This window comes from Nicotiana tabacum, chromosome 2, assembly GCF_000715075.1.
Source record: "Nicotiana tabacum cultivar K326 chromosome 2, ASM71507v2, whole genome shotgun sequence".
NCBI lineage: Eukaryota > Viridiplantae > Streptophyta > Magnoliopsida > Solanales > Solanaceae > Nicotiana > Nicotiana tabacum.
In genome coordinates, this window is record NC_134081.1 from 41,426,040 (window position 1) to 41,498,128 (window position 72,089).

General features: G+C 38.6%; 1 protein-coding gene and 1 non-coding gene across 2 annotated transcripts; one reads left to right on the plus strand and one right to left on the minus strand.

Moving 5' to 3' along the window:
* Positions 1–4,390: 4,390 nt before the first annotated feature.
* On the plus strand, positions 4,391–30,374 carry LOC107765001 (nardilysin-like). Its single transcript, XM_016583571.2, has 19 exons — positions 4,391–4,892; positions 4,996–5,071; positions 8,118–8,164; positions 8,402–8,514; positions 9,472–9,545; positions 9,630–9,725; positions 9,820–9,939; positions 10,273–10,506; positions 11,350–11,498; positions 16,267–16,423; positions 18,392–18,544; positions 19,803–20,179; positions 20,357–20,506; positions 21,596–21,778; positions 22,715–22,918; positions 23,044–23,150; positions 23,730–23,883; positions 24,418–24,539; positions 29,829–30,374. Exons 1-19 carry the CDS (start codon positions 4,575–4,577, stop codon positions 30,070–30,072), a joined length of 3,078 nt encoding a protein of 1,025 aa, XP_016439057.1. The 5' UTR covers positions 4,391–4,574; the 3' UTR covers positions 30,073–30,374.
* Positions 30,375–40,386: 10,012 nt separating this feature from the next.
* Positions 40,387–40,493, minus strand: LOC142173921 (small nucleolar RNA R71). Its single transcript, XR_012703287.1, has one exon. It is a non-coding gene; the product is annotated as a small nucleolar RNA R71 (small nucleolar RNA).
* Between the last annotated feature and the right edge of the window lie 31,596 nt (positions 40,494–72,089).

Sequence of the window (72,089 nt, forward strand, 5' to 3'; positions counted from 1 at the left end):
TACTAAAGAGTAAAGTAGAACTATGATATAAGTGAAAGCACAAACAAACAAATAGCAAGATAAATTTATAAACAGATAAGCAAAGCTCTTGCTTATGCAATTAGTTCGACAGTGCTAGGGCAAACAACAGTGAATACAAACAAGTACAAGATCAAAATAGATTGTCAAGAAGGTACTATTAAGCTAAAATAACAAAATTTCATGACAAGGGAGGAGCGATAGAACTTGGAATCGCAGCCTCTGAAGTTCTGGATTGAAGTTTTAGTGTCAATACATTGCTGCCCCTCCTTGGAGGAGGAAATAGAGTGAAACCTAGGTGGGTGGGTAGATCCGGCAACCACTAGAGCATGGAAGTGCCTCCAAAATTCTGCCTGCAATAATGCAAGCATTGCTAGCTATCATAATTTAGGAACTTTGGAAGCGAAGGAATAACTATAAATATGGGGATACTGTGACCGTGAGCAGGGTTATTTATCAAGTTTCTTCTACTCTTCAGTCACTTATCAAATACAGAAAACATGGGCTTCATCATGTACCTCATAAATGGCCAGAACTCATTTATATGATGGAGAAGTATACGCCTAATTTGAAGGTCACTAAGGTGATGTGGGAATGTCCAAGCCCAGGATGGGTTAAGGTAAATATAGATGGAGCTTCTAGGGGTAATCCAGGTAGAAGTTCTATTGAGTTTGTATTAAGAAATGAAGATGGAGATATAATATATGCATGTGGTAAGGAGATTCAAGAGGGGACAAATTATGAAGCTGAAGCAAGAGCAATGCTCGAAGCTTTAAGGTATTGCATTAAACATGACTATGTGCTGATCGATCTTCACACAGATTCAATGATGCTTAAGAAAGTAGTATCTAGAGAGTGGAATGCTCCATGGGCTATTGCCATTTATGTGGAGGAGATCAAGTAATTGATGGGGAGGTGTAATGTGACAGTAGCACACACCCTTAGAGAGGGCAATAGCTTAGCAGATCACCTTGCGAACTATGCCTTAGACATTGGCCCTATAGAATGCCATTGCTTTGGAGAGTTGGATGTTCAAGGAAGAAGATTGGTAAATAATAATAAGATGCAATGCCCATACCTACAAGTAAGAGTTGCAAGAAATTAGGAGGGGGAAAGGAGAGATCAGCAAAGGGGAAGAAGTTCACTGGAGGTCACATCCTTGACCACCATGTTCGAATCCTTATGGAGGAGAGCATGAGGGTCATTTTTTATACTAACATTGTGTTCTTTTTTGCAGGAGATGTTACTGTGTTCATGCCCTATCATTTGATACAAACTCAATGGGTGGTATTAGCACTAAGTGCTCATTTGGGAGTGTCAATGATAGGCACAAACATGGAAACAAGCTTCGAATCAATATTGCATAATGAGGAATTGGAAATGGACAACCTTGTATTGGATTGCACATACATGAATGGAATGCTGGAGGTTCAATATTATATAGTGCTGGACATCATATCACAAACAAAATGGCCAGCAGCAGCAATACAAAGGACAAAGAAACAGAGGAGTTGCCTGCCCAGATTTGTTAACTGGAATATCTCACGAAGTACCGACTTTGAATGCCAAAAGTTGGGTACAAGTGATGCATTGTGGAATCAAAACCACATGCATTACATTAACTCAACTACCCGGTATTGGCCTAAGGTAGCAAAATCAGTGATGTATAACTGGAAACCACAAGAAAGTTGGAGCAAACGGCACTACTCAACATATGCGCAAAATTGCTGGATTTTGGACGTGTTTGAGGATGCGGCTAATTTTGTTTGGCTTTATGAGAAGGCAGATATGAGTATACTATTTACATGTAACATGAGCAGGTTATGGGACTGGGATGAGCAAGATACAACAAAGGGAACACCATGGCAACAATGAAACATTTTGGCAATGCACAACACTTTGCAGCGCGCGTACATAGACAGGAGCTTTCAAGATGATATATTCTTATGGATAATTTCCATAAGTAGCCTTTTCATGGTTGAATATGTACTACCATGGTTGATCCATTTTAATCATGGTAATAGGAGATATGTATTTTCAAGCCTTATTTCCCTGCATTGTGTAAGACTTGGATGACATACCATCTACTTTCGAAAATGGTCTAAGAATACCCCTCGTTATACTATTGGGTTATCTATACCCCTGCAGTCATACTTTGGATTCAAATATACCCTTGCAATCATAGGACACGTGTCATCGTACTGTTGGTCAATTCTAAATATCTCCTAATTAATTTAAAAGACCCATTATCCATACCCGAAAATAATTTTTTTTTGGTAAAAACTGAAAAAAACTAAAATTTTTTTTTACTAAAAGCTGAAAAAATGAAAATATTTTTTTTCCCACTTTTTACAAAAAAACTGCTTTAAAAAAACTGAAAAATATTTTCTAAAACAATATTTTTGTAAAAACAAAAAAAAAAAAAACTGAAAAGCAATTTTCTAAAGCAATTAAAAACTGAAAAAAACTGAAATATTTTTAACTAAAAACTGAAAAAAAATAAATTGTTTTTTCAGTTTTTACAAAAATACTGCTTTAGAAATTTGCTTTTTAAATTTTTTTTCTTCAGTTTTTACAAAAATATTATTTTAGAAAATATTTTTCAGCTTTTTTTGTAAAAACTGGAAAAAAATTATTTTTGTTTTTTTCAGTTTTTACAAAAAATAATTGCTTTAAAAAATTGATTTTCAGCTCTTTATTTTTTCAGTTTTTTCAAAAACATTATTTTAGAAAATATTTTTCAGTTTTTTTGTAAAAACTGGAAAAAAAATATTTTCGTTTTTTTTATTTTTTAGTAAAAATAATTTTAGTTTTTTCAGTTTATACAAAAAAAAATTGCTTTAAAAAATTACTTTTCGGGTATGATTAATGGGTCTTTTTAATTAATTAGAAGATATTTAGAATTGACCAACATGGCGATGACACGTGTCCCTCCGTTTAAATGAGGGGTATATTTGAACCCAAAGTATGACTGCATGGGTATAGATAACCCAATAGTATAACGAGGGGTATTCTTAGACCATTTTCGAAAGTAGAGAGGTATATTTGGGCCTTTGCCGTTTGTTTTTTGCTTTAGATATTTATAAAACGGTAAAGGGCCAAATAAACCCTTGTACTTTCGAAAATGGTCTAAAAATACCTCTCGTTATACTATTGGGTTATCTATACTCCTACCGTCATACATTGGAACAAATATACCCTTATTTTGGATTAAGTACCACGTGGCAGCACCAGATGAAAACAACCCATTTCTTTTTTTTTACCCGATCCGTTTTTAAAAATCCACCACCTGACCCATTTTAAAATTCAGTTTTTTCAGTTTTTTTAAAGCATATATTTTGTAAAAACTGAAATTTCTTTTTTTAAAAACTGAAAAATATATATTTTGCAAATTCCATTTTTTTTCCAGTTTTTACAAAAATATATATTTTTCAGTTTTTTAAAGTATTTTTTTCGTAAAAGCTGAAAAAAAAATATTTTGCAAAATATTTTCATTTTTTTAAACTAATGCGTAGTCTACTGCTTTAGGAGAGTTTTTTTTTTTCTTCTCAGTTTTTACCAAAAAATATATTTTTTTTCAGTTTTTACAACAAAAATACTTTAAAAAAACTAAAAAAACTTAAAAATATATATTTTGTAATTTTTTTATCAGTTTTTACAAAAAGAAATTAAGTTTTTACAAAATATATACTTTAAAAAACTGAAATTTTTTTAAAACGGGTCGGGTGATGGATTTTTAAAAACGGATTGGGTAAAAAAAAAAAATGGGTCGTTTTCATCTGGTGTTGCCACGTGGCACTCCATCTAAAATAAGGGTATATTTATTCCAAAGTATGACAGAAGGGGTATAGATAACCCAATAGTATAACGAGAGATATTTTTAGACCATTTTCGAAAGTACATGAGTATATTTGGCCCTTTGCCGTTTATAAAAACTAGCCCTAGGCACAATGGCAAGTGGATTTATTAAAAAAAAAAGAAAGAAGGGCCTTAGGTGAAACTTGGGCATACAAGGGAGAAGGTATCCGAGTAATAAATTTTTTAAAAGGAGCATATTATGTCATATTTTTAAAAAAGTGAGCATTGTGGTCATATAAGTATTGAAAGGGGCTCTTAGTGTCTTTTTCTCAATTATAATCTTACAAGTTCCAAAGTTATTGGAGAGCAACTATCTAATTATGTTATTTTTTAATATTAAGTTATAGGCATTTGGACAATATTTTGTTGAATATTGAAAAAGATGAGTATTTTGTTAAAATAACGGATTAGATTGTAAAGCAAGTAATTACATAATTTTTTAATATTAACTTCGGATAGATTGGAATTTGTTTTGGAAAAAATTATAAAAAAGAAAATCTTATTGGGAGGGTTTAGGTTCGTAACTTGGAGCCGGAATAGACCCTAGAAAGCGGGTCAGCGTAAAGATTGCTTAAACACCGACCGACGCGACCCTAGACAATACCTGCAACAGACGTCAACACTTTCTGTGCTGAGAGAGTAGAAAGAAAGCACTGGTATCTCTTTTCTCTCTCTCACAGAAAATCTTATTGAAAACAATGGCGGTAGGCGACGGCCGTACTTTGACAGCTGATGACTTAGTAGAAAAGTCGCCGCACGATAAGCGTCTCTACAGATACATGCAACTCCCTAATGGCCTCTGTGCTCTTCTAGTTCACGATCCTGATATTTACCCCGATGGACTTCCAGAACATTCCGAAAGCGAAAACAACGAGTCCGAAGAAGACGAAGGAAGTGAAGACGAAGATGAAGAAGAAACAGAAGATAGCGATTTTGACGAAGAAGAAACTGACGGCGCTGATGAAGAAGATAGTGAAGTTAAGGACAAAGGGAGTAAAGGTGCTTCACAGAAAAAGGTCTGTTTCTTTTAATTCTAATCGACTATTGATTAGGTATATGTTGCTATTCAATTTTTTTTTTTTTTTTTAAATTCTCAGTTTATTTGGTGGCATTTTGCAGGCAGCAGCTGCAATGTGTGTGAGAATGGGCAGTTTTGTTGATCCTTATGATGCTCAGGGTCTTGCACATTTTCTTGGTTAGTTTTGCATATTATTATTATATTATTAAATTACTTTGTGTTCATAGTTCGTGTGGTGGTAATGCAAATCATTATTGATTGAAAACCCCTAGAGAAGCTCATTGATTATATTGTTCATCAAGAGTACAAGTTGTTGACTCTTGCTTGAACGTTATGTAAAAAACACTAGGCAATTTCTTTCCATCTACCTAAGCATAAAATTACCCGGTACCCTGTGCTGGGAGGTAGCAGGTATCTTGTTGCATAGTCAAAGTGCACGCAAGCTGGCGAGGACACCATTGCCGTAAATTAAAAAAAAAGAAGCTTGGACATCTACTTAGTTGATCATAAATTAGGATGGTTTTTTAATAGTACTTGACTAAGCTAATGGTTTCTCTAATCATTTATGGGAGAGGAGTGGAGTGTTGAATGGATAGCAAGCACGACAAGTCTTTTAACTGTCAAAGGAAGTGAAAAGGGAAAACTGAATGCTTTTTACTAACGTGGTCTCGTGGGTAAAGACGATTGAGGCATAGTGAACAAACCAGATGTAATAGTTCTCTCGTATTAGTTTGTTTTATTTGTTGTTATGACTTGTGGAAATATTGGAAATGGCAGACCTACTTCTTGTTGGACAAGCATGTGGAGACCTTACATAGTGGGTGGAGAGAGTCTAATTTTTATGTGCTGAGAATGGCAAAGTAAAGGAGTGATTTCAACAACCTAAATAATGAACCGAGAGCTGCTTGGCTAGCTATTATGCAGTGAGAATAGTTGGAGGAGAAGTAAAGAAAGAGAAATAGCAGATTGAGAGTTCTTTGATGTCATTTGTGATTTGTACACTAACGCAGATTGACGAGATTTTATTCAATTGATTGTTTTTGAAAATTGAGATGTTATTCCATCGAGAAGATGAGCTTAGCTGACATGCATAACTTTTATGATGATTTGCAATATGATTCCAAATCGAGATTTATGAACAATAGCAACTTCTGTAGGGATGTTTAGCCCTTGTTAGAATTGCAAAGAACTAAAGCAAGGTTAATTCATAATTGGTCAAGAATCAACTCAAGGGTCCAGTCTCCGATTGAGTTCTTTATGCTCTAATCACACTAGACTCGGTGCATATTACTGTGATCTCGGCTCATATGCACCCAATAAGCCAATTCTTAGTGTTCCTTTTTTAGTGTTCTTTTTGCCGAGGGTCTTCCGAAACAGCCTCTCTACCTCCACAAGGTAGGTGTAAGGTCTGCGTACACACTACCCTCTCTAGACCCCACTTGTAGGATTATATTAGGTATGTTGTTTTTTTAGTGTTTCTCTTTTTACATTTCATATGTATGCAATTACCAGGTTGATACTTTCATTGATTGCACCAAGAAGGTGCCAATCTGTACAGCAGAAAAGGACTATCTCTTACCTTAAACATGTAGGGAGTCCAAAAAGTTTATAAAATATTTTACGTTTTGGTTTTACTGCATGTTACACCCAAGGGCCAGTAATATAGCAATTGCAAGACCCTATATTTCATTACTATTGTTCTATGCCTGTTTTAAAAAAGCTCTGTTGTTTCTTTCCTGCCACAATGACCAAAAAATGCTGAAATGGACAGTGTTCCATGTGTATTACCGTAGTTGTTTCCTTATCTTCTGCGACCTCCTGCTCTGTACTGCTGATTTCAGTTATGCTGGAGCCACCCATTACACCCCAAATACATTTAGAACAAGGTCCATACTTCCCATGAATATGAATAATGCAAAAGTAGGTGTGCAGGGGATTCACTGTCAGATTCGCGCAAAAAACCTCTGCTGCACAGTTTGATGCCCCTCCTAACTTTCAAACTCGGCTTATGCTCCTTTACCATTGCTTTTTGAATTATATAGTTCAGCTTGAATATTACCGAACCTTGTCTGGAAATCAAAGTTTGAACTCCTCATTTTCTTGGCTTGACATTTTTACACTTGTAACTTCTTTAACGCCAGACATCCACTACTGGCTTCAGCTCTCAGCGGAGCATAATCATATTAAAGCTACATTGTTAGAATTATATATCACATGCCACTTGGTTTAGGACCTATAAGAGGTTTAGTTCACAATTATTTGAATAAATGAGTCCATATAAAAATTCAAATAAATTATTGATAATTTAAAGTATTGATTGCCCTTAATTTGTTCGTTTTCGAGTGATGTGACTTGTACCAAGTCCCGAAGGGACTCCTTACTTAGGCAGATTGATCTCCTTTTTTCTTTTTTGGGAGAATCGTGCATCTCGAATGATGCTATATAATCATATCAATCAGATAGTTTTCTTTGGCTAATGTGATAAAACACTAGGCACCATAATTGCAAAGATCTGAAAAGCTGCTGGGGTTGAAGCCGTGAATACTACTTCTTGGCTTTTTACTTAAAGGATACCTCTTTCCATTTCCAAAAAAATTGCTGCAAGATGTCCAATTCATGGATGAACTTTTAACATATTGCTTAATCATCAAATGGAAGTTTGGTTTATGATCGTGATGATTGAGCTCATGAGACACTTAAGCAAAAATATGATTGTGTTGATGAAAAGTAGAGTAGGATTTTTTGTTTGGGGGATAGGAGAGAAGGAAAAGGATGGAATGTCAAAAGATTTCCTTCTTACGTGGTTCATTTGGATGAAAACACTTCTATTTTTTGTCATCGAGAAATCTCTGAGGGCCAGCACCCCCACGGTTCGAAATTTAGCCGATAATTGGCCTGTCCTCTATACTCTACCCTTTTCCCCCTAGCAATTACTAATTGAATGTGAGGCGATACAGGTTTTCCTTTCTTCCCTACCTTCTTTTTTTGTTTTTCTTCTTCTTAAACCACATTAGTAAACAAATATTCTTATTTCTATCTGCAATTTCCTTTTTTTTATCTTCTTTTCCTCCTATCCAAACCAATTAATATTAAAATTCAACTTTCTCATTCACCAGTGCCAATAATGCTGGAGACCATATCGCACAACTGACTTTGGCAATTTATATTTTGATATAATGCATCTTGACCCTCAAGTAATTCTTCATATTTCTTATGCATTCAGAACACATGCTATTCATGGGAAGCACTGAATTTCCAGATGAAAATGAGGTATGTTGTTCTATTCTTGCTTCTGGATATGTTTGTTGTATCCTTTACTGGGTTATTGCTCAATCTCACTGAAATTGTCATCCTTTCTTCCCATTTACGTTTTCTTTGCAATTTCTCATATCTCATGCTAATTTTAAAGCATTAAGAAATATGACTCCATGGTGCAGAGGAATGAAGTGCCAATTCTCAAGTCAGTTTGAGAATGTGGATCTCTGTTTTGACTCTTTTCGTTGCTAGTATGACAGTTACTTGTCCAAGCGTGGAGGATGTTCAAATGCATACACAGAAACAGAACACACCTGCTACCATTTTGAAGTTAAGAAGGATTGCCTTAAGGGTGCCCTGAGAAGGTAAAATGCGTGTTTTACATCTCATTTTAAGTTTATGAGCCTCTAACATTAGTTAATTATGTAAGTTATCTGACGAAACTAGTCTCGTCTGGAGCATCTTTTTTCTTTTTATGTCTTTGCAACTTCCTATATGTTAAAGTAAAAATTACTGCTAAACCCAAAACTTAGAGAAGTTCCTTTTTTTTTTCCCATGTCCTTTTGAACAATAGGCCCTATTATGTCCTGACATAATGGCATCTGACAGTCATGTGCGGTGCATCATTCTTACCACACCCCAGAAAGTTGATGCTATTTGCATATGGCTGTGTGTCTGGCGCAGTACAAGGAAAGATGCTGCAGGGTGCACAAAAAAGCAGCAGATGCCTGATACGAGTCAAAATATGATTTTTCATTGAAGCTTAAGCTGGAATTATAATGTCTGTAAAGATTATACATTTCCAGCACATGATCTTTCTTAATCCCCTGATAATAGTTCAAACACAGACAAGTGAAGTTATTCTATCATGGTATGGTTTTCTTCTACATGGTCGTTTGTTGCTGTTAACTTCTTTTGGATCGTACTGGTGCAATGTGGACATTTGGAACTTGACCAATACTCTGTCCCAAAAGTTCGACTTTCTCCGATTCGTCCCTTGTGGAAATACTTGGGAGTTACTCTTAATAGGAAAACTTTGACCTTGATTTGCCATTTAAATAACTACTCTACTTTTTCACAGAAGAAGTTGTTGTTTCAGTACTTTCCACATAACCCTGATATAATCTTTTGTTTCTGATTGGTCAAGTATGTTTAATTTAAACTTAAATCTTGAATGGAGGGAGTACATTAAGTAGCCTTTTCTTCTTCCTCTCTTAACTTCATCTTTGAAGGTGAAGATGCTTATCACCCCCACCCCCCTCAATCAAAACGAAGCAACGTGAAAGGTTGTTATTCTTACTCTCACTATGTTTCCTTCTCAGGTTTTCCCAGTTTTTCGTTTCACCTTTGGTTAAAGCTGAAGCCATGGAGCGGGAGGTACAAGCTGTGGACTCAGGTGTGCAATACTATAATTTTGTTAATCTCATCAACCGACACATCTTACCAACTGAAATGCTGTTATTTGACTCTTGGGATACAGAATTTAATCAGGTCTTACAAAATGATTCCTGCCGCCTGCAACAACTACAGTGCCATACATCTACGCCTGGCCATCCCTTTAACCGGTTCTTTTGGGGTAAGTTTACGACATCAAAACCATCGCTATTTTTCTTTTCCCTTTGGATGTAATATTAATTGTCTTTTCATGATCTTCTCATGACTTTGTGAAGGGAATAAAAAGAGCCTTGCTGATGCAGTGGAGAGAGGAGTGAATTTGAGGGAACAAATTCTACAACTATACCATGACAACTATCGTGGTGGATCCATGAAACTGGTTATTATAGGGGGAGGTAATTTTTTGCGATTCAGAATAGTAAAGTCAATAAGTTATGATTATATGTTTTTAGGCTAAAACCCGCTTCGACAAGGATTTTGTTGTTAGATGACGAGTTTGAGTCAGAGAGTATTAATCACTGTACAAAACTGGTCTCAATACACATACTGGCCACATTAGTGTGGATAATCTCCACTCTGGATGCTGTTAAATTCTATTTTAAAATCTTCCATTAATATGTTTCTGATATGCTTTATTTTAGCTTGTCCCACATATAGTTATGGAGTAGCTACATAACTTTTCAGTGCAAGTTGTTATGTGCTAATTTTAACATTTCTGAATATTGCAGAGTCCTTAGATCTCCTTGAAAGTTGGGTTCTTGAATTATTTAGCAGTGTCAAGAAAGGTCCTCTGGTAAATCCAGACGGAAGAACTGAACTTCCGATTTGGAGAGTTGGCAAACTTTATTGGTTAGAGGCAGTTAAAGATGTTCATATCCTTGATTTATCATGGACGTTGCCTTCTCTCCGGAAAGGGTACTTGAAGAAAGCTGAAGATTATCTGGCTCATCTCCTTGGCCATGGTAAGTTTTATCAGTCGTTCTTTTGGCTTCATATCAAGGATACAGTCGTTCTTTTGGCTTCATATCAAGGATATACTGCACTGCACCTTGTTATAATTATTGCATATTGGCTTGCTTTTCTCTTCTCTTTATTTTATTGTTTTCAGACTGCAAATTCTGTTAGCTTTTTGCTTGCAGTTGGTTGACTGACTGTCATGTGCTCAAGTGCGGTCAACCAGCATCATAATTTGATAAATGATACATTAGTAAGACATCATCCTGGGCTAAGAAAACACTATCATATAAATATAACGCTGCATGAAGCTGATGCTATTTGTAATTGTAACTATTGATACCAGCACCACCTTGGTGCTGATGATATACCGTTACCTTTCTCAATAAAATTTATGTCATATTCATCGTTTGAGTTCTTTTTGGCTGGTGACCTTAAAGTCACTAAGATATTTATCCTGTATTCCTTTTGACAAGAGTGGGTTGCTCTAGTGGTGAGCACCCTCCACTTCCAACCAAGAGGTTGTGAGTTCGAGTCATCCCAAGAGCAAGGTGGGGAGTTCATGGAGGGAGGGAGCCGAGGGTCTATCGGAAACAGCCTCTCTACCCCAGGATAGGGGTAAGGTCTGCGTACACACTACCTTCCCCAGACCCCACTAGTGGGATTATACCGGGTTGTTGTTGTTGTTGTAGTATTGTTATCACACTTGGATTCACTGGCACATATTTCGTTTGATGATTTTGTGGCTGGGAAATTCAAATTATGTACTTGTACAAGTGTGCTTTTACTTAGTCAAAGTGGTATCCACATTTTATTGAGATCTGACCATTGAGAAAATTATAATATTTCAGAAGGAAAAGGTTCCTTGCTCTTCTCCCTAAAAGCTAGAGGCTGGGTAACATCAATTTCTGCTGGTGTTGGTGATGAAGGAATGCATCGCTCCTCATTCGCATACATATTTGGCATGTCAATACATCTAACTGATTCTGGCTTGGAAAAGGTTGTTTACTTTGCCTCACCTATTTTTCTAATCATTACTCTATATTGAACAGTGTAGTCAATTGGCAAACTTCTCATAATCACTGATGCTTATAGAGATTTTAGGATAAATTATGTGGAAAGACACAATTTAATGTTGTTGATAGACAGAAGTATCTTCAGTTCATAATATTAGATCCTTAGTAGTTGTTAGATAGTTATGTAAATAACCCTAGTCCCACATGGAATAGGAATAGCATATGTATTGTGTATAGTTATAAATAGGGTTATTGTAAAACACTTAATAGAATATCAACAATATATTTTTCTCCCGTGTTTTCCCACATGGTATCAGAGCATCGGTGAGAAAAGTTCATTGTGTCATTCCAGCGACATCCGGGAAGAAAGAACTCAGTCACCGCACAATTTTCCAGTGGCATAAGTGACTGTTTGCGTCAAAGTCACTATTTATCAGTGTTGTGCACAAACCAACACTGTCACAAGGTCCGCCGTAGTCCCGCGACCAAACCCCATAAAACCCATTGGGAAAATCCTACCCATGCGCCCTCACGCGCCGGACAAACATGAAATTTTTCGGCGAGCTCTGTGCACGCGCCGGGTGCATAAGACCTGTTCCAGCAAGTTTCCGACAAAATTCCTTCAGGACAGTTTACTGGCATAGTGATTCCGAGTCCACCAGTACTATTTCCTACATATTCCGACAACATTGGAATTTTCCGGCGAGCTACAGTGTTTTCTGTGCGTGAACAATATTTTCCCAGATATTTCTTCAGTTTTCCCGTAGGAGTTACTGATATCCACTATTTCAAGTGAAGAACTTGGTTTCCAGAGGTCGTCTTTCCCTTTCCAACTCCATCTAACTAAGAGTAAAGAAAAGTCTCCCATTCATCTTCCTTTTTAACTCCAGCTCCACCACGTACAACTTCACCACCTATAGCTCCAGTTTCATCACCTAGTCCAGTTCAACCTTCTGCAACTCCATCACTCTTGGCTTATCATTGTCGTCCACGTCCAGCATCAGGCCCAATTGATTCACATCCTGCACTTGACCGTGCTCTTACTGCAGACTTGTCTCCTCCCAGTCCATCGATTGCACTTCAGAAAGGTCTATGGTCCACACTTAATCCTAATCTCCATTATGTTGGTTTAAGCTATCATCGTCTGTCATCACCTCATTATGCGTTTGTATCATCTTTGTCCTCTTTCCCATCCCTAAGTCTACATAGGTTGTCTTTCCCTTTCCAACTCCATCTAACTAAGAGTAAAGAAAAGTCTCCCATTCATCTTCCTTTTTAACTCCAGCTCCACCACGTACAACTTCACCACATATAACTCCAGTTTCATCACCTAGTCCAGTTCAACCTTCGGCAACTCCACCACTCCTGACTTATCATCGTCGTCCACATCCAGCATCAGACCCAACTGATTCACATCCTGCACTTGACCGTGCTCTTACTGCAGAATTGTCTCCTCCTAGTCCACCGATTGCACTTCAGAAATGTCTATGGTTCACACTTAATCCTAATCCCCATTATGTTGGTTTAAGTTATCATCGTCTGTTATCACCTCGTTATGCGTTTGTATCATCTTTGTCCTCTCTCCCATCCCTAAGTCTACAGTAAAACACTGTCTCATCCAAGATGGTGACATGCTATGATTGACAAGATGTCTGCTTTACATATGGGTGGTACTTGGGAGCTTGTTTTTCTTACTTAAGGTAAATCTACTGTTGGTTGTCGTTGAGTGTATGCAGTCAAAGTTGGTCCAGATGGCCAGGTTGATTGACTTAAGGCTCGTCTTGTTGCCAAAGGGTATACTCATATATTTGGGCTCGATTACAGTGATACTTTCTCTGCCGTGGCTTAAATAGCATCAGTCTGCCTTTTTCTGTCCATGGATGCTGTTCGCCATTGGCCTCTCTATCAGTTGGACATTAAGAATGCTTTTCTTAACGATGACCTTGAGGATGAGGTTTCTAATGAGCAACCACATGGTTTTTTTGCTTATGGGGAGTCTAGTGGCCTTGTATGTCGGTTGTGCCGGTCAATCTATGGTCTAAAACAGTCTCCTCGATCCTGGTTTGGTAAGTTCAGCACAATTATTCAGGAGTTTGGCATGACTCGTAGTGAAGCTGATCACTTACCGGCATTCAGCTTCAAATCTCTGTATTTATCTGTTGGTTTATGTTGACGATAAAGTAAGTTGAAGTAATATCTCTTTCAGCACTTTCAGACTAAGGATATGGGTAGATTAAAGTATTTTCTAGGTATTGAGATTGCTCAGTCTAGCTCAGGCATTATGATCTCACAAATTATGATCTCATAACGGAAGTATGCCTTAGACATTCATGAGGAGACAAGAATGCTAGGCTGTAGATCCGTTGACATTCCTATGGATCCGAATTCTAAACTTCTGTCAGGACAGGGGGAGCCGCTTAGCGATCCTACACGATATAGGCGGTTGGTTGGTAAATTAAATTACCTCACAGTGACTAGACCTGGCATTTTCTTTTCTGTGAGTGTTGTGAGTCGTTTATGGATTCTCCTTGTGATAGTCATTGGGATGCAGTTGTTCGCATTCTTTGGTTTAGAAAATTAGCTCCGGGCAAAGGATTATTGTTTGAATATCGAGGCCATAAGCAAATTGTTGGATACTCAGATGTTGATTGGGCATAATCACCTTCTGATAGACATTCTACGTCTGGATATTATATTTTAGTAGGAGGTAATTTGGTGTCTTGGAAGAGCAAGAAATAGAATGTGGTTGCTCGGTCTAGTGCAGAAGCAGAATATCGAGCAATGGCTATAGCAACATGTGAGCTAGTTTGGATCAAACATTTGCTCAAGGAGTTGAAATTTGGTGAGATCAGCAAGATGGAACTTGTGTGTGATAATCAAGCTGCTCTTTGTATTGCATCAAATTTGGTGTTCCATGAGAGAACTAAACACATTGAGATTGACTGTCACTTCGTTAGAGAAAAGATACTCTCGGGAGATATTGATCAACTTGCAGATATTTTCACCAAGTCCCTCATTGGTTTTCGTATTAGTTACATATGTAACAAGCTCGGTACATGTGATTTGTATGCACCAGCTTGAGAGGGGGAGTGTTAGATAGTTATGTAAATAACCCTAGTCCCACATGGAATAAGAGTAGAATATATATTGTGTATAGTTATAAATAGGGCTACTGTAAAACACTTAATTGAATATCAATAATATATTTTTCTTCCGTGCTTTCTCGCAGTGGCTTAAATCTCGCTTAAACGAGAAAACGAACATTTAGGTACCGGATCCATAAAATCCGTAAGAGGGAAATTATAGCTTTTTGATTAACAACAATGCCAATATCTCAATCCTAAGCTAGTTGGAGTCAGCAATATAAGTCCGCGCTAAACGCGGCTTCATTGAGACCCCTAACAATCTAATGTTTGAAGATTTGGGTTCTCTAGCATTAGAAATTCATTACATTTTCTTTTGGCTTACAAATTTCTACCATGACTAAAAGACTCTTAACGAACTAAACCTTAATTAGAACTAGTTGATATCACGCTATTTTGCGCTTGTTCTTCGTGGACTCCAAGGCTCCATGTAATTTTATGTTTACCTCTTCTTCTTTTAATACCTTCAATTACCACGGTTTCAAACTCACAGGCCGGTGCTTTTGGAGATCGATGTAGAATATGACCGTACGATCTCAAGCTACCTTCTCTCTCACTTTTCTTTTGGGGATAATGGTGGTGTCCAGACCATTTTGCGCGCACCTCAACTAATCCACTAGGTACCTGCTACAAGCACAAGTACAATGCACATCTCCCACCAAAGATTAGGCAGATGATAAAAAATCATTTAGTGTTTTTTTCCTGCTAGGATTTGGATCCTAGTTCCAGGGCGTTTATTCCCACTTTAGATACAACAACAAAAAACCCAGTGTAATCCCATAAATAGGGTCTGGGGAGGGTAGTGTGTACGCATACTTTATCCCTACCTTATAGAGATAGAGAGGATGTTAAAAAATAAACAATCTTAATCATTTAATATTCAGTTCTTAATACACATCTTAATATTCATCCTTGCTATAAATAAGTATATCATCAAAATAAACGACGACAAATTTTCCACTTTAGATAGTTTATCATTTTATCCTATGTGTGCTACTTGTACCTTCTACCGTATGTGATCATTTCTCATCTTGTGTAAGCTTGTCTGACCGCACATCCATCTTTAATATTTGCATTCTTGCGACACTCATTTAGTGTGTGGATACGTTAGACCTTATAGGCTTAACATTCGCTCTTCAATGAAACTTATATCTTTTCATCAAAAAAAGAAAAAGAAAAAGAAAAAGAAAGGGAAAAAACCATTGGCTCTCTTATAACTATTTTGTTCTATTACATAAGGGGATAGAGGAAGGGGCAAGCAGAAAGGGGACAGTAAGAATTGAACCCACACTTATTTTGTAGGAAATTCTCACAGGTACCACTAAACTATAAACCTTCCCGAGTTAAATGAGGTTGAATCGATACTCTTTCAGATGCCTGAAACTGTAGCTTTCTCATCATCTCCATTAATTTTAGTAACCTACAACTATATCTTTAGGAGTGCATAATCATCTATATTTGGCTTGATTGGTGGCAAGATGCCTGAAACTGTAGCTTTCTCATCATCTCCTATAATTTTAGTAACCTACAACTATATCTTTAGGAGTGCATAATCATCTATATTTGGCTTGATTGGTGGCTTTAATATGTAAATATTTCTTTTATACAGATCTTTGAGATCATTGGCTTTGTCTATCAATACCTCAAGCTCCTACGTCAAAATTCTCCTCAAGAGTGGATATTCAAGGAACTCCAAGATACTGCAAATGTGGAATTTAGATACGCGGAGGAGCAACCTCAAGATGATTATGCTGCAGAACTTGCAGGTTATCTACCTTTCCTTGTGTATTTTCTGAGTCTCTTTCTGCTCTCTATAATATTGAAATTGACAGTTGGTTAATTCAAACTGTTGCATGCTGCTAAATCTATTCTTTTTTTCTTTTAAATAATTTTTTTTCCTTCAAAATATGTGTTCTAAGCAGTAAGCACTCTCATATAGTGTTCTCACCAACTCAAAGGATCCATTAAATAGCACAAGAGAAATGTTTCCTAGAATATCTTACTTCTGGAAAGGAAACTTCAGCAAAGAAAGTTTACTTATAAAAAGACATTAGCAAAGAAATTTAGGAGATTTTTAAAAATATACAGCTCAAAACAACACTTTGTACCCATGTCGCCGCATATTTCTTTGTTGCCCGGGCTCTTCAAAAATGTTGTCGGGTGCGGTCAGATCTTCTAAAAATAGTGTATCTTTGGAGGATCCGACACGGGTGAGGCAACGATTTTGGCGAGTTCGCAACATAGCGTATTTTCGTTTACATAAGCATAACCGGCATTTTTTTGCAACAGTGTTTATACACCCTTATACATTATTATACTGTATTTACACATTTAAATAATGTATCTACCTTGTATAAAAGTGTAACCAATAAAAACAACATTGTATAAAGTGTATGAAATTGTATAAAAGTGTATAACACGTTGCTAGCTGCATAGATGAACTTCTTCTTCGAGTTCAGTGGCAATTCTTGTTCAAAATCAGTGTATAAAAAAAAGGCGGCCCAGTGCACTAAGCTTCTGCTATGCCCGGGGTCTGGAGAAGGGCCGGACCACAGGGGTCTATTGTACGCAGACTTATCTGCATTTCTGCAAGAGGCTGTTTATACGGCTTGAACCCGTGACCTCATGGTCACATGGCAGCAACTTTACCAGTTACGCCACGGCTCCCCTTCCTCAAAATCAGTCTAAATCTCCTTGAAAGGACTTGAAATTTTGTAGACAACCTCGTTAGACTATTTTCAACATGTCTAAACAACACCCGCTCGAAATTTCACACAAAAATCGGTTTTGAAATTCAATCCCACTTCTTCAAGCTTGTTCAACAATGGTTGGTTACTTTTCAATCTGATTTTCACCTCCCAAATCTTACAAGATCAATACTCTAACATTGATTTGAGCTCCAAACACAAGAACAAATCGAGTTTTTCAACTAACAATCAATAGGACTCACAATTTTCAGATTCAACTTTGAAGATATGGACTAAAAGATTTTAACAACGGAGATTCCAAGACTTCCCCTCCTAATCCGAATGCAAAAACACGGATGAATTCGATGCTTGTCTAGATTTTTCCAGATTTGTGTGGCGGTTAGAGAGGGGAAAAGAGAGGACATAGAAAAAGCAATCTGATCTTTTACAAATTGTATACAAAGTGGGTTATATCGGGTAATGTTGGATGAAATGATGATCTATTAACACGTGCATCGACGTAGGGTGTACAAATCTCAAGAAATTTTAGGATAACATGAGGTAAGCAGTTGAAGGTGAGGGGTATGGAGCAACCGTTTAAGCACAATTGGTTAGCCGAAAACTTTACTTTGAATATTTCTTTTGTGACAAGGAGAAGCCTCCTTCGTTTCCCGTAGCCCATAGGGTTCAAGAAGAAATGGAGATTAGCTTTGAACTCTTTCCTTTAGAATTCTACCTTGACTAAAAGAGATACACAAGTATGAGTGCATGCTACTAGCAGGAGGATGGAATAATCAAGGTTCGAGCAAGCAAGGCCAAACACGATAGTTATCTCAGAAAAAAAAAAGAGTATGCTCACCCTTTTGATGGGGGTTGCAGAGTAGTTAGTTGTTTGCAACAAACTTTTTATTTTATCTGTGGGAAATTGTTCAGAATCTCTTTCATCCTTTTCCTTCTTTATATAGTAGGGTGTGATGTGTAACATCGGAAGTTATCTATATCTCAATCATATTTCTCGTATCTGCTAATATAGTTTCTTTGTTGCAGAGGGTTTGCTTGTTTATCCTCCCAAGCATGTCATTTATGGTGACTATGCATATGATCTTTGGGATCCCGAGTTTATAAAGTATGTTTTAGATTTCTTCAGGCCCGAGAACATGAGAGTTGACATTGTAACGAAGTCTTTTCAGAAGTCAGATGGTAACTTCCACAACTCATTTTTCTAAGTACTTCAAGTTTAAAGTAGCATGTTTGTCCTGTAAAAGATGACTTTGGTACCGAATTCTGTTAATCAAGAAAAAGTGTAGATATGGGGTTTAAAAAGGTGTCTGGTGATACTTTCTTCAGGTTATAGCTTAGAGTATCGATTCAATTGACTGGAAGAAGGATTTGCCTGGAATTTGTTGTGATTTGAGCTCTTTTGTGTAATTTCCATTAGTTTATTTTATGTAATGATAATGCGGGATATGCATTGATATGAAAAACTGCAACTAAAACAGTGCATGTAAAGCATTCAAAAGAGGAGGTGGGGGAATAATAAAGAAGAGTTCAAATGAAATTGAAAAGCTCATCAGCTCCTTGATCAAAAGGTTTCTTAACCCAAGAGGATAATCTAAATGGATATCATGCTGTAAATGGTAAAGATTCTTTTTTCAAAAAATCCTCTATATCTTTTATTCGGTAGAACCCCAGTCAGGCAAATCAAACTGTCTTCAAAGCTCTGCTCTTCAAGGCTTATGATGTTAGGTTCTATGCCATAAAAAGATGGTAGAACATTAAAAAGATGATTAGCTGATCCTTCCTCTTTCTTACAAAGATTCAGTTTTTTATTTTGTTTTATTTTTGATAAGTATCAGTTTGCTAATCTGAATCCTCCGAATTGAAGATTATACCAAAGTCAAATTATCCCAGTATATGCTGTCCGTATCAGAATTTGAACCTCAGAGCTGTACTACTTTTCCAAATATGTTTCCAAGAAAATGTATCATTAGACTGGCTCCAAGATATGAAATTTGCATTACTGGATTTGATAGAGAAGATGCAACAAGTTGGGCTTCTGCAGATAACTGATCCACTTCCCCGCCCTACATATCGTATTCAGATAAAGTTTGCAAGTAAAACTTCACTTCATGTGCAACAATGTGATCTTTGGTGAAAGCACTTGTTCTCTTATTGAGTTTTGTATCTGATATTATATATCTATCCTGTACTGCTGATGCATGCATTAGACACATTTAATTTTTAGTCGAATGAGCAGAACTCCAGAGGCACCTCAGCTAGCAAGCCATTTTGTTTCTGGGACACAGCTTCATGTTCATACCCGTTCTCCTTTCCATTCCTTCCTCCTCCCCATTTTGAAAAAAAGAAAGCCATAATGTATAGACTGAATTGTCTCTTTTATTCTTTCTGGGTTTGCCCCTTTTCTTTGTGGTTCTTAATGTCCTCCTTTCTCTCTCAGATGTTCAGCAGGAACCATGGTTTGGGTCACGATATGCGGAGGAAGATATTCCATCTTTTCTGTTTGAATTGTGGAAGGACCCTTCAGAAATTAGTATCTGCTTACATTTGCCTGCGAAGAATGAGTTTATTCCATCTGATTTTTCAATACGTGCTGAGAAGGCTAACTGTGATTCGAAAAACACTAAACCACGATGCATACTAGAGGAACCGCTGATGAAGCTCTGGTACAAGCTGGATAAGACATTTAAGCTTCCTCGTGCCAATACATATTTCCGTATCACACTAAGAGGGGGTTACGGTAATTTGAAGAATGCCTTGTTGACTGAATTATTTATTCACCTTCTAAAAGACGAGCTGAATGAGATTATATATCAGGTTATTTACTTGATTGTTCCCTTCTACAAATATGAACAGCTTCTAAATTGCTCAATTACATAAGAACTACTAAGAGCAGATGTAATACCATCAAATTTCTCTTAATAGTGGTATTTTTAGTTTTTGAATTACTAATATTCCTTCGTGGTATTTGGCTGTTGTTGCATCTAAATGCAGGCTAGCGTGGCTAAATTGGAAACTTCTGTTTCTCTATATGGTGACAAGTTGGAACTTAAGGTCTATGGCTTCAATGATAAGCTTCCGGTTCTTTTATCGAAGGTTTTGGCAATGACAAAATCATTTTTGCCCAGGGATGATCGCTTCATGGTATATGCGAATGCTTTGAAAATGCTTCTTTTGATTTATGTTTTCTTCAATTTTGCTTGTTCTTTTGCTTGGATCTTATGTTTCTCGTCATTTATTGTTGCTGTTATTTGAGAATATGGGGGACAGAAATAAAAAGCGATGTGGCAAAAGGATTTTCCTGAAATTCACTTCAATTACTGAATTTTTGCGTCCCTGTTTACGCATCAGAAACAAAACGAAATGATGTTTTTCTTGTGGGTATAGTTGAAGGAAGAAAATGTGGAAATGTTTCCATTTCTTCAATACTCTATTCTTGAGTAGTGAAAGGATGGCTCTTTGATGATCCTCGGCTCTTTCATTTTTAACTTGCTCGTTCACTCTCCTCTTAGTGAATGTTTCAATTTTTGAATATGTGTAAAGGTAGCGTTTGGAAACTGTGTCCAGATTGTTGTTATGTTTTCCCTAACTTTTCTAATGAAGGGGTGTCTTTGGGGAGTTCCTACAAAGGCTTTTCTCCTGATCCATGCAAACTTAGCAAAAAATCGGGCTCAATGAAAGAAAAAAGATCTTTATAGGCGATACCAATTAATTGGGATTAAGCTTTAGTCATGTTAGTATGTTTTTGGTTCAATATTTCTAGGAATCTTTTAGTGTTAGAGATTTATATGCCTGTAAAACATATTGAGACTGTAGTACCTTTTATTTTTAATTTCAAATTTATTTATATAGTATTGGACGAAGATGTGCTTAAATGGAGCATTGTGGACAGAGAGGATGCATATAGCTAACCCTAACTTGCTTGGGAATGAGGCGTAGTAGTAATAGTAGTAGTAGTAGTAGTAGTAGTAGTAGTTGTATAGCTTTAGTTGTAGCCTAAGTTATTGTGGACAGTAAGGTACATGTTGAATGGGCTTCTATGTTTAAAGCCCGTCTTTGTTGCTGAAGATCTTTCTGGCTTCTTTGCAACGGTAACTGTTTATCATCTTTAGCATAAGCTAAATGTGTTGCATGCTTGAGCATACATTCTCTGTCTGTGATAATGATTTTGCTCTAAATGAGATTTAGGTGTTTTATTTCTTGGCTTCTTGCAATAAGGGTGAAATTTGACAGGTTATCAAGGAAGATATGGAAAGAACTTTGAAGAACACTAACATGAAACCATTGAATCATTCATCATACCTGCGATTGCAAGTCTTGTGTCAGAGCTTCTGGAACGTGGAAGAGAAGTTGTTCTTGTTAAATGACTTGACTCTCGCTGAGCTGAAAGCTTTCATTCCAGAGCTTCTTTCCCAGGTATGCCAGTTAAAGTTTAATATCTTTAAGTGATCTGTAAATTGTAATTGACTTATTGACAGTTATATGTGAAGGCCTTGACCTTTTTCAGAGCCTTATTTTTTTTAATGATGTTATTAGTGAATGGTTGTGTATATATGCAATAGTTGAAGGCGAAGGCACGCTGTCTGGTCTTAGACTAAGCAAAACTGCAAAAGATAGGATAATGGTTTTGGTATCATGTTTCTTGGCTAATTATTGCCTCAAAATGACTCACAATGGATAAATGAGCTGAGAAATAATACTCAAGGTTACTTACCAAAATATATGACTGAATGTACTATTTATTGCAAATTCTAATGAAGACCAACAGATTTAACCAGTTACATCGATGCAACAGTTTTTAGCATTTTACCATGCAACTACTGATCGACGCTTTGATTGGTTCCCTGTTGTTGCTTGCTACTCCTTTAGCTCTTTGTTACTGAATTCTGTTGGCAAGGAACATTACCAGTTATGTATTTCTAGGTTATTGATATTTACAAGGGACATATCTGGTAACTGGAGGATCCACAAGCTGGAAATGAAATCAGGAGATTGGCAAACCTTTGGTCTTTTGGGATTCTTTCAGCTATGAAGATGAGAGGTCTATGGAGTTTATGAGAAAAATAAAAATCACATGCAGAATGCTAAATCTAAAGAAGGCCCTCTGCTAAGGCTGGGGTATGACATTAAGTACGGTAGCTGCATGTTTGCTAGAATCGATAAGGATGTCCAGTAAATGGACGAGAAATATTACAAATACTTTGAGTCTGGCAGAAAATGATAATCCACCTTTAGTCTGACTATTTATTGGCTGATGCGGGGTTGTACACAGGTTGCACTTCACACTAAATGTCATAAAAATGAAGAGTCTAGAGGGCAAATCATTTGTCACTAACCTCTCTATTTTTGCAGCTGTATATTGAGGGCCTTTGTCATGGCAATTTGCTGGAGGAAGAAGCACTAAACATATCAAACATTTTTAGAAGTAATTTCTCTGCACAACCGCTACCATCTGAGATGAGGCATAAAGAGTATGTTATGTGTCTTCCAGCCGCCGCTGACCTAGTCAGAGATATCAGAGTAAAAAATAAACTGGAAACAAACTCTGTGGTTGAGGTAATTAAACATGATTTTTTATGCATCTTTCTCTTCTTTTAATTCTCTCTCTCTTTTCTTTTCAGTCTCTTTGGTTCCTCCATAAATCCGATGAATCATGTGATCTATGCTTTTTTTGTCTGCAGCTGTATTTTCAGATTGAACCTGAAGAAGACACTTCCTTGATAAAATTAAAAGCAGTCATAGATCTCTTTGATGAACTTGTGGAGGAGCCACTTTTTAATCAGCTAAGGTATAATGAGACTGTTCTCTCTTGTATGACCACCTGTTGAGGCTTCAATACGTACTGAGATTGCAGGTGTATCATTTGATTCTTCTCCTCCAAACCGTCCTTAAAGTGAGAGAGTAAATTAAATACAACTTTCTTGTGAAAAGTGTTTCGACTCATATTCTGTGAGTCTGACATGCTTTGCCTGGAATTTTCTATAGTTCCTTTGAATCCGTTATACATGCTTTGCCTGGAATTTTCTATAGTTCCTTTGAATCCTGACCCACCTTCCGCCTCTCTGGTCAAGTATTTTCCTTCCACGTATCTTTGATATTTTCCAATGGAACCTTTTCTGGATGTGTTCATATTTCATTACCTCTTATACACTCTGAGTGACTCATCTTCAAGTGTTCTTATGTTATATTAATTTTAGGTTATCTTTTTTATTTTCAGTCGCTTCCTGTATCTTTGAAAACATTTTTTATGTGTGCTTTTATCCTGGTTATGTGTGAACCAGCAAACATGTCCATAATCTGTTTGCAGTTATGGATTTCTACTTTAAGGACTGTCACTTGATTGACTACATTTTCTACTCTGAAATAGGACAAAGGAGCAGCTTGGTTATGTTGTTGACTGTAGTGCACGTGTAACATATCGCATAATGGGGTTCTGTTTCCGTGTTCAGTCATCTGACTATGATCCTGTCTACTTACAAGGGAGGATTGACAACTTCATAGATGGTGTGAAAGAGTTGTTGGTAAGCGTAAACTTTAGTTTTGTTTAGAGTTTCGTGAGTAGCTCTATGCTTTGTTTAACTACTTGCCTCTTCTGCTGCTTTAGGTTTTGTCATAATACCTTTCCGAAAAGTAGAAGATGGTTCATAACACATGTTTTGAAATACCAAAATTGTACATTGTGTTGAGATATGTGTTGCATGGAGTAGGATATTAGTAGCAAGTGCTGCTGTTTGAGGATGTTTTGGAATTAGGAATTCATGTGTGCACAATAAGGATTATGAATTAGAGCGCAGCTAAGATGAACTAAGTTGTATAGGATCTGAAACTTCCTAGGTAGGATTGAATTGTTTAGTTGTTGATCAGAGACTTTGCATATGCCTAATGCTATTCATGACTAGGATATGTCCCAAGGTTATATATTTGAATCTTAATTTACGTTATTCGTTGGGTGCTGGGATGGGATGAATAGGAAGATAGGGTTTCTGATGTTTGCACGGCTGCAATTTGGCGATGTTTAATTTCAAGCACATTATTGAACATTTTTCAATTGACAGGACGGCCTCGATGATAAATCTTTTGAGAGCTACAGAAGTGGGTTGATAGCAAAACTTTTGGAGAAAGATCCATCGCTCGCATATGAAACAAATCGCCTTTGGGGTCAGATTACTGATAAAAGGTATTTGGTCTATGCCATGTTGCACAATGCTGGGTATCTAGATGTCACCTATTAATAACGAAGAGTTTTGGAATGTGATGGTGCATTATTTTTTGCAGTATATCCTAATATTTTAGGTGATTAGTTATATTTTAATCATAGTATAGTTAATGTAAACATCTAGAATCATGTAAAAGCTTTTCAATTCAAAAAATGTTAACACCGATATTTTTTTATTATCTTTTAAGTACGGCGAAATCAAGTTTGCTGGATGCTCCCAGTCACCTTTCCCGAGGTTAACATCTCCTAACTTTTCCAGCTAGCTACACCACCTTCAAAGGGTTTTCGCCGGCAACGTCAAGCGGATTTTCTTTTCTTAGCCGTAATGGATGACAATACGATATATTTATCTGTGGGTTTCAAATCGTATGATATTACCAGGGATGCATCAAGGGCAGAGACATGGTACAACTGGACAGAACGAAGTCGCAACATGATCAAGAGAACTTTTTTCAGCCAAAAGACGATGGAATGGCTATGTTTTGCCGTCAAGGAAGCTTCGAAAACAAAAGGAAACTCAGTTAGACAATGGAAAATCCAAGATCACCTTTCAGAATTTTTCTGTTCGAAAAACTACAACAAGAGACATGGTACAACTGGACAGAACGAAGTCGCAACATGATCAAGAGAACTTTTTTCAGCCAAAAGACGATGGAATGGCTATGTTTTGCCATCAAGGAAGCTTCGAAAACAAAAGGAAACTCAGTTAGACAATGGAAAATCCAAGATCACCTTTCAGAATTTTTCTGTTCGAAAAACTACAACAAATATGGTCGCTACATCAGTATTATTGGCTTGCTAGGCAAGTCTCTGGACAGTAGAAGATCAGCCATTATTATATCAGAATTGGCATTCAATACGGGGTGGATGGACATTGCATTTAAGATCTCAAACTTCATTAATTTTAAAGCCCATAAGGCAGTTACATTTACTCCCAGGAATGCAGTTGAAGGTCTTCTTTACACCGAAACAATCAGAAGAAATAAATGGACTACTAGAGAAATAAACGAAGCCAATATTCAGGAAAAACGTGGTGTCATCAGCTTCTTGGAAGGACTCGACTCTTCTCACAACGAACTCCTTTCCAGGAGTGTGGTGGGTAGTCTACCTTTTGGGATCTCTGACACTCCCCCTCTTTCAGAAATTCGTCAATGGGCTAGTAGCACTTGGAAGCAGTCACACAGAGTCAATATCTATGAGATGGGCTATAATCGCTTCCTCTTCGCTTTCCTTCGAAGAAAATTGCAGAACACATAAGGGAGTCTGGTACTGGAAATTCCACAAGTTTATCCTTCAATGGTGGTCTCCAAATGGCAAAACCTGGATCAGGTTAGTGGACTGCCATTACACCTGTGGTCTCAGAAAGTTTTCAGAGAAGTGGGAGACTTTTGTGGCGGTTGGATTCAGAATGAAGAAGAAACGGAATGGAACTCAGAAATCATCTGAAATGGGCGAGGTTGCTGGTGAAAGGGAATGGAGATCTAATCTCGAAGATGTTTGACATAGAGAATGCAGGGATTATCTTCTTGATTCATACTTGGTGCGAAGCTCCGGTGAGATTCTGTTCCGGCAATGGCAGTTTGGAGAAAGATCTAGGGGGAGGGGCTCAAGACTTCAGCCATGGGATGGGGTTGGTGGGTTGTTCTAACGAAGTACATCCTATGTCTAATGCTATAAAGGTCACACGTGTTCTGGCCCGTGAGGAGGCTGGCCCTACTACTGATCCGTTAATTACAAGGCCTCGGTTCGAATTAAAAAAAGAATTTGGGCCTTGACGTTTTGGCCCTAAGTCTCATGGAGGACAAGTCGACTAAAGGTTTTAAAATTAGACATAATGCCCGACCCACTGGTTGAAGAAATACGTGCTTAACTCTCATTCTCCAACCTTTCTACAAGACGCGACCCACCATACAGAACCAAACCTAGAGAACACGACCATAACATCAGAAGAAGAGAGAAACATAGAAACCCTAAATAATGCAGGCAGCGAGGAAGACAGCATGAATTCTGCCAAAGAAATAGCAAGTTCCTCGATCGACATACAAAACTCTAACAACATGCAAATCATCGTAACATGGGAAGAAATGACCTGGGCAATTGAAGAGGTAGAACCACTGAATATTCAAAACCAAGAAGTTGAGAAGGACCCTGAATTGGACACTCTTATTTGGAGTCACCGGAACATCATCAGACTAAGCAAAGAATTTGGTGTAGGTTTCGAAGGATGTGAAAAGGAGGCTCTACAGTTATTCATGAAGATCGATCATAAGAGGCAAACAAACAAGGGTGACTCATAATTTATGGTGGCATCAACTCCAAAAATAAAAGGTTCCAAAGAGCTCAAAAGTCTGGATATAGGGAGTAACTTTCAGAGCAATGGCACCAGAAGCAGGGGTTTTCCTTATCAATAAAGATCAATGAAAGTCAACATCATATCCTAGAATGTAAGAGGTTTAAACAGGGCAAGGAAGAGAAGAATGATTAAGAGTTGCATCAACACCCGGAAAGCTGATATATATTGCTTTCAAGAATCCAATATAGAAGGAGACATTATGGGAATTGTAAAAGATCTTTGGGCAAACAGATGGGAGAAATTTGCACAATTGGAAGCTTGTAGAACCAGTGGAGGCATCTTAATTATGTGGGATAGCAGGATTTGGGATGGGGAAATCAGCAGCTTGGGATCCTTTTCTATTTGTTGCAAATTCATTGGGAGAACTCAAGATTTCACCTTGGCACTTAACTAGTGTTTATGCCCCAAATGATAGACAGGGAAGAGAAGAGGTTTGGTGGGAAGTTGGTGCAGCTAGGGGCTTGTTCTCTGGCCCTTGGGTCATTTGTGGGGATTTTAACACAGTTCGATTCCCCTCAGAGAAAAGGTTGTACCCGATTCACTAGATCAATGAATGATTTCTCTGAATTCATTAAAGATATGGGCTTGGTGGACTTGCCATTGTTTGGAGGAAGATTCACTTGGAGAAGAGGAGTCAGATATAATATTGCAACTAGACTAGACATATTTTTGATTTCTGAAGACTGGGATAAGGCTTTAGAAACATAAAACAATCAATTCTTCACAGAGTGACTTCTGATCACACCTCACTTTTACTGTAATGTGGGAACGAGGAGCCAATTAAATCTTATTTCAAATTTGAAAATTGGTGGTTGAAGACAGATGTATTCAAAGACAGAGTTAAAGACCGGTGGAACTCAATTACATGTGAAGGAAAACCTTATTACATCCTAGCCTTCAAATTGAAAGCCTTGCAAGACAAACATAGAAATTGGAGCAAAACTATTCAAGGGAACCTGGAGATGCAGAAACTCAGCAAAAGCCACCTCTATTCACTTAATGAGGTAAATGGAATTCAAGAACTGACTAATATCCCGGGAGGGAAGATACGGGAACTGCCTGCTACTTATCTGGGCCTTTGGGTGCCAAGAGCAAGTCAAAGAGGATTTAGAATGAAGTCTCGGAGAAATGTGAAAAGAAGCTTGTCAACCGGAAAAGTCAATACTTATCTTTGGGAGGCGGGCTAATCTTGATTAACAATGCACTTGATGCCTTACCTACTTATATGATATTTTTTTTCCCATCCCTGTTAATGTGGTGAAAACAATAGATGCAATGAGAAGAAGCTTTCTGTGGGAAGGCAATAGTGACAACAACAAAATTCATTTGGTCAAATGAGATACTTCAATAATGAGCAAAAAACAAGGGGGATTAGGAATCAGGAATTTGAGAATACAGAATCAGAGCTTGATGATGAAGTTGGAGATATGCTTCAAATAAAACCTCACTTTGGAAGGAAGTAATCAAAAGGAAATATGGGGTAAAGGAAATTGGACAACCAGGCCAGTGAACAGTCCTTATGGGTAAGCCTTTGGAAGTCTATCAGGAACTTGTGGCCAAAATTCAGAAACAAAGCCAACTTCAGAATAGGTAATGGTCTGAAAACTTCCTTTTTGGGAAGACAACTGGCTTGGCCAAAACACACTAAAGGAGCTATACCCTGACATCTACAACTTGAACCTACAACAATGAGCTATTGTTGTACAGATATGGGCAACTCAAGGTTGGAACCTCGGCTACAGAAGACTACTTAATGACTCGGAAATTGCAAGGATAACAGAATTCTGCAACACATTGAATCAGTTCAAGGGGACAACATTCTCTGAAGATTGTATCTTATGGCAAGGGAACAAGCAAGGAAACTTCACAGTGAAATCTGGTTCCTATCCATGGAAGCTAATTTGGAAAGGCAAAATTCCATTTAAATATGCCTGCTTTACTTGGCTGTTGGCTAAAAAATCAGTTTTGACTTGGGACAATCTCATCGGGAGAGGCTTTCAACTATGCTCCAGATGCTACCTATGTGGTGAAGAAACTAAGACAATCAACCATCTTTTTTTGCACTGTAATCCTACAGAGCAAATATGGAGGATTTTCATTAATCTGAAAGGGATCATGTGGGTAATGCCTAGGGGTATACTGGATGTTCTAAGATGCTTCCCCCTAACCGGAAAGAGAGATGGAAGATTGTCCCACCCTGCATTTGGTGGACAGTTTGGTTAGAGAGAAACCAAAGATGTTTTGAAGACAGAAGAAGCATTATCAAGAAATTGAAAATGCAATGTTTAGTCCTTTTCCACTTTTGGTGTAAACAAGAGTATCCGGAAGATCCAGAATCCATTGTTGAAGTTTTAGGAACCTTATACTACATTAGGGAATCTGGATCTTCCTATCCCACCTTTTGTAAATTTGGGTGACTGTTTTCCCCTTAATGCAGTCAATATATATATATATATATATATATATATATATATATATATATACACAAAACTTGTTACCTTCTAAAAAAAAAAAAGCAGCTTTTCAATTCTTAATGTAGCTTATTATGTTATGAACATGGCAGTACACTGTAAGTTGTAATAATAACGTAGAAGCTTATTATATTTTTGTTAATGGTAATATGCTAGCACAGTTTATAATTAATATGGTAATTTATCAAAGAGGTGATTGTACTTTGCTAAACTGTATTTGGGCGGAGGTTGATTTGCTGACAATATGTATGTATGTATGTATTCACATGAAGTATTATAACGTAGTATGCCCTCATAGATGTCACCGCAAACTGGCTCGGAATCAGGTTAATTCAACTCCAAGCAGCTAGCCTTTGTCAAATGAAAATAGAAAAAGAAATAGCTTCAATTTTAGTATGGACCTCATCTCTGTTTCACTGATTTCAGGTACATGTTTGACATGTCTGAGAAGGAAGCAGAGGAGCTGCGGAGCATCCAAAAAAGTGATTTAGTCGAGTGGTACCATACTTATTTAAGACGACCATCCCCCAAGTGCCGGAGACTCTCTGTTCGGGTATGGGGTTGCAACACTGACTGGAAAGATGCGGATTCACCTGTAGCATCTGTGCAGGTCATCAAAGACCTTACTGCCTTCAAGAAGTCAGCCAAGTTCTATCCAAGCCTATGTTGAGAGCTATAAATTCCTATGAACTTCCTGTATCATTAGTTTTGGCTAGTTAATTGTCGTCTTGAGGTCTTTGTTTATTTTTTGAATGTGCGGAAAACTACTCAGGTCTTGATCATAGAATATCTGGAAGACTCATTATTTGGCAAAACTTTCAATAAACCACTGCGTTCATTGATCGATAGGGGTAGAAATTTATACTTGCATATTGTAAGTTATGTAGCTTCAGATTCCATATGGAAACTTGATTTCCATTGGGTTTTCGTATTCATGATCAGCTGTAATTGAAGTGTGGAGATTCCTGCACCTACTATTTTTTAGCGTGTGTTCTTTAGTTTCTTCAGTTGTGACCCTCGCCGTCTTTGTGGCCGCTCTTGTGGGTTAGGTATTTATCTGAAACTTCTTAACCTTTTCCCAGACTTGAGGAAATATGAACATACAAATTTGCCTTGTTCATGCTCGATGTCCTGCCGAGGGTTTGTAACTGCTAATCACATTATTATTCTCACATAGACAGGTGTTTGTGTCACTCATTTTGCTATCAGTAACACTGTTGAGTTGTTTATGAAGTTAGTTGGACAGTAGTATTCATCGAATTAACAATGCTACTTTTACAATTGCTTGGTACTTTGTAGTTTGTGTTGTGCATGGCTAGTTAGTTTCTGCATTTTAATGGCCAATAATTAGTTAGTATTTCTGGATCACCAGATGTGGGATTTGTCTAGTAGGTGCCCATGATACTAGCAAGTATTGAGAAGAGGCTACATCTATTGTTGAAACCTCTATTTTGTAGACATCTTAGGATCAAGGGAAAACATCTCTTCAACTTTTATTTTTAGACATCTTAGAATCCAGGAAAGTCTTTCCAGCTTTGTATTTCCTAGACGTGTTCTATCCAAGAATATCTTTCCAATTCACAGACCATATCGTGAGCTTTTTCTTACTGATTGTGATGCCGTAAGAACATGTGATATGCCGGAATTCCACAAGTAGATTACATATTGCATTCGTGAATTTGTTTTCTGGTAACCTGTCACTAGTTTTAGGTTTGTTACAAAAATGAAATTTTGTCACATGGTAATGGTTAGAGGCTGATGTTGGACAGGAGAAAACATCTAACCTAATTGAATGCTGTGTTGTGCAATTTCTAACTGCTTTAGCAACCAAGTGTATGAACAGAAAGTGCACATGGTGGGCTTATCATCATCATGTGACTACGTATCACAAAGTCCTATTGTGTTTGCTTGTTATTTGCCCAAACAAAGCAGCCAAATCTGTCGATTTCATTGCCAGTTTGACAAGGGGACACTACAGCAGAGGTCTTTTTAATAAACAGGACCCTAATTAGCAGGAGAGAAGGTGGATAAAATCCATACGGCTTCTGTTTGGAACAAATTGTGTGATCTTGGGGAGAACGACGTGGTGGTCTTACACTTTTGATCCTCATGATATAAAAACAAAGTTTGCTGTGTTATATTAAACAGTCAAAGTTTGAGATACCTGTGTTTCCAACTTTTGTTTGGGGTCGCGGAAATAGTTGAATATTTTGATGATTCGATAAACTTTATGAGAGAACCAGATAATAAACCTGATACAATTAGTTTTCTTGCGTTCAGAGTAACTAGTTTGATGTCTGGTTCAATTCTCAATGAAATCAGATAAGGGAATATCAATGGGAACAAATAAGGATCAGTTCCCCTGGTCGTCGTGCAGTCAACTCTACAGTTGTAAAAGCTGCTGCACTGTACCGTCTGACAGCAGTACAACAACACAGTTGTAGCTTGCTAAGGCCAAACTAAAGGACACTTTATTGCATCATCCTTGATAACCTCTCACACACATATTATTAACATGAGGCAAATGATTTCACTCCTCGACACTTGCAAAACCTAAAATTGATTTTTCTCTCTCAAGTGCTAGCTACCACAACAAAGCTGCTGCAACCTGAAAGACCAGATCCATAGATTGAAGATATCTTAAGTCCTTAGGTTTATTGAGTCTTTGTTATTTTGGTTCTTAATTTGTAATCATACTCTACTTTCATGAAGCGTTTTTGTAGGACAGATTTAAACCGCTGTTTGGTTTAGTTTCTTGACTAGAGTTAGTCAAGGTTTGTTGCTTTGTAATAGAGTTATTGCAAAGGGCTTACAATAGAGTTATTATAAGGGGCGGGAGATTAAGAGTTTAATTCCTAGATTGCAATAGATTGTAATCTGAAGTTTGCTCGGTTTAGTGGAGTTGAAGTCCTGTTAGGGTAGGTTGTGATTTTTAATCCCTTGAGCAAAGAGTTTTCCACGTAAATATTGCGTGTTATTTATTTACTGCCGATTTACTGTGGGAACAGATATAGAACCTGGTTCCCAATACTGTTTGATTTTACAGTCTGTTGCTTACTATGGGAACGAGTAGAAAACTTGGTTATCTATACAGTTTGGTGGACTATTAGTTTACATCAATAGTCCTTTATAATTTGAATAGAAAACAGTGACCTTTCAAAGATCTTTTGTTTTATTTTCATATCTCTTAAATAAAAATCTCTTAGGAGATTTGACATACAAACTAAAAAGGGTTGATGATATAGCTACCATTACTGTTGAGGACCACGTCACATGAATCTTTCATTTGATTCGATATACTCATTTGAGCAGAGGTGCTGTTCTTGGCCATGTTTCATCAACCTTTCTTTTGTTTTGCCATACCCGAATTGAGAAGGGGATTATCGTAGCAAGGCATATGTTTGTAACAGGTGACATGTCGAGAAAAATAGATTCATCACGTAGAAGAATCATTTACACTTGAAACATGTATTTGTTTTCCTGTGAATTAGCAACCGATATATTTGTATAATTTGTTTATTAATGTTGACAAGAGTGAGTTGCACTAGTGGTGAGTACCCTCCATTTCCAGCCAAGAGATTGTGAGTTCGAGTCAGCCCAAGAGAAAGATGGAGAGTTCTTGGAGGGAGAGAACCGAGTGTCTATCGGAAACAGCCTCTTTACCCCAGGGTAGGAGTAAAGTCTGCGTACACACTATCCTTTCCAAACCCCACTAGTGGGATTTACTGAATTATTGTTGTTGTTTATTAATGTTCAATTACAACCAAAGGCAGACGACTTGTTGCATTTTGTTGCTTCATTGTAAGTAATTTCCTAATTGAATTAAAAATATAAAAGCTCATAGCGTAAGTAAAAGAATAAAAGAACGTCACCAACTCACCATACAGCAAAAAGAAAAAGCCTCCAAAAATATTTATCTGGACAGAGCAGAAGCATTATATTTTATAGCCGTATCGAATATACTTGAACTGTCGATCAGTATTCATGGAAAACAACTACGATAGTGTATCTACTAAAAATATTGTAGGTTATTATGGTATATTCTGTTGACATCCGACAAAAAATCATATCACCCCCAAATAACTAAATTCAAAATTTTTGTAGAGAAGTGTTTCAATGGTTTGTAAAATTGTGAGTATACGGTGATATGAAAGTAAAAGCACGTTAAACTATTCAATTTTAGGTGGTTCTACAAACGAGTCAATATTTTGACATATGTGAAATCTTAATTTCAGCATTATCTTTTTTTTGTTGTAAGATTTTATCATTTTAGGGTGATGATTGAAAAGGATGGATGACTGACAGAGAAGCAGCAAATCTGGAACGGCGCATGTTCCCCCCCAAACATGGTAGGTCCTTCTCATACCTCACCTTTTAACTGTGACACCCCCCTCACCATTTTATTGGCATGTTTACTATTTAAGATATTGCTAACTTTTAGCGCAGAAAGTATCAAATTCAAGATCTTCAAGTTGTGCAATTTTTTTTGAGAAATGAAGCATCGGCAGTTCAGGGTTAGACCGGCAACATTAAGAGCACTTATTTGTAAACTAGCCAAGGATACTGTTGGTCTGAGCGATATTGGTTTTGATGGTTGACAAAAGAACACGTGCATGAACCATGTCCATGGACACTGTACACATGTTACAGTCAAAATCAGGCAAAAGACATGCACGTGCATGAGATAAGTATAAGCGGTTATTTATGATAATCCCTGAACAAAAAGATTGCATATTTGATAAGGAGAAGGACTCCTTACTTGAAGAGAACTCTATCCAAGATAAGAAAAGAGTAAGAAGTTGAAAATAACTAAAACTCTCCACTAAAGAAGAGTAAAGCCTCTCTCTCTCTCTCTCTCTCTCTCTCTCTCTCTCTCTCTCTCTCTCTCTCTCTCTCTCTCTCTCTCTCTCTCTCTATATATATATATATATATATATATATATATATATATATATATATATATATATATATATATATATATAAGTTTGTTCTCTTTTACAGCATCGCACACATACTGAAGTTAAGAAAGAATTTAGAGCAAAATATCAAGACATTTTGTGAGCATTTCCTGCGAGTTTCAAGAGTACGAACCTGAAGCTACATGAACCAGATTGAAGAACCAGTTCCATGTATCTGTCTTTAATTCTAGTTCAATTATACTAGGAGCTTTTGAGTTGTACCTTTCAGCTTTCTTTAGATGCAAATTATAATTGGTACTTGAGTTGTATCATTCAAGTTAGAGTTGACTTGAAGTAGTCGCAATAGCCTATGGCATTGCTACAAGGGTTAAAGTTAATCCTTAGGTTCGCAAGAGGTTATAAACTTTGTTGTTGGCTCAGAGTTGTGATGGTAGGCTAAAATTATATATTTTAGTTGCTTATTGCACTTTAATTCACTACACTTTATTTGTGTTTGAGATTTAATTAGTAGTGTTTCGCACTTATTGTGTGTTTTATGCCTTGTAGGAGTGATTCCGAGTGATGTAGATGTTGTGGAGCTAATTCGAGCTATTTGGAGCTTTGAAGTCTGAGTAAAAGTCCAAGGGATTAAGCCGGGATCGTGTTCGGGGTCGAGGACCAAGTCTGGATATCAAAAATCAAAGTTTGAACCGTACTATGAGAAAATCCCATAACCGCGGCGTACCACGGCTGTACAAAACCTGCTGCCTGTCAAATTATTAGCTCTCTGAAAATCTCCACTAATGCCCCGCATGGCGCGTCGCCCCATGCGGCGCGCCTGTGTAATTTTTACAGAGGCACTGTCCTATTTCGGCTAGAAGAAGGTGATTTAGTTTGGGCCCGACCCTACTTGGTATAAATACATGGAAAAATATTATTTTCTACACTTTTGACATACTTTGGACCTAAGGAGGCTAAGGAGGAGTTGGAAGAACACAAGCACAAGGATTTTATCATTCCTTCCTCACTCAAGACCCGAGTTTGGATTGAATTTATGTTTTCCTATACTTTAATTTTATTTATGATGAATTTCTCTATATCTATGGAGTAGTTCTCTTTAGGGTTTGATGGATTTGGTTTGTTGATGATTGTTTGTAGATTATAACTCTAGTTTAATGTATTGAATCATTTTGGATGATTTAATTGTTGCATCTATATTCACTAGTTCATGTAATCGAGAGAGGCATAACTTGTGATATCTTTGCATTATATTGTTAGTTGAGTTCATAGATTCTTCCAAGTAATCGAAAGAGGCTAGTTGAATCATTGATTAAACCTAGTTTGGAGAATAATCGAAAGAGGTTTTCCTAAAGACCAATCCACTACGCATTCTTGCATATCTTCAACTGCTTAAATTGGTTCATCTTATGAAGTTAAGACTTAATCGAGAGAGGAGTTTTTGCATAGCGTGTGAACTAATAATTGCGTGAATTCGAGAGACTTACTTAAACATTAGAAGTGAATTATCTAGAGTTAGATCCTAAACAATTATCTTGCACCTATCCTATCAAAACCCTATCTTCTCCTATTGATAACCTTCTTTGCTTATTCCTTGGTTCGATTATCATTAGTCAATAACTTTAGATTCTTAGTTAATTTTAGTTAGACATTTTATAAATATCAATTGTTGATCATCTTGGATAGCAACCAAGCTAGAAACTACGAGAATACTGTTTAAATCTAATCTCTGTGGATACGATATTATACTATACTATATTTGATTAGCGAGCATAATTTAAGTGTGTGTTTTGCGCTCGTCAATATTTGGCACCGTTGCCGGGGATTGGCAATCAATAGTGTTTGAAATAGTTTATAGTGCTTGTGAATACCTAATTTTTGCACTATTTTAACACCTCCTAAAGTCATTAGTGTATTTTTATTTTACTTATTTTCTCATTTTTTGTGTCTTTAATTGCATATTTCCTATCATAAAAATACCAACAAAAAAAAAAGTTCTTTCTTCATTTGCGCATTTTAGGAATTAACTAAGTATTCAATTGGTGAATTAATCTAGTTAATTGATCATTTGAATAAGTTATTTAATTAATTAATTTATTTGTATAAATTTAGTTTAATAAGTTTGATTAAGGGAATTAGGCCAAATTTGAAAGAGAAAGTGGCCAAGAGTGCAAGATAAGGGGATGCCACTAAAAGGGTCTGAAACGACGTAGTTTTGCCTCAAACCTACGTCGTTTCATTGAGTGACCCAAGATCAAATCTCACCCATTGATCACCCCTTGATCTAATGGTCCATATTTGATCTCTCAAGAGGTATTTAAAGCTTCAAAAATCTGAAAATTGTCCTCATTTCCCCCATAATTCTTTTCTTCTTCCTCTCTCTTCTCTCTCTCTCTCTCTCTCTCTCTCTCTCTCTCTCTCTCTCTCTCTCTCTCTCTCTCTCTCTCTCTCTCCTCTCCCAGATCCGCCCCCCACCACCGCTGCCACCGCCGGAAATCGCCCACTGGTGGCGGACCACCTCCAAACACCCCTAAATTCACACCATGTAATCTCCACAAACCTCCTCTTTCCATATCTCCAAACCAAATCCTTCAAAACCCCCTTAAACTCCTTGAATTTTAGATCTAGGAAACTTTAGCCGCCACTTTTTTGCCCAAATTCTTGAAGTTCCGGCCACTACCACCCCACAATACCTACATCAGCGGATAGAGCTCATCAAGACCTACCTATTGATGTCAATTCCATCCCGAAAATCCGGCAACTAAAAATTCGGCCAAATTCCGGCGACCACCCCGAACGCCCTCGTTTGGTATACCCTTATTCTCGTTTCCTTTGTCTATTTTATCTAATTGTATTGTAGTTAGTTTATGTATAGCATGATTTATGATTTTTTTTTATTTTTATTATTATTATTTATATTTTTATTATTAGTTGTGTTAGCTTAGTTGTTCATAGTTATTAATCGCTGATAATTAGTTGTTCATTAGCTTTGAAATAACTATTCGCTTAGTCATGATAGTTGATAATAAAAGTTTCAAGTGCTTAGTAAATTTGTTTATATTGGATTTGAGTATTTAAATTTTGTGTTGATAAAAGCTGAAATTAAAAAAGGAATAATACAAGTTTGGTTGTTTTTATTGTGCAAAGACTTTAGAGTACAAAACTCAAAAGTCATTGTGTGGTGACAAATACAATACTTTTTGACAGTTTTTGAACAGTGTTTAGCACACAAAGTCAGTCTTTTGGACAGACTTTTGGTGAACCAAAATCTGTCCAAAAAATCTGACTTATTTGCCTATTTAAAGGGCTGCTCTTCTCCTATAAAGGGCCCCACACCCGATCTTACACTTACACACATCTTGGAGAGTTGCTTAAAGACATATATCTTTGAGAAAAATCAGCAGCTTAATACATATAGCAAGCTGAAATTTTAGAGCTTTGTGAGTATTATTTGAGTGCAAAAACTTTGAGAAAAATGGAAAGATCCCTTAGGAAATTTGTGAAGTTGATAGCTACCAGCTTCAAGCATCTTTGTTGAGTTTTCTAGGTTATCTTAACACTTGAGTTGCTGCTGTTTCTACTGTATTTGCTGTTAAATTTTTTGTTGCTGCACTGCTGTATTTTATTTTTCTACAAACCAGGTAACTTTCAAATTCTTATATTGCAGATTCTTGATGATAATAAGAAGGATTTGATCCTAGTTTGGTTGATGGAATATGTTAGATCTGATTTTGTTTCAAGATGAATATTATATTAGTGTTATCATCATGTAAATGTGTTAAAAATTAGTTGAATTATCGTTTTCTTCTTTATATATGTGATTGAAATTATATTCTGTTAAGTTTACTTAGTTTAAGGAAAAGATAAAGACCCCACTTTTAACCATGTTTGTTTAGTTTGGGATCTTTTCTGTGAGTTACTTTCATGGTTCATGTATAATCATCTAAGAAAGACTTTTAGCTTCAAATATTTTGATGCTTTGAATTACAGTCAACATAATGTAATAATATAACTCTTTTTTTAGCATTAAAGTATTACCGTTTTTTTGTAGTTTTTATATTTAGTCGTAGTTTTTATGTTGCTAATGGGTGTAATTTGATAGTGCCATGTTGGTGTAGATGAGTAGAAATATTATGTTAGTCCTTAAGAAATAGTTGGTTAAGAAGATAAAAGATAATAATTAGCATGTAAGTTTCTTTTATGAAAAACAATTTTAGTTTGGAATCAATGTAAGAAGCAATTTGGGCTTAGAAGAATACTTGTTATTTTGTGTTGTCTTGGTCATCGAGTCTCTTAAGCAACATGGGCCAAATAAGCTAAAATCTGTAGGCCCAATGACAATAGAAAGTAAGATGGACATTTTCTTTAAAATCAATAAATTATCTTTTGTTAAAAAAAATAAGTGGCCCAATACCATGAAAGTTTAACATAATCTTACCCGGATTTAATATCTTACATTAGTTAGAAATTATTTTTAATAATAATATCATTTTTTTTCGGTCGAACAAGTAATAAATAAAAAGAAGCGATTTTTAATTAATTTAGACGCTAGGCAATTAGTAGGCATGCTTTAACTTCATTGACTCGCTTGCGTAACGTGATGTTTAACATTCAATAATTTAATTTAATTATGTCATACCATACTCGTTAGTTTTAGTTAATTTTTAATTTAATAAATCCATTGCTAAACTCGCGAATTCATGTGCGTAGCGCAATAGTTAACTTTTAATAAATTTCAAAATTATTTTCTTCGAATGTAGTAATTTTCTCCAAAAGTAATAGCGTACTAATAATCCTCATCATGACCACGTATTCGCTTGCGTAGCACGGTTATGATAAAAATCAATAAAATTCATCCCGGTCACACATTCGTTCGCGTGGTGCGGTAAGGACAATTTTATTCAAATCTTTTCCTTGATAATTTTAATAATTAAAAGTGGATAGGTAAAACATGAAAATCCAATAAAACACAGTTTATCTAAAATCAATTCAAGCCAAGTTTAAGTCAATAAAGCGACCGTGCTAGAACTATGGGACTCGAAAAATGCCTTACACCTTCTCCCCGGTCAACAGAATTCCATACTCGGACTTTGTTTTCGCAATTAATAATAGAGTCAAACCTTCTTTTGATTAGGGATTCAAATAAAAGGTGACTTGGAACACCGAAAAATCAATTCCAAGTGGCAACTCTATAAATAAAATAATCCCTATTCAAATTTGTCACTTCAATTGGAAAAAATCTTTAACCCACAATCCATAAAATAACACACATCATCTTTTTGGGGTTGAAAAGGGGTGTGACAGTGCTAATTCAGGAATTTTTCTTTTTATTATATATTTTTTTTCTCTTTTTATGTTTGGTGTTCGCTGACAGTGCGCAAGTTATAGGTTAAGAGTAGTGCATGACTCGGGCTTCTGCTAAAGAAGTGCTACCATACGAACTAGAGATAGAAAAATAACTGTGACAACTGAGGAAAGAAATAGATCTCACTGAGACATCACAAAAGGTTGGGAACAGTGAAAATAATATAGATTTGGCTGTAAGAGAGGCAGCCCAACAACGAGAAAAAGATGCACGGGATGCTGAGGAAGCAGCCATTAGAGATGCACAGATTATTTATGAAGAAGAGAGGGGTCAGATAATTTCTCAAAATCAACCCTTGACTGCAGACCAGTTCGAAAATATAGCTCCTATGCCTGGGAGATCACTGGGCGACTATGCTAGACCGGTCTACAATCAAGGGTTATCAAGTGTTAGATCACCTCCAATTGCAGGTAACAATTTTGAATTGAAGCAAGGATTGCTTCAAACCCTTCAGAATTGCTGTGTCTTCAGAGGGAAGATAAACGAAGATCCAATTACACATTTAATGGACTTCGAGGAGATTATGAACACCTTTCAATATAAAGGTGTGTCAGAAGATGCAGTGTACTTAAGGGCATTCCCCTTCACACTCAAAGATGATGCAAAATAGTGGCTTCGAAGCTTACCCACAGGATCGATTAGAACATGGGAGGAGATGACCAAACAATTCCTTGATAAATATTTCTCCTCAGCTAAGACGGGCAAGTTTAGAAGAGAAATCCATAACTTCTGCCAGAAAGAGACTGAAACTATTTTTGAAGAATGACAGAGGTTTAAGGAGATAGTTAGAAAGTGTCAACATAGTGAAATTGAACTCTGGATGCAACTCCAAAATTTTTGAGATGGATTGACACCGGCCTCACGTAGAACATTGAACAATGTAGCTGGAGGCTCGTTGATGAAGAAGACTCCAAAGGAGATAGATACAATTCTTGATGAGTTATCTAAAGATGCTAATTAGTGGCCCCCGGAGAGTGGTGAAAGAAGAAGATCAACTGGTGTTCACCAAGTTGATGCTAATACATCTGTGCAGGTACAACTTGATGCTATAGCTAAAGAAATACAAAAGCTGACCTTAGCCTCGATACAAAATGAGCCCCACACATCTTGTGATATATGTGGAAGATGAAACCCTACTCACGAGTGTCAAGCCTCAGCTGAGGAAGTGAATGCTGTGGGAAATTACAATTTTAATGCAATGGGTGAGAGGCACCCCGGTTTTTCATGGAGTTCACCTGGGGGTACTGCGAATGCAATAACTCTAGACCCCAAGGACAAGGAGCTCCAGCATTCCAAAATCAGCAGAGGTAGCAATATCAGCCTCAAAAGCCCATTCAACCTGGTCTATAGGATCTAATGAAGTCCTTCCTTATTAAGACAGATGAGAGGCTGGACGCCCATGGAGCAGTTATCAAAGAATTGGGCACATCTTTTCAAAACCTGGAGAGACAGGTTGGGCAACTCACAACAGTTTTATCTGAGAGGGTTCCAGGCACTCTCCCAGCTGACACTGAGAGAAATCCCTAAGAAACATTGAATGCTGTAACCTTGAGAAGTGGGCAAGTGTTGAAAGATCCCACCCCGATCCAAAATGATGTGAAACTTGAAAAAGAAAGTAGGGAGCAGCTGAAGAATGAAGTTGATAAAAAGAAGAAGGACAGGATAAATGCTGAGACAAAGAAGAAGGGAGAAACTTCGAGAAGGGAGGAACATGATGAGAGCAAGCTTATGCCTGCCCTACCTTTCCCCCAAAACCTATATAGAGAAAAGCTGGACAAGCAGCTTGAGAGATTTCTGGATGTGCTGAAACATTTTCATGTAAACTTACCATTCACAGAAGTGCTCTCACAAATGCCTGCTTATGCCAAATTCTAGAAAGAGATCCTTATGAAGAAGAGGAAAATAGAGGAGACTTCAGTGGTCAAGCTGACAGAGCATTGCAGTGAGATATTGCAAAACAAACTCCCACAAAAGTGTGAAGATCCAGGGAGTTTTACTATACCTTGCTCATTAGGAACTATCAATTTTGAGAAATCTTTATGTGATTCTAGTGTCTCAATCAATTTAATGCCTCTATCTAATTACAGAAAACTGGAGAAGGAGATTGGAGAGATAAGGTCTGCACCAATATCGTTGCAGCTGGCAGACCAAACGACTTTAATACCCGAGGGGATAGTAGAAGATGTGTTAGTGCGTGTGGATAAGTTCGTATTTCCTATGGATTTTATAGTGGTGAATATGGAGGAAAACAAAGAGGTCCCCCTCATATTAGGATGACCATTCTTATCGACGAGAAGAGCTAAATTAGATATACATGAGAGAAAATTCATGCTTAGAGTGGGTGAGGAGACTGTGACTTTCAAGATGGATGGAGAAAAGGGGTGTAACGACCTGGTTGGTCATTTTGAGAGTATTAGACCTGAACCCCTATTTATTGATTCATCTATTTTACTTTTGGGTTTTGTGACTTTCCGGGAGGATTTGTCTTTGGTTTAGGAGTGAATTAGGACACATAGTTCCTAAAATGGAGGTTTAAGTCATAGGAATTGACCGTAGTTCGAATTATGTGAAGACGACTCCAGAATAGAGTTTTGATGGTTCCTATAGCTCCGTAGGGTGATTTTGGTTTTAGGAGCGTATTCGGATGTTGAATTGGAGGTCCGTAGGTCATTTTAGCGTGAATTAGCGAAAGTTGGAAATTTGATGAATTTTGGGAAGTGTGATCGGGAGTGGACTTTTTGATATCAAGGTCGGATTCCGATTCCGGAAGTTGGAATAAGTCCGTAATGTCAATTATGACTTGTGTGAAAAATTTGAGGTCAATCGGACTTGATTTGATAGGTTTCGGCATCGGATGTAGAAGTTGAAACTTTAAAATTTATTAGGCTTGAATCGATGTGTAATTCATTTTTTAGCGTTGTTTGATGTAATTTAAAGGATCGACTAAGTTCGTGTGATATTTTAGGACTGGTTGGTATATTTGGTTGAGGTCCCGGGGGCTTCGGGTGAGTTTCGAATGGTTAACAGATCATTTTTGGACTTAGAAGATTTTCTGGTGCTGGGCTGGTTCTGGTGTAATCACACCTGCGCAAGGATGACCGCAGGGGATTTGGTGAGTTGATTTGAGGAATTGAGTGGCGATTTGGTGTCGGATTTTGGTAATTTTGGTATGGGCGAACTCATGGTCGAGTGGGTGTTCGTATTTTTTGACTTTTACCCGATTTCGAGACGTGAGCCCATATTGACTTTTTGGGCCGAATTTTTGATTCATTGCTAAAGTCATAGTTTTATTATTTAAATTAGTTTCTTGTAGTTATATTTATAGTATGAAATTATTTTGGCTAGATTCGAGCCGATCAGAGTTGGAAAGTCAAGGGAAAGGCATACTACTTGACTGATTGGGCGAGATTTGAGGTAAGTGACTTGTCTAACCTTGTGTGGGGGAAATCCCTGGAGGTTTTGGAACTGTCATAACCATTTGTGATATGTGAGCGCCGTGTACGCGAGGTGACTGGTGCGTACACGGGCTGAATATGGAAAGTTCGGTTCTTGCTGATTTGTCATCTTTTGAATTTCCTTAATTGAGTTGTCTTCTTTTAAAATTCATTTACTGAGTTGCCTTAGTATATGTAGTGATCATGTTTAGCCTAGTATCGCATGTCTACGGGCCTTAACTCTTACTTGCAATTTGTGCAACATGCTTAGCTGAATTACCTGTTTTCCTTGATTTGAATTAAATCTTTAACTGTAAGATCCTTGCTGAAAACTCGTGTTTCCTTCGATTACTTGCTACATATTTACTTTGGGACTATGAGGCGGTTCCTCGGGAGATCCCCATGTACTGCATATTTACTTTGGGACTACGAGGCGGTTCCTCAGGAGATCCCCCTGTACTGCATATTTTATTTTGGGACTACGAGGCGGTTCCTCGGGAGATCCCCCTATACTGCATATTTACTTTGGAACTACGAGGCAGTACCTCGGGAGATCCCCCCTGCCGTGCATATTTACATTTGAGACTACGAGGCGGTACCTCGGGAGTGCCCCTATTTTTTAACCTATATTTACTATGCTGATATGTTTCTGAAACTTCTTATTGTTTAAATTCTCAGTCATTTCAAAATATTATTATATCTTCTGCCTTACTTTCTTTTAAACCAGTAGGACCCTGACATGACCTCGTCACTACGCTACCGAGGTTAAGCTTGGCACTTACTGGGTACCATTATGGCATACTCATACTATACTTTGCACATCTTTTTATGTAGATCCAGGTTCTTCCCACCAGACCAGATACTAGTGAATTGGACCGCACATGGAGACTTCAAGGTATATCTGCTAGGGTCCGCAGACCTCGGAGTCCCCCTGTATCCTTACTATGTTTATTTCCTTATCGTTTTTAGACTCTGATGTATAGAGGCACTTAGTATTTGCTCTTAGAAGCTTGTGACTTGTTTCCACGGGGTTTTGGGAGTTTGTAAATTGTGGGTTTGCAGTTTTATTTTTATATATCATCTGTTGAGATTGGAGTTCAATTTATTGTTCATTTATTCCACAAATTGTTAGGCTTACCTAGTCTTAGAGACTAGGTTCCATCACGACATCCTACGGAGGGAAAAATGGGGCCGTGACAAGGGGGTACAAAATGGAAAACTAGCTGCCAGTGTTGAGTGGAAAGTGAAGGGCTCGAAAGAGAAGGTTGCGGTGCGCGAGTAAGATAAGTGTGGGGTGTATCCAAAAAAGGCTGAGAAGAAGCTGTCTGCATGGATGTGCGCATTTGTTCGGGCGCTAGGAATGGAGCCCGACTTCGACTCAGACCCCGACTAGATATTCAGGGAAGTTCCTTTACCTTATGCTTTTAATTGTGTGTCATGGGGACATGTCACAACATAAAGTGTGGTGTGGGGGATATGTTGTACCTATCTTCGGGAGGTTATGGAACTGTTAGGAAAAGTTTCACTTTTTTTGATTCCTTATCGTGCGAGATTTTTGACTTCGGACTCTAAACTTTTGTTTTTCTAATCTCTCACAGATGGTGAGGACACGTACAACTGGATTGGATGATCAGACACCCACGCCCCCTGCTACTGCCGCGAGAGGCTGGGGCCGGGGTAGAGACCGAGGACGTCCACGTCGTGCAACCAGAGCACCCGCACGAGCTACCAGATAGTAGCCACCAGTAGCTCCAGTTGGAGGGAGGGTACCTGAGATGCCTGTTATTACACCAACTCTCTAAGAGACTCTAGCCCAGTTTCTGAGCATGTTCAGCACCTTAGCTTAGGCAGGATTGATACCGCTTGCTCTTGCCACATCTCAGACTGGGGGAGGAGCACAGACTCCTGTCGTTGGTACCCCAGAGCAGAGGGTTCAGGTAGACCAGGATCCAAAGACCATACCGATATAGCCAATAGCTAAAGTTCAGCCCGAGGTTAGGGCAGCAGCTTTTGAGGCAGAGCAGCTCAGGCTCGATAGGTACAAGATGTACCACCCACCTACTTTCAGTGGCTTGGCGTCAGAGGATGCCTAGGGTTTTCTTGAGGAGTACCCCCGTATCCTCCATACTATGGGTGTTGCAGAGACTAATGGGGTTTCTTTCACTACATACCAGCTTAGAGGAGCAACCTATTAGTGGTGGCACGCATACGAGTTTGATAGTCCGGCTGAGGCAGATTCACTCACTTGGACTTAGTACTCAGACATGTTCTTGAGGGAATATGTTCCCCAGAGTCTCAGGGATGCTTGGCGCGCGGAGTTTGAGCATTTGTGCTAGGGTGCTATGACCGTGTCAGAGTATGTGGTCCGATTCAGTGATTTGGCCACGCATCCACCAACCCTGGTCGCTACTGTTTGAGAGCGAGTTCGTCGGTTCATTGAGGGGCTCAACCCTAGTATCAGATTTAGCATGGCTCATGAGTTGGAGATGGATATTGCGTACGGTAGGTAGTAGGGATTGCTAGGAGGTTGAAGGGTATGCTGACTCGGGATAGAGAGGAGAGAGAAGCCAAGAGGTCTCGAGAGTCTGGCACTTATAGTGGTACTCGTGCCCCAGTGGCAGCTCGTCATGGCAGGGTTATATGGGTCGCCCTGTTCATTTAGCACATCCAGCCGCCAGTGGTGCTCCGGCCATTACTAGGCCCCAGGATCCTTATTATACACCTCTGGTGTCTAGTGTGCATCGTGTGTGGGGTGCTTCTAGTGGTCAGTCCAGTCGATCAGGCCCGAGCCAATCGCAATAGCCACTTCCTCTGAGAGCTTGTTTTGAGTGTGGCGACACTCGTCATTTAGTGAGGGATTGCCCCAGATTTAGGAGGAGTGCACCTCCACAAATTTCTCAGGCACATCGTGCTCCACCGGGTCCTCAGGTTATGATTATAGCACCCACTACCACCCCACCTACACAACTAGCTAGAGGTGGAGGTTGAACAGGTAGAGGTTGCCCTAGAGGGGGAGGCCATGCTAGATATTATACCATTCCTGCTAGGACGGAGGCAGTTGGATCAGATTTTGTTTTCATAGGTACTGTCCGGTCTGTCATAGAGATGCATCAGTCTTATTTGATCCAGGCTCCACTAATTCCTATGTGTCATCTTATTTTGCTTCGTGTTTGGGTGTATCCCGTATTTCTCTAAGTTTACCTGTTTATGTATCTACACCCGTTGGTGACTCAATTATTGTTGACCATATGTATCGGTCGTGTTTGATTGCTTTTAGTGGTTTTGAGACCAGAGCCAATTTATTATTGCTCAATATGGTGGATTTCGATGTTATTTTAGGCATGGGACTGGTTGTTGCCTTATCACGCTATCCTTGATTGTCATTCCAAGACGATGACGTTGGCTATGCCAGGTCTACCGCGACTAGAGTGGAGAGGTACCTTGGATCATGTTCCTAGCAGGGTTGTTTCATTCCTTAAAGCTCAGCGAATGGTTGATAAGGGGTGTGATGCGTATCTGGCCTATGTGAGGGATGTTAGTGTTGATAATCCTACTATCGAGTCTGTTCCGGTAGTTAGGGACTATTCAGATGTATTTTCGGCGGATCTTCCGGGCATGCCGCCCCGACAGGGATATTGACTCGGCATTGATTTGTTACAGGGCACTCAACCCATCTCTATTCCACCTTATCGGATGGCCCTAGCAGAGTTGAAAGCGTTAAAGGAACAGTTGCAAGAGTTGCTCGATAAGGGCTTCATTTGGCCTAGTGTATCGCCTTATGGTGCTCCTGTCTTGTTTGTGAAGAAGAAGAATGGTTCTATGCAAATGTGTATCGATTATCGCCAGTTGAACAGGGTTACGGTGAAGAACTTGTATCCATTGCCACATATTGATGACCTATTTGATCAGCTTTAGGTGCCAGAGTGTTCTCTAAGATCGACTTGCGTTCAGGCTATCATCAGTTGATCTCCCGAAGACTGCTTTCAGGACTCGGTATGGTCATTACGAGTTCCTTATGATGTCATTTGGACTGACCAACATCCCAACAATATTTATGCACTTGATGAACAGTGTATTTCATCCCTATCTTGACTCTTTCATCATTGTGTTTATTGACGACATTCTGGTGTACTCCCGGAGTCGGGAGGATCATGAGACGCACCTGAGGACTGTGCTTTAGACCTTGAGAGAGAAGAAGTTGTATGCAAAATTTTTGAAGTGTGAGTTCTGGCTAGACTCAGTGGCATTTTTGGGTCATGTATTATCGAGTGAGTGGATCAAGGTAGACCCGAAGAAGATTGAAGCAGTGCAGAGTTGGCCTAGACCATCCTGAGCTATGGAGATCCGAAGTTTTCTTGGCTTTGTAGAGGGCTTCTCATCTATTGCATCACCTATGACCAGATTGACCCAGAAGGGTGCTCTGTTCAGGTGGACCGATGATTGTGAGGAGAGCGTTCAAAATCTCAAGACTGCTTTGACTACAGCCCAGTGTTAGTGTTGCCTACTGGATCAGGGTCCTATATGGTGTATTGTGATACGTCGTGTGTTGGTCTCGATGCAGTGTTGATGTAGGACGGTAGGGTGATTACCTACGTGTCTAGATAGTTGAAGGTGCATGAGAAGATTTATCTTGTCCATGACCTTAAGTTAGAAGCTATTGTTCATGCCTTGAAAATCCTGCGACACTACTTGTATGGTGTTCCTTGTGAGGTTTTCACCGATCATCGGAGTCTGCAATATCTATTTAAACAGAAAGATCTTAACTTGCGGTAGCGGAGATGGTTGGAGTTGCTTAAGGATTATGACATCACCATTCTCTATCATCCCGGGAAGGCCAATGTGGTGGCCGATGCCTTGAGTCGTAAGGCAGAGAGTTTGGGCAGCTTAGCATATCTACCCGTAGCAAAGAGGCCTTTAGCCTTGGATGTTCAGGCCTTGGCCAACCAGTTTGTTAGATTGGATGTTTATGATCCGAGCCGAGTTTTGGCTTGTGTGGTTTCTCAGTATTATCTTTATGATCGTATCAGGGAGTGTCAGTATGATGACCCACATCTGCTTGTCCTTAAGGACACGGTTCAATACGGTGATGCCAAGGAAGTAACTATTGGAGATGATGGTGTATTACGGATGCAGGGCAGGCTATGTGTGCCTAATGTAGATGGCTTGCGTGAGCTGATCCTCCACGAGGCTCACAGTTCGCGGTACTCCATTCACCCAGGTGCCGCGAAGATGTATCAGGATTTGAGGCAACACTATTGGTGGAGGCGGATGAAGAAGGACATAGTAGAATATGTAGCTCGTTGCCTAAATTGTCAGTAGGTGAAGTATGAGCATCGTCGACCGGGTGGATTGCTTAAGAAGCTAGAGATTCCAGAGTAGAAATGGGAGCAGATCACTATGGATTTTGTTGTTGGGCTCCCATGGACTCAGAGGAAGTTCGATGCAGTTTGGGTGATTGTGGATAGATTGACCAAGTCAGCTCATTTCATTCCTGTGGTTACTACTTACTTTTCGAAGCAGCTAGCTCAGGTTTACATTCGCAAGATTGTCAGGCTTCATGGCGTACCAGTATCTATCATCTCTAACGGGGGTACATAGTTTACATCACGGTTCTGGAGAGCCGTACAATGTGAGTTGGGTACTCGTTGTGGAGTTGAGTACATCATTTCACCCTCAGACGTACGGACGATCCGAATGCACTATTAAGATATTGGAGGATATGCTTCGTGCGCGTGTGATTTATTTTGGGGGTGCTTAGGATCGGTTCTTGCCACTTGCAGAGTTTGCCTACAATAACAGTAATCAGTCGAGCATTCAGATGGCACCGTATGAGGCTTTTTATGGTAGACGATGCTGGTCTCCAGTGGGTTGGTTCGAGCCAGGCGAGGCTAGACTATTGGGTACTGACTTGGTTCAGGATGCCTTGGAAAAGGTTAAATTGATTCAAGATCGACTTCGTACAGCCCAGTCTAGGCAGAACAGTTATACGGATCAGAAGGTTTGCGACGTTGCATTCATGGTTAGGGAGCGGGTCTTGCTCCGGGTTTCGCCCATGAAGAGTGTTATGAGGTTCGGAAAGAAGGGCAAGTTGATCCCTAGGTATATCGGGCCTTTTGAGATCCTTGAGAGGGTTGGAGAGGTGGCTTACAGACTTGCACTACCACCTAGTCTATCTGCATTTCATCAAGTATTCCATGTTTCCATGTTCCGGAAGTATCACGACGATCCGTCTCATGTGTTAGACTTCAGCTCAGTCCAGTTTGACAAGGACCTATCTTACGTGGAGGAGCCAGTTGCCATTTTGGACAGGCAGTTTTGAAAGTTGAGGTTGAATAACATCGCTTCAGTGTAGGTTCAGTGGAGGGGTCATCCGGTCGAGGAGGTGACTTGGGAGACCGAGCATGATATGCGCAACGGTTATCCTCATCTTTTCACCACTTCAGGTATGTCTCTATATTCGTTCGAGGACAAACATATGTTTTAAGAGGGGGAGAATGTAATGACCCGGTCGGTCGTTTTGAGACTATTAGCCCCAAACTCATATTTATTGCTTCCTCTATTTCATTTTTGGGTTTTGTGACTTGCCGGGAGGATTTGTCTTTGGTTTCAGAGTGAATTGGGACACATAGTCCCTAAAATGGAGGTTTAAGTCATAGGAATTGACCGTAGTTTGAACTATGTAAAGACGACTATGGAATGGAGTTTTGACAGTTTCTATAGCTCCGTAGGGTGATTTTGGTCTTAGAAGCGTGTTCGGATGTTGAATTGGAGGTCCGTAGGTCATTTTAGCGTGAATTGGCGAAAGTTGGAAATTTGATGAATTTTGGGAAGTTTGACCGGGAGTTGACTTTTTGATATCAAGGTCAGATTCTGATTCCGGAAGTTGGAATAGGTTCGTAATGTCAATTATGACTTGTGTGAAAAATTTGAGGTCAATAAGACTTGATTTGATAGGTTTCGGCGTCAGATGTAGAAGTTGAAACTTTGAAGTTTATTAGGCTTGAATCGATGTGTAATTCATATTTTTAGCATTGTTTGATGTATTATAAAGGCTCGACTAAGTTCGTGTGATGTTTTAGGACTGGTTGGTATATTTAGTTGAGGTCCTGGGGGCCTCGGGTGAGTTTCGGATGGTTAACGAATCATATTTGGACTTAGAAGATTTTTTGGTACCGTGCTGGTTCTGGTGTAATCGTACCTGTGCAAGGCTGACCGCAGGTGCGAGCCCGCAGAAGCGAGCAACGGGACACATGTACGAGGCTAGTGGAATTGTCCAGTGGTCGAAGATGCAATGTGAAGGCTGTAGAAGCGGAGTCGCTTCTGCAGAAGATTGGTTGCAGAAGCGGACAAGTGTGGGAAGGCCTGTCCGCAGAAGCGGACGTGTTTGCGCAAATGTGCACCCCCAGAAGCAGGATTTCGACCACAGAAGCAGAATGAGTGCCAAGAGATGATTCCGCAGAAGTGGATCACGGGCCGCAGAAGCGGTTCCGCAGGTGCGAAAAGCCTGGGCAGTGTTTAAAACTGAAGGGCTTCGTGATTTTTGTCATTTTGGACTTTGCAAACTCGGTCTAGGACAATGTTTGAGAGCATTTTCGAGGGATTTCTTAAGGTAAGTCCCTTGTTCTTATTTTTGATCAATAATCTTGCTTCCCCACTTATTTTTTCACCTAGTTAGTGTGTATTTAAGGTTGAAATTGGGAGTTGGAGATTAGGGATTTGGTAAGTTGATTTGAGGAATTCAGTGGCGAATTGGTGTCGGATTTTGGTAATTTGTGTATGGATGAACTCGTGGTCATGTGGGTGTTCATATTTTGTGACTTTTACCTGATTCCGAGATGTGGGCTCGGGTCAACTTTTTGGGTCGAATTTTTGATTCTTTGCTAAAGTCGTAGTTTCATTATTTAAATTAGTTTCTTGTAGTTATATTTATAGTATGAAATTGTTTCGGCTAGATTCGAGCTGATCGGAGTTGGAAAGTCGAGGGAAAGGCATAGTACTTGACTGATTGGGTGAGATTTGAGGTAAGCGACTTGTCTAACCTTGTGTGGGGGAAATCCCCTTAGGTTTTGGAACTGTCGTAACCATTTGTGATATGTGAGCGCTGTGTACACGAGGGGACGAGTGCGTACATAGGCTGAATATGGAAGTTCGATTCTTGTTGATTTGTCATCTTTTGAATTTTCTTAACTGAGTTGTCTTCTTTTAAAATTCATTTACTGAGTTGCCTTATATATATAGTGATCATGTTTAGCCTAGTATCGCATGTCTACAGGCCTTAACTCTTACTTTCAATTTGTGCAACATGCTTAGCTGAATTACCTGTTTTCCTTGATTTGAATTAAATCTTTAATTGTAAGATCCTTGCTGAAAATTTGTGTTTCCTTCGATTACCTGCTGCATATTTACTTTGGGACTATGAGGCGGTTCCTCGGGAGATACCCCTTTACTGCATGTTTACTTTGGGACTACGAGGCGGTTCCTCGAGAGATCCCCATATACTGCATATTTACTTTGGGACTACGAGGTGTTTACTCGGGAGATCCCTCTTGTACTGCATATTTACTTTGGGACTACGAGGTAGTTCCTCAGGAGATCCCCCTGTACTGCATATTTACTTTGGGACTATGAGGCGTTTACTCGGGAGATCCCCTCGGTCTTGCATATTTACTTTGGAACTACGAGGCGGTACCTCGGGAGATCCTCCCTGTCGTGTATATTTATATTTGGGACTACGAGGCGGTACCTCGGGAGTGCCTCTGTTGTTTACCTCTATTTACTGTGCTGATATTTTTCTGAAACTTCTTATTATTTAAATTCTTAGTCATTTCAAAATATTATTATATCTTCTGCCTTACTTTTTTTTAAACCAGTAGGGCCCTGACCTGACCTCGTCACTACTCTACCGAGGTTAAGCTTGGCACTTACTCGGTACCATTGTGGCATACTCATACTACACTCTGCACATCATTTTGTACAGATCCAGGTTTTTCCCACCAGACCAGATACCAGTGAGTTGGACTGCACGTGGAGACTTCAAGGTATATCTGCCAGCGTCCGCAGACCTCGGAGTCCCCCTCTATCCTTACTATGTTGTTTTCCTTATCTTCTTTAGACTCTGATATATATATATAGGCACTTAGTATTTTCTCTTAGAAGCTTGTGACTTGTTTCCACTGGGTTTTGGGAGTTTGTAAATTATGGGTTTGCACTTTTATTTTTATATATCATCTATTGAGATTGGAGTTCAATTTATTATTTATTTATTCCGCAAATTGTTAGGCTTACCTAGTCTTCGAGACTAGGTGCCATCACGACGTCCTACGGAGGGAAAAATGGGATCTTGACAAGGGGGTACAAAAAGGAAAACTAGCTGCCAGTGTTGAGTGGAAAGTGAAGGGCTCGAAAGAGAAGGTTGCGGTGCGCGAGTAAGATAAGTGTGGGGTGTATCCAAAAAAGGCTGAGAAGAAGCTGTCTGCATGGATGTGTGCATTTATTCGGGCGCGAGGAATGGAGCCCGACTTCGAATCAGACCCCGACTAGTTATTCAGGGAAGTTCCTTTACCTTATGCTTTTTAATTGTGTGCCATGGGGATATGCCATAACATAAAGTGTGGTGTGGGGGATATGTTGTATGTATGTATATTAGTTTTCTTTTTATTAGTTGTAGTAGTTAGAGATAGAAAATAATTGGAAAAAAAAAAAATAAAAAATTTAAAATTTTCGATTTGTCCCGACGATGGATATCATCGACAGGTTTCTTGGGGGATTAAGGTCGAAAGGAAAAGACAAAAAGATTTTCGTTTGTAGGTAGTGTAATAATTCCCCCTTGATTTTTCTTTGTGCCGCGGTTCTTTTCCAAGGGTTTTGTTTCAACCGGGTGTAGTTAGTTTTTATTTTTGTTAGGAGTAGGAAACCTTGTATTGTGATTTGAATTGAAAGCAATATCTCTTGACTTTATTATACATTGAGAATACTAAGTGCTTAAGTTGTGACAGTTAGGCTCAATTTTTGACTCTTGTATAAGTGCCTTGAAGTGTGTGATCTTAACTTTGCTTAACTGCATTGACTAATGTCTTGATGAGTCCGATCATGAGTGAGTTATGTGCCATGTGTGTGTGAGGTCTTGTGTTATTCTGTGCATTGCATTTAATATCTAGAACTTACCCCGTGTGTTTGCAAAGAGAAATAGTAGTTTTATTCAGTCTTGAAAGTGATATAGGCGTTTCTTTGTTGAACCAATGATATGTTTACCCACCTAATTGTCATGTATCTCAGTTAACCCTTTTGATCCTGTAATCCTATTTCTTTGGCAACCACATTACAAGCTCTACCCATTTGTTTGAATTGACCATCTATTTGAACCTTGTACCTCTTGTGAGCACTTGAATTTGTTATGAACTATGTAAAAGTTGAAGTTTGGGGGTGGTTGGTTTGGATTTTGAGTGGAACAATTGAAATAAGGTGAAATGTGCAATATTTAGAAAAAAAGTAAGAGCCACTTGAATCGAAAAAGAAAAAGAAAGTGTATGATTGTGAAAAATATTCCTTGATAGTGGTAACTTGATGAAATTGTGCTTAACGAAGTTGGGAGTTAATGTATATTGACGTGAAGGTGGAGTTATAGATTGACATAAGTGTGGGGTTTTGAATGGTTAATTATATGTATTAAAGTGCTTAGGGAGGTGTAGTCACTCTTATATCCAAATGTATCCTACCCATCCCGCAGCCTACATTACAATCAACTAAAGTCCTACTTGATCCTTGACTGAATGAGCTCAATTAGTAGAGTAGTACACTACGGGCAAGCCTATGGTACGCCTTTTGTGGCATATGAATGTTACTTCTGAGAGTGAGTGAATTCTTTCTATCTTGAGTTCCTGATTGGTTTTAAATTTCATTGTGTGTGGAACTACTCTCTATTGTTGTGTCAGGGAACTTGATTCATGAAGGAAAGGTAATGTCGTTGACCTCTGTGTTAGGGTAAGTGAGCTGGGTGTGAAAATTGTGTGGTGCTTTTGAGTTAAATCTTGAGGCGAGGATGTTACAGTATTGTGCTTAATCTATTTTAAATATTCTTGGTGTGATGAGTTATTAGAGTTGTTTGAAAAGGTCGTGTCTATATGAAGTGTAGTTTGATTTCTAAGGACGAGCAATGGGTTAAGTGTGGGGTGTTGATGGTAGGCTATAATTACATGTTTTAGTCTCTTATTTCACTCTAATTCATTGCACTTTATTTGTGTTTGAGCTTTAATTGGTAGTGTTTCGCACTTATTGTGTGTTTTATGCCTTGTAAGAGTGATTCCGAGTGATGTAGATGTTGTGGAGCTAATTCGAGCTATTTGGAGCTTTGAAGTCTGAGTAAAAGCCCAAGGGATTAAGCCGAGATCGTGTTCGTGGGTCGAGGACCAAGTCTGAACATCAAAAATCGAAGTTTGAACCGTACTATGAGAAAATCCCATAACCGCGGAACCGCTGTACAAAACCTGCTGCCTGTCAAATTATTAGCTCTCTGGAAATCCCCACTAATGCCCCGCATGGTGCGTCATTCCATGCGGTGCACCTGTGTAATCTTTACAGAGCCATTGTCCTATTTCGGTTAGGAAAAGGTGGTTTCGTCTGGGCCCGACCCTACTTGGTATAAATAGATGGAAAAACTTTATTTTCAGTACTTTTGACATACTTTGGACCTAAGGAGGCTAAGGAGGAGTTGGAAGAACACAAGAATAAGGATTTCATCATTCCTTCCTTACTCAAGACCCGAGTTTGGATTGAATTTATGTTTTCCTATACTTTAATTTTATTTGTGATAAATATTTCCATATCTATGGAGTAGTTCTCTTTAGGGTTTGATGGATTTGGTGTATTGATGATTGTTTGTGAATTATAACTCTAGGTTTATGTATTGAATCGTTTTGGATGATTTAATTGTTGCATCTATCTTCTCTAGTTCATGTAATCGAGAGAGGCATATCTTGTTATATCTTTGCATTATATTGTGGTTGAGTTCATAGATTCTTTTAAGTAATCGAAAGAGTCTAGTTGAATCATTGATTAAACCTAGTTAGGAGAATAATCGAAAGAGGTTTTCCTAAAGATCAATCCACTACGCATTCTTGCATATCTTCACGTGCTTAAATTGGTTCATCTTGTGAAGTTAAGACTTAATCGAGAGAGGAGCTTTTGCTGTGCGTGTGAACTAATAATTGAGTGAATACGAGAGACTCACTTAAACATTAGAAGTAAATTATCTAGAGTTAGATCCCAAATAATTATCTTACACGTATCCTATCAAAACCCTATCTTCTCTCATTGATAACCTTATTTGCTTATTCTTTGGTTCGATTGTCATTAGTCAATAGCTTTAGATTCTTAGTTAATTTTAGTTAGAAATTTTATAAATCTCAAGTGTTGATCATCTTGGATAGCAACCAAGCTAGAAACTACAAGAATACTATTTAAATCCAATCTCTGTGGATACAATATTATACTATACTATAGTTGATTAGCGAGCAGAATATAAGTGTGTGTTACAGGGAAGTAGGTCTTGATTTTTTCCATGTAAAAATACTTGTGTTCTTTACTTTTTGATTACTTATTCCGCAACTGTAGTTTAAGGAATTCATAGAAGAATCAGGTCCTTCTGTAATGCAGTGCACGTGAAAATTGGACAAGAGACAAATCACCCCCTCTTGTGTGGTATTGAAATATAAATTATCAATTGGTATCAGAGCCGGTCATCCTTGAAGAGGCTAACACATTAGGAAAAGATCAAGATGAGTGCACCACCTGAAAATTGGGAAGGGCAATCCATTGCTAGGCCACCACTCTTTAATGTCCAGTACTACTTATGGTGGAAAGTAAGGATGAGAGATCATTTGTAGGCAGACGTTTATGAGTTATGGGATATAATCACTGATGGCCCACTGTCAACAGTCAAGAATAATGCTGAAGGTGAGGATGTTCCAAAAACAAGAGCTGACTGCACTATGAGGATTTGAAGAAGTGGGAGAAAAATGCTAAAGCCAAGAAATGGCTTATCTGTGGACTTGGTCCTGATTAGTACAACAGAATCCAAGGCTACTATACTGCCAAGCAAATATGGGACACACTGCAAGTGGCCCATGAAGGAACAACTCAAGTGAAAAGATGAAAAGGAACGTTGTTGTTTTCACAATATGAAAATATTGCCATGAAGGATGGAGAAACCATTCAGGGGATGTACTGAAATTTCACTACCTTGACAAATGAATTGAGGTCTCTTGGAAGGATTACCTCTAAAGAAGAAAGGGTTGAAAAAATCCTAACTAGGGTTTTACCGGTCACTTGGGAAAGCAAGATCATTGTCATTCAGGAATTAAAGAACATTGCTACACTTCTCTTGGATGAGTTGATTGAAAATCTCAAAGCTTATGAGCTTAGGAGGCAAACCATGAAGATGGATGTACCTAAGAAGGAAAGGAGTCTGGTACTTAGAATCACTGAAGGTTCTAATTTAGAAGATGATGAAATGGCAATGATCACCAAAGACTTCAAGAAGTACCTAAGGAAAGGAAAAGATTCTTCAAGAATTGGAAGCTACAATAAGGCCAAAGCTCTAGAAAAGCAGGTGGCTGATGGATGCTACAAATGTGGAAATACTGATCACATAATCAAGAATTGTCCTTTGTGGGAGATTGAATGGAAAAAGAAAAGAGCTGAACGAAAGAACAGGAAGAAGGAACAGTTTCACCCCAAGAAAAGCAACAACAAAGGATCAACCAAAGTTATGGTCGCTGCTTGGGAAGACAACTCAGATGAGGGTTCTGATGAGGATGACGATGATGATGAACAAGATCTACTAGATATTGGAGAATCTGATGAAGAGGCTGAGGTAAGTTTCCTTCAATTAAAAGATACAATCAAATTTCTTTATAAAGAAAGATTATCTGAATTGCTGCTGGAGTTAATTGATGAGTATGAAGATGTAAGTACTGAAAAGGAACATCTATCAAAGGAGTGTGTCATTTTGAAAGCAGAGTGCAAAAACCTAAAAATTAGGGCCTGTGAAACTTTTAAAAAAATACTGTTTTGAAGAACCAGGTTCATGCACTTGATACAACTGTCTTAGAACTTAAATATGAAAATCTGAAATTGAAGTTAGGAACAGGTAAAGAAATAGCTAGTGTCATATAACTCACACTAGAAGAAGAGTTAGGAAAGGTAAAATATGAGCTATACAAAAGGTATGAACTGGTAAGAGTCTTGAAAAAGGATTTGACAAAGGTTAAACATGAGCTTGATAGAACATGTAAATGGAACAGGTCCTGTGATGCACTTTCACGGCTACAAGAACACCATAGTAGCAACAGAAAAGGACTTGGCTTTGGGAACTCTGTACCTAAATGATATCCCAAAAGCAAGTACCTCACACTTCCTGAACAAGGTTTGCACTCACTGTGATAACACTGGACACTATAAGAGTGAATGTGTAGCAAGAAAAAGAAAGTTTAAGGAACAAAAGTTTTGTTCTAGGGAAGAATAAGCTGCCAAGTTGGGCAAAGAAGAATCTGATTTATTCTTTTGCCTATAGAAAGGGACTCAAACTAGTTTGGGTTCTTAAGACTAACCACTGATTTCATTTTGTTGGTCCAAGTGAAGGAGAGCAGCTAAATATGATACATGGATAATGGTTACTCAAAGCATATGACAGGGAACAAGAACCAATTCCTTTCACTTACGAACTTTGAAGGAGGTAATATTTCCTTTTGTAATGGAAATAAAGGTGAGGTCATTGGAGTTGGAAAGGTACGAATATCTGATTCTTACTCAATTGAGAATGTCTACCTGATAGATGGACTGAAATACAGCCTGATAAATATCCCATAACTGTGTGATAGAGGAAACATGGTAGCTTTCACCTCTACAAAATGTTTTGTGATTAATTTTACCACTGAAAAAATAGTTTTGCAGGAAAAAAAGAGTGAACAATATATATGTGGTGGATCTGTCCACACTCTCATATAATGAACTCACTTGCTTGAGTGTCATGGAAATTGATTCCCTCCTTTGGCATAAAAGACTTGGACATGCTAGTCTAAGTCAACTCAACAAACTAGTCCCTAGGGACTTGATGATAGGTCTGCCTAACATTAAGTTTAAGGAAGATAAATTTTGTGAGGCTTGTGCAAGGGGGAAGCGGGTAAGATCTTCTTTCAAAAGTAAGAAAATGGTAAGTACTACCAGGTCGATGGAACATGTCCATTTGAATTTGTGTGGAACAATGAGGACTATGATAGTATATTTTAGATTTACTTGGACACTGTTTTTAACATCTAAAGATGAAGCATTTGACATGTTCATTTCATTGGTTAGAAAAACTCAAGGTAATCAACTTGCATCAATTAGGTCTGATCATGGTACTGAGTTTGAGAATGTTAAGTTTTCTGAATTTTGTGATGAGCATATCATAGATCATAATTTTTCTACTTCTAGAACTCCACAACAAAATGGAGTTTCTGAAAGAAAGAATAGGACTTTGGAGGAAATGGCGAGGATCATATTACTTGCTAGTAAGTTGCCTCATAGATTCTGGGCAGAAGTTGTTAACACTGCATGCTACATCATAAATAGGTGCATGACCAGACCTCTTGTTGAGAAAACTCCCTATGAGTTACTTAAAGAGATAAAGCCAAATATATCCCATCTTAGGGCATTTGGATGCAAGTGCTTTGTTCACAATAATGGAAAAGACTCCCTAGGAAAGTTTGATCTCCGAAGTGATGAGGGAGTATTCTTGGGATATTTTTCACATAGTAAAGCATATAATATATACAATAAAAGAACTATGTGCGTAGAAGAAACTGTACATGTTATTTTTGATGAAACTAACATTCTTCCTGAAAGGCAGGAAAGAGATGATGAAGAGATTGGGATGATAAGAAGTTCAAATAATTAAACCACAGTCCACCCTGAAGCTGCATCACAAAAAGGAACAGGTGATGGATCAAATCCTTACACCCAGGGCAACCTGACAAAGAGAACTAACCAGAGAGGAACTGATCCTCAAACCTCGAGAGAACCTGTCCATGAACCTATTCCTCAGCAACAAAATAATGAAGGAACATCTAGAGAAAACCAGTTGGTTGTGAAACCTTACAAGTACCAAAGTTCTCATCCCATTGGAAACATTATACTGATCCAACCTCTGGAATCAAAGCCAGATCTTCTTCAAAGGATCTCTGTGCTTTTGATGCTTTTTTGTCTCTTATTGAACCTAAAAAATATTTCTGAGGCTTTGCAGGATGCAGATTGGGTCAATGCAATGCAAGATGAACTTAACCAAGTTGAGAGAAGTCATGTTTGGCATCTGGTACCAAGACCCAATGACAGAACAATGATTGACACTAAATGGGTATTTAGAAACAAACTTGATGAAGAAGGACAAATTTCAAGGAACAATTCAAGATTGGTGCTTCAAGGATATAGTCAAGAGGAGAGCATAAACTATGATGAGACGTTTGCTCCAATTGCAAGATTGGAAGAAATTAGACTCATTATAGCCTTTGCTTACATGAAATTCCACTTACATGGAATTCTCTCTCCATCAGATGGATGTCAAGAATGCCTTCCTAAATGGCTATCTAAATGAAAAAGTATTTGTCAAGCAACCTCCTGGATTTGAAAGCAAGGAATGTCCTGAGCATATGTACAAGCTTGAGAAGGCACTTTAAGACCCCCAAGAGCATGGTTTGAAAGATTGTCCAAATTCCTTCTTGAGCATGGCTACAAGGGAGGTAAAATGTATAATACTTTATTCTTGAAAGAAAAAGGTAAAAATCTCTTGGTTGTTCAGATATATGTTTATGTTATAATCTTTAGAACAACAACTAATAGGTTAAGTAAAAAGTTTGCTAAGCTAATGGGGAGTGAATTTGAAATGAGTTTGATGGGTGAGCTTAGTTTCTTTTTAGGCTTACAAATTAAATAAAATTCAAATGAAACTATAATCCATCAGCAAAAGTATGTCAAAGAGTTGCTCAAAGGGTTTAGGATGGAAGATTCCAAAGAAATTGATACTCCTATAGCAACAACCACGAAGTTGTATTTGGATGAACCTAGTTCATCTGTTGATCAGAAAATATATAGGGGAATGATTGGCTTTGTTATATCTCACTTCAAGTAGACCTGACATTGTTTTCAGTGTAGGCCTTTGTACTAGGTTTCAGAAAAATCCAAAGGAGTCTCACTTGAAGGCTGTCAAGAGGATCTTGAGATACTCAAAAGGAATAACTGATATTTGCCTATGGTATCCAAAAGGTAGTAATTTTTATTTAGTAGGCTATATTGATGCTAATTATATAGGTTTTCTTGTGGATAGAAAGAGTACTTCGGGTGTGACATATTTTCTTGGCTCATGTCTTGTATCCTGGGCCACCAAAAAGCAAAATCCTATGGCCTTATCTACTGTTGAAGCTGAGTATGTGGCTGCTGCCTCATGTTGTGCTCAATTGTTGTGGATTAAACAACAATTAATGGACTTTGAAATTGATGTAGGTTGTATTCCTATATTTTGTGACAATACTAGTACAATCAGTATGACCAAGAACCCAGTTCATCACTCATAAAATAACTAAGCACATTGATGTTAGGCATCATTTTCTAAGGGATAATTTTGAGAAGGGTTTGAATTATGGAATTTTGTGCTACTGATAAGAAAATTTCTGACATTTTCACAAAAACTCTGATTAGGGATCAATTTAAAAGGAACATGTTAGGATTAGGAATGATCAGGATCATCTAAAAGAAACCGGTTCTAACTCAATGATTGTTAGATAATTCATTAACATTATAAATAATTAGATTAGATATTTTTCAGTCTTATACTTTTATTAGTATACTCTGGTGCCATGTACTAAAATGTCTCACTGATGTTTAATAATATTATCCTTACTTTCTTGAAAAATTCAGTCTTACATAAGAGAACTTTCAGTGAAGAACCTGGTTCATCGAGCTTATAAAGTATGTATTCCATATTTCGCATAAGTTTAAATAACTGCATATGAATCATGATCTGAAAAAGAGTTCCACTTTATCCCAAAACTCTTTTTAAATAAATCAGTTACAAACGAACCAGTTTCACCACAATACCCACGCACCATAATTGCCAAAGGTTTTAGAGAAGATTCCAACATCTCTTCAAACTGATACTCGCAAGGTGAAAATACTTCAAACCTTCAAAAGCTGCCATTATACACTCAACCTCTCCCCTCTTTAAATTGATTCGACTTTCCCTTATTCTTCTCTCCAAATCTTTGAAAGATCAAAACACCAAAACCCTAAATCTCTCTCAAATCCTTTTAACATTCTAAATTGATCAGATGGAAAACACAATTGAAAACCCAAAGAATTCTTAGAATCCTTCTTTACCACACAAAGAACCTTCACCCACACCTTCAGCCACCCAAGACCCCAAGAAAAAACATGTAAAAATAATGGCACACAAAACAGTAGCAAGCAAAGAACAAGTCAAGAAGTTGAACGAAAAATTGAAGGCTAGTCAAGCATAAGAACCTAAAAAATCTGATGATTCTTTCCAGTCTGCGGTTGGGGGGAAAGAACCAGTTTCATTTGAAACTGAATAGGTAACTTCTATGTTAAAAATGTTGGTGTAGAGACTGTTGGTACTGAAAATATTGGTGGTAAAAATGAAAAAAAAGTGAGGGTGTTGAAGCAGATGTGAGGGGAAGGGAAGAAGAAGAGTGGTTGGATCTACTTCACCCACTCCTATTGGGTTGGATGAAGAAACATAGGCAATGGTGTTATGGAGTGAAGAGAGTGCTGATGAGGAAGGAATTATTGAAAGGGAATAAGGTAGTGGATCTGGTGACACCACTGCATCTAAAAGGTTGGTCAGATTGATGAAACAGTTCCAATAACCTATTCCTTCTAGGAAAGAACCATTTCATGACTTGCTATAGAAAGTGTTTGATAGCTTCAACCCCAAAAAGAAGAAGAGTTCCAGTGCTAAAACACCTGAAAAGGGTATGGGTGGCAAGAGGAGAAATGCTGCCTATTCTATCCCTGTAGAGACTTCTCCCACAAGAGGAAGAACTACAAGGATCCAGAAGAAGCAGAGTGAAGCTAACTTAAAAAAGGCCTTAGCTGAGAGTGCGAAAAAGGCTGCTTCCAAGGGGAAGAAGAAAGTTGGAGAAACAAGTGAGGAAATTTAGATAGAGAAGATGGACCTGGTCCTTCAAGATCAGGATGAGATAAAGGAGGTGGAAGTACCCACTCCAAGTTCTAAGAAATGAAAGATTACTTAGAAGAAGTCTCAAGAAAAGGCTTCTGAGCCAGAAGACTCTATTTTGTCTAAAAGAACTAGGCCTGCTAGAAAAGCAAAGAAAGTTCAAGTAGTGGAGCAAGAAAGTGAAGAAGAGACTGATGAGGAGGAAGGTAGGCTGGTGAAATTCCAGAAAAGAACTATTCTGAAGGGTAGGCTTCTTCGAGATGTGGAGGAAGAAGGAATGGTATTGTTGCTAGAAAAATTGGAGTTATAAGGATGGAAGGACATAGTCCTTAAATTGGAAGGAAGGTTAGCCAGGACTGAAATTGTGGAATTGTTTGCAAATTGTGAGATTGAAAATGGAAGGGTCACCAGTGAAATGAAAGGAGTGAAAATCAGCTTTTATGACAAAGAGCTTAGGGAGATTCTAGGTATACCTGTTGAGGGGTATAATGACTATAGAAAGTTGAAATGGCCTAGTCTAGATGATCTTCTCACCTTACAGGTTATCACCACGAAATTTGCTGAGAGTGACTTGGAGCAAAAACCCAGAGATGTATACAAAAGTGAAATGAAGCCCTCTCACAAAGTGCTTTTTGAGTTTGTGAACAAGGTGATTCTACCCAAGTAGGAAAGAAGGCATGTGACTACATTCATGGACCTGGTCCTTATGGAATGTCTAGATAGTGGGAAGCAAATTAACTGGCCAGGGTTCATAATCCATCTCCTTCATACGGTTGTTTGTGGCACAAAGACTCATACCATTCCCGATGGATTTATCCTAATTGCTGTGCTTGCCTCCATCAAGGTGCCCCTCAAGAAATGGGATGTATATACTATTATAGATTACTTTGGGGTCGGAACTTTGACTGATTGTGACTACCAAGTCCAGATTGTGCCCAAAGAACCTGGTTCGTCCAAGAGGGTACTTAAGAACAACAAAGTTATAGAATTAGAGCAGGAGAGTGGGGCTAAGGATGCTGAGATTGAAAGGCTGAAGAAATGGTTGGCTGAAGTAGAAGCCGAGAGAGACTCTCTCAAGTTTGAGCTTGCAAAGGAGAAAAAGAAGAATGATGGTATTCTTCAAGATATGCCGAAGATGCTTCAAGCCAAGAAACCATGAACCTGGTCCTTCCCAGTCCTAAATCCTTCCTAGCCCAGTTGGAACCAGTGACCCAAGTGGGATTTCTCTACTTTTTGCTCATGGTTTTATGTTTTTATTTTTTCTTATGCTTTGTGGTAAGATCTTATTAATCAATGAAATTCACTGCTTTTGCTCTAATATTTTGTTGATATTTCTTAGATGGATAATATCCTTAGATTGAAAAAGAGAAAATTGAATCCATGATTGCATTTGAAGTAGCCCAAGAGGCCATGAGTGATATCTGTTAAAATATAGTTACTTGACTTGATTATGCAACTTTTTGATGATGCCAAAAGAGGGAAGATAAGGTGTGCCTTTGCTTTGGACTGTGATAGTTATAATCTAATGAACCTGTTCCTTGATGATTTGTGACTTTAAATGAAAAGTGTTATGACATTTTGTTTGATGCTGAGCTGAGTTGAAACAGGTTCCATGCTTCTGAAAAGCACAGAATTTGTCATCACCAAAAAGGGAGAAATTATTGACCTGAGTAGTATAGGTTTTGATGATTGACAAAGGAACACATGAATGAACTAGGTCCATGGATACTGTAAACAGGTTACGGTCAGAATCAAGCAAAAGGCATGCACGTACAATGGATAATTATAAGTGGTAATTGCTGATAATCCCTGAACGAAAAGATTGCATATTGATGTTCGGCCAAAAAAATGCATATATTTACCACTGTTGCCTCACATTCTAGTGCTTTTAATAATCTTTTGACTACTAATTTTATTACTTTATATTTAATATTATATTTTAACTATGTAGGAATAAAGCGGTGTAAAGATGAAGAGATTTGGAGTAAAATTGAATAGAACGTGGAGGAAAAATAAAGAAAATTAAAAGAACAAAAAGGGATGAGACAAAGGGGAGACACCCTTTGGTGTTTGTCCCCCTAAGTGGAAGACAAGTGAAAAGATATACAATTCAAAGAAAGAATTGAAAGAAATCAGCAAATTTCGCTATTGGATTCAGCGCCGGGGCCAGCGCCATGAGCTGCCCTGGTCGCTGGGTGACGGGACTTTTTCCCACTTAGTTTGGGACAAGGTTATTTGGACCAAACACGGTCCCAACTCGTATAAAAAAAACTTAATTTGGAGAAGATCTAACATATGTTTGGAGGGAGAACACGCCACTTTGGAGAGGAGAATGCAAACCACGCTTGGAGGAGGCTTCTAACTAGTGTTTCTTCTCTTCTCTTCCTTTATTCTCTTAGTTTATTAGTTATAGAGTTGTGGGTGCTACATGAATGTTGTAGTTTGAAGCTTTAATTGTTCTTATTATTTTATCATATTAGTTTATTTATTCAATCTTATGCTTAATTATTCGATTGTTTGATCACCAATTGAATACTATCTACGAATCTAGGATTGAACTCGGGAGAGTGAATTTTAGATTGCAAATAGGATTGAGTAGAGTAAGATCCTGAACCTGAATTACAGGGAATGGATTTGTGGTTAGGATATGGATATACCTAATCGCCTTGCTTGGTTACTATACAGAAATTATTAATGCATTCTTGTTAATCCTAATTCCATAGGAATATAGGCGGTAGGTTAGCTTGAATAGGCGAGTAGTACTTCGGAAGAATGCTACGAGTAATATTAACCCCGTCAATCAATAAACTAGATAAATTAATTAAACAATTTAGGTGAGACTCAATGGAATTGTTAGCTAACCCATAGCTCTGGAATATTCTCTCATTGAATTCGTCTCTATGATTGCCGACTTGTTTTCTGTAATCGCTTAGTTTGCTACTCTATATTAGTTTTATTTAAATATTAATACTTTAGAAAATCGCTTGAATAGATTAGTTGTCTTAGTTTTATTTAGTAAATAATTAATCACAAGTCCCTATGGATACAATATTTGGACTTATAATTCTATATTACTTGTACAACCACGTATACTTGTGTGTGCGTTTGGGAGCAACAAGTTTTTAGCGCCGTTGTCGGGGACTTAGAACTATTTTTCTATATTAGAATTTTACTTTTATCTTTACAAGTTTTTTTTAATTTGTAAATATTTTTATTTTTATAACTATTTGATTTTTCTCTTAGTCTTTTTTAAGTTTTCTCAGCATGACATCTGGGGATGAAGTATAGGGAGATAAGGTTATTGATGAAGACGCTTGGTTGACGGAAGACTTTTATGGCCCGTATTTTTGGGCTTGTCATGACCTGACCTTTTGGAAGTCTGAATTTGAATATGGGAGTAAGGGTTGGTATTGTTACAAATATTATCAATTAAGGGAATATGTAAAATAGACGTTGTTTACTTATAACCTTGGTGAATGATTGGTCTAAGGAGAGAGTTGATCTTGCACATGAAATTGACAGGTTTGGCTTGGTTGTGCGTAACTTAGATGCAGATTTGAATGCAAAGGTTGATGCGTGTAGCGCCCAATAATTTAGTGATGAGTTGTGTGAAGATGAAAAAGATCTTCTAGGCTAAATTGAGGAGCTAAAATGATTATACCAATCACTAGACCCTGTTCTTGTTGATGATGCTGCGATTGATGGAGTATATATTATTGAGGATGTAGAAAATAATGCAGTTTCGGAGTTGGGGCGTTTTGGTCCTCATTCTAAATATATTTCTGCATATGTTTGGATGGAGACATGGAGATCGAGCCTTTAGAGAGATGTATAGATGAAGAACAAGACCCTTACATCCTAAAACTTACCACACCAAAAAGGTAAAACAACATACCTCACTTAATGGCCAAGAAGTGCAAGATGCAATATCTATTGCTTGGTTCCTTTATTTTCACACTACCTGTGACGACCCGGCCGGTCGTTTTGAGTATTGTAGCCTCATTTTTTGATTTAGTATTTAGACTGTACCTATTTAAATTGTCACTACTTTTAGCCCAAAGTTAGTCTTGTTACTTATTGAGCACTTTGTGTCGGTTGTACTCATACTACACTTTGCACTTCGTGTGCAAATCCAGGTACTTCCGGGTACGGCGACTGCTAGCTTTTGGAGCTTTATCTGTTAGAGACTATCGAGGTGGCTGTCTTGGCGTCCGCAAACCTTGACTCTCCTTCTTTTCAGTTATTAGTACTGTTCTATCTTTCTAGACAGTGTTTTTAGCAGTCAGACTATGTTGTCATTTAGATGCTCATGTACTCAGTGACACACGGAGTTTAGGGGATTTTGTATTGAGTCGCGGTATTTTTCTTATTAGTTATTTATGTGATTTTACTCTTAAGCTTATTTTATTATGTTTTTAAACTTAGAGATACGTGGTTTATTGTGATTGTTGGCTTGCCCAGTTTTGCAATAGGCGCCATCACGACATATGAGATTTGGGTCGTGACAAGTTGGTATCAGATCCTAGGTTACAGAGGTCTCACGAGTCATGAGCAGGTTTAGTAGAGTCTTGCAGATCGGTACGGAGACGTCTATACTTATCTTCGAGAGGCTGCAAAACCATTAGGAAAACTTCACTTTCTTGTATTCTTGTCGTGAGAATTTATTGGTTCCGAAAACTAAACTTCTATTATTATATTCTCTCACAGATTGTGAGGACACATGCTACCGGACCGGGCGGACGGCCACCGGTACCACCAGCTAGGGCCAAGAGAGGCCAATGTGCAGCTCATACAGCAGCTAGAGCAGCTCCTGTAGACCCACCAGTTGTTCCAACTTAGGAGCAGATTCCTGATGCGGTTGAGCCGGCGGGACCAGCTCAGGCACCAGCTGTGCCCATTGTGATTCCAGGCCTTCAAGAGGCTCTGGCCCATATATTGACTGTTTACACTAGCCTTCTCAAGCAGTTTCAGTTTCGGTCGTGCCAGCCACTTCTCTGGCCAGGGAAGGTGCTCAGACTCCTGCCGCCCGTACTCCAGAGCAAGTGATGCACGGACTTCAGACATGGGGGGTACTACCAGTCCAGCCAGTTGTAGTTGCTGAGGACCAGGTGGGTCCCATTATGAGTGATGAGGAGCATAAGAGACTAGAGAGGTTTGGGAGGCTCAAGCCTCCATTCAGTAGGGCTGAGTTACAGGATGCCCAGGACTTCTTGGATAGGTGCCAGCAGATTTTTCGCATGGCGGGAATTTTGAAGACTAGTGGGGTCTCATTTACTACTTTTCAGCTGACGGGGGCAACCTTCAGATGGTGGGAGGCCTATGCGCGGAGTAGGCCAGCCGATGCTGCACCACTTTTATGGCACGAGTTCTCCGTTCTCTTCTTGGATGAGTTTGTGCCACCTACCCACCGGGAGGAGTTACATAGGCAGTTTGAGCAGCTATGCTAGGAGGGTATACCTAAGGTTAGGTTTGTTACTTATTGAGTACATGGGGTCGGTTTTACTCATACTACACTTCTGCACCTTGCATGCAAATGTTGGCTGCTGATGTTGCTGTGTTCGATGGGAGCTGGATTGAAGGTGTACATGCGTCCCGGCTGTAGCTGCCTCTTGTTCGTGGTAGCTTTAGATCTGTAAAACTCTGTTTATGTACTATTCAAACAGACTATGAATTTATTTCAGTTCCGCTTTGTAAGCTCTATTCTTAGAAGCTCATGATTTGTACTACCAGTTCTTGGGGAATGTATTAGATTCACATATTTCTTTACTTAATTGCTTTATTAATTGTTAATGGAATTGGTTAGTGGTTAACTGGCTTACCTAGAGGGTTGGGTTAGGTGCCATCACGCCTAGTCGAATTTTGGGTTATCCCAGCTTTGCCCGGGTTATCCGCACTAGTAATCTAATAAAGCGGCATAAGCACACAACTGGTCAACACGACGATTAAAATTTTTCTTTTAACTTCCAAACTTCGACGAGTGCGTCTGGATCATATCAAAATAATCCGGAATGACGCCAAACTTTACGTACAAGTCACAAATCAGGATACGAACCTATTCCAAGTCTCGGAACGCCAAACGGACATCGATAACACCAAATTCCACTTCAAAACAAACTTAGAAAATTCAAAAACCTTTAAAATATTGACTTTCCACAATAAGTGCTGAAATACTCCCGGATCAATCGATTCTCAACCCAAACATACTCCCGATTCCGAGGTCGTTATTCAAAAGTCAAATCTTGGTCAACTCTCCCAACTTAAAGCTTCCGAATTGAGAATTTTCCTTCCGAATAAACTTTGAACTTCCCGAAATTCAATTCTGACCACATGTACAAGTCATAAAACATGACGTGAAGCTACTCAAGGCCTCAAACTGCCAAACGACGCGCTAGAACTCAAAACGACCGGTCAGGTCATTACATTCTCCCCCACTTAAAAATTCTCTCAGGCTCACGAATATCATGATAATCATCCCAAACAATGATGATATGATGTATCAATATATGACAACAGAGACTGAGATATGATATGCAAATGATAGATGTGACTGAGTACATAGTTGCAAATTAAGCAAGTAATTCAATAGCAACACGACCTCTGTGGGTCCCAACAGCACTAACAAATAACCTAAGCATGATTTCTAACATGAATCACTGTTCAATTTCTCTAATACATAGAGAATATACGAATAATAACAAGATTATTTGACTACACGGTTCCATGGAATCGACCGAGTCACAATTCCTATGGTGCACGCCCACACGCCTGTCACCTAGCATGTGCGTCACCTCAACACCAACTACATAACATGTAATTCAGGGATTCATACTCTCATAACCAAGTTTAGAAGTGTTACTTACCTCAAACCGTGCAAATCTCTACTCCAATAAGCCCTTGCCTAGCGAATCGGCCTCCGAATGCCTCGAGTCTAGCCACAAACAACTCGATAGAATCAACACAAGCTATAGGAATCAAGTCCATATGACAAAGCTAAGTTCTTAAGAAAAAGTCAAAAACTCAACCCCGGGCCCACGTCTCGAAATCCGATAAAATTAACAAATTCGAACACCCATTCAGCTACGAGTCCAACCATACCAAAATTACTCAATTCCGATCACAACTTGACCTTCAAATCCTCAAATTAAAGCCCATGAAGTTTCTACAATTTTTCCAACCCAAAACTCTAAATAAGTGATAAAAAACAATGTATATTAACCAAATCCGAGTTAGAATCACTTACCCCAATCAATTCCTTGAAAATCTCTCCAAGAATCGCCTCAATCCGAGCTCCCAAAGTCTAATTATGAAATATAACTCTAACCCTCATTTTTTATATTTAAAAGTCTACCCATATGCTCTTCTTCGCGATCGCAAGAAATGCTCCTCAATCGCGAAGCACAAATTCACAAGCTGCAAAAAATTACACTCCGCGAACGCGGAATTCCACACGCGAACGCGACCCACAAAATCTTCAACCTATGCAATCGCGGCCCCCTTCACGCGATCGCGAAGAATAAGTCGCGTGGGCTCCCAGTCTTCTCCTTTTTTTTTCGCGAACGCAACCTAACACACGCGTTCGCATAGCACTATCTTCCCAAACTTCGCGATCGCATAGACCTTCTCATGAACGTATAGCACAATCCTCTGCCAGTCAGCAAACATGCTTCGCGATCACGATCCTCCACTCGCTATCGCATATAAGGAAACCAGCAACATTAAAAATCAGCAGTCTTCAAAGATCCAAAATGTGCCGAACATGATCCGAATCACACCGGAGGCCCCCGGGACCTCAAACAAACATTCCAACAAGTCCTAAAATATCATACAAACTTAGTCGAGGCCTCAAATAACATAAAACAACAATAAAACCGCGAATCGCGCATCGATTCAAGCCTAATGAACTTATGAACTTCTAACTTCCAAAACTAATACCGAAACATATCAAACCAACTCCCATTAACCTCAAAATTTTCACACAAGTCATAAATGACACAACGGACCTATTCCAACTTCCGAAACCAAAATCCGAGACCGATAACCATAAAGTCAACTCTCGGTCAAACTTCTCAACTCTCCAAACATTTATTTTTTTTTAACTTTTGGCATTTCAAGCCAAAATCACCTATGGACCTCCAAATCAATATCCGGACATGATCCTAAGTCCAAAATCATCATACAGAGCTATCAGAAGCATCAAAGCTCCATTCAGGAGTCATTTACACATAAGTCAACATCCGGTCAACTCTTCTAACCTTGGGACTAAGTGTCTCGATTTATTCCGATACATCCCCGGAACCAAACCAACCACCCCGAAAAGTTACATAACAACAAACAAAAATATAATAGGCAATAAATGGGGGAATGGGGCTATAGAACTCAAAACGACAGGCCAGGTCGTTACATCGTCCCCCTCTTAAACAAATGTTCGTCCTTGAACGGGTCTAGAGTCATACCTAGAGTCTCAAATATGCGTGGATATCTACTCCGCATCTCCGGCTCGGTCTCCCAAGTAGCCTCCTTGACTGGCTGGCCTTTTCACTGTACCTTTACTGAAGCTATGTTGTTTGACTTTAACTTTTGAACCTGCCAATCCAAAATGGCCACCGGCTCCACATAATAAGTCAAATCACCATCCAACTCAATTGTGCTGAAGTCCAAAACATGAGATGGATCGCCAACATACTTCCAGAGCATGGAAACATGAAACACTGGATGAATACTCGACAGGCTAGGCGACAATGCAAGCTTGTAAGCCACCTCTCCAATCCTCTTAAGCACCTTAAACGACCAAATATACCTAGGGCTCAACTTTTCCTTCTCCTCAAACCTCATAACATCCTTTATGGGTGAAACTCTAAGCAGTACCTTCTCTCCTACCATGTAAGTAACATCATGAACCTTTCGATCGACGTAGCTCTTCTATCTAGACTGTGCTGCGCGAAGTCGATCCTGAATCAACTTAACCTATTCCTAAGAATCCTGAACCAAGTCAGTACCCAATAGCCTAGCCTCACCCGGCTCAAACCAACCCACCATAGACCGATATCATTTCCCATACAAAGCTCGATTGGTTGTTGTTGTTGTAGGCAAACTCTGCAGGCGGCAGAAACTGATCCTAAGAACCCCCGAAATTTATGATGCAAGTTCGTGGCAGATCCTCCAATATCTGATAGTGCGCTCGGACTGTCCGTCCGTCCGAGGGTGGAATGTTGTACTCAACTCAGCTCGTGTGCCTAACTCTCGCTGCACTGCTCTCCAAAATTATGATGTAAACTGTGTGCCCCGATCTGAAATGATGGACACGGGCACATAGTGAAGGCGAACAATCTCGCGAATATAGATCTCAACCAACCGCTTCAAAGAATAAGTAGTCCCAACAGGAATGAAATACGCGGACTTGGTCAACCGATCCTCAATCACCCAAATAGCATCAAACTTCCTTGAAGTCAGTGGGATCCCAACTACGAAGTCCATGGTGATACACTCCCATTTCCACTCCGGAATCTCAAGCCTCTGAAGCAATCCGCCCGGTCTCTGATGCTCGTACTTAACCTGCTGACAATTTATGCACCGAGCTACAAACCCCACTATATCCTTCTTCATCCTCCTCCACCAATAGTGCTACCTCAAGTCCTGATACATCTTTGCGGTACCCAGATGAATGGAATACCATGAACTATGGGCCTCCTCAAGAATCAACTCACTTAGCCCATCAACATTGGGCACACAAATCCTACCCAGCATCCG

Bases quoted from the DNA above. Each gene is read 5' to 3' on its own strand.
- LOC107765001 (XM_016583571.2), top strand. From the start codon at position 4,575: ATGGCGGTAGGCGACGGCCGTACTTTGACAGCTGATGACTTAGTAGAA. The intron at 11,499-16,266 runs GTTGTTTACTTT...TCTTTTATACAG, and splicing joins CTGATTCTGGCTTGGAAAAG to ATCTTTGAGATCATTGGCTT. The intron at 24,540-29,828 runs GTATTTGGTCTA...CACTGATTTCAG, and splicing joins GGTCAGATTACTGATAAAAG to GTACATGTTTGACATGTCTG.